This window comes from Myotis yumanensis, unplaced genomic scaffold (assembly GCF_028538775.1).
Source record: "Myotis yumanensis isolate MYYU_CA2020_CCGP unplaced genomic scaffold, mMyoYum1.0.hap1 SCAF_1, whole genome shotgun sequence".
In the NCBI taxonomy this organism is placed as follows: domain Eukaryota; kingdom Metazoa; phylum Chordata; class Mammalia; order Chiroptera; family Vespertilionidae; genus Myotis; species Myotis yumanensis.
This window is the reverse complement of record NW_027223752.1, coordinates 235458352-235530440: the sequence shown is the minus strand read 5'-3', so window position 1 is coordinate 235530440 and position 72089 is coordinate 235458352. Positions and strand designations below refer to the sequence as shown.

Sequence of the window (72089 nt, the reverse complement as noted above, 5' to 3'; positions counted from 1 at the left end):
GGCCAGAGTGATCACTTGATGCAGTGGTTCTCAACCTTCTGGCCCTTTAAATACAGTTCCTCATGTTGTGACCCCCAACCATAAAATTATTTTCGTTGCTATTTCATAACTGTAATTTTGTTACTGTTATTAATCATAATGTAAATATCTGATATGCAGGATGGTCTTAGGCGACCCCTGTGAAAGGGTCGTTCGACTCCCAAAGGGGTCGCGACCCACAGGTTGAGAACCGCTGACTTGATGGCTAGCCATCCTCTGGGTTTGGCGCGGTTTGAGGACAGGTGGTCAGCCCAATCCAGAAGCAAGGCTAGAGCAGCCAAGTTTCAGACAGCTGTGGACCTGCTGCATGCAGATGTGCATTCTCTGTGCTCTTTGCTGTGAGTGAACTGTTTGATTAACGGGCAGCAGATGCGGTAGATTAATTGGAGGTAAAATGATAGCTGGAGTCAGTCAATTCTTAAATCATTCAACAGGTACAGCATGCGCAGCATCTGCATGGTTGCTCAGTGGTCCCATGCTCCTGGCATTGGCTACACGTGTAGTCTCCTCCCCTTGAGTGTGTGCTGGAACTGACACAGTCACTCACCTGCCACTAACAGAACAGGGCACGAGTTTTACTTCCTAGATGAGGTCATAAAGAAGAGTGACCTTCATTTCACTCGCTCTTGCTCTCATTCTCGCTCTGCTTACTCTTATGAAGCAAGCTGCCTATGGAGAAGTCCAAATTGCAGCAAAGTAAACATGGCCAGTATTCAATAATCAGCCTTCAGCCCAACCGTCCATAAAGTACTAAATCTTGCCAAAAGCCAAGTGAGTGAGCTTGGAAGCGGTTTATCCCACTGTCAAGACTTAAGATGACTCAGGCTGTTCTACCCAGCATGGGGACTACAGCCTGAGAGCGACCCTAAACCAAAGACCCAGCTAAGCTGTGTCTGGATTTTGGACCCACAGAAAATGTGTGATAATAAAATGTTGTTCTCTAAAGCCATTCAGTTTGTGGGTAATTTGCTATGCAGCAAAAGATAACTAACACAGGTCCTTTCCCACCAAAGGAATCACCCTAAGAACATTTGAGATCAATGAGAGTTCAGTAAACTGAAAAAATGGTAGGCATATATTCAGCAAAACCTGGGTTAAAAAAGACTTAATCAGAAAATATCCCACTAACCATAGCCATTATGGTTACTTAGAAGTCATTTCAACAAAAAATGTGCAGGGCTATTTGTGGAAAAATACAAAATATTATTGAAAACTTTAAAATAATACTTGAGTCATCAGCATAGAGCATATTTCTGGATGAGTAAAGACTGTAAACTATTATTTATTTCAAATAGCTTTAGAATAGAATGTAATTTCTATCAAAATTATGACAGAATGTCTGCTTAACTAGGAAAGATTAATCCAAATTTATCCTGTAAGGGAAAGGTATGTAAAAATAGCAGAAAATTGTTTTGAAAGAGAAGTCCATTGTGGAGAATTAATCTTATTAGTTACTAAAATGCTATAACGCTACAAATACCCAAAGTGTGTGTTTCTGATCGAGGCCTAAACAAACAGATGAACAAAATATACATATCAGAAATATAACTCCCAAATCTTAACCATTTTGTATTTAGTAAATAAATTTATCAGGCTATTCAGATTAGAGCACATATAAATTAAAACAAAGACACCTACAGTATATAAAAGACCATGTAAATTTATTGCTGAGAGATCACATTTGTAACAAACATAGAAAATGTAAATTTATTGCTGAGAGATCGTATTTGCAGCAAACATGGAAGAGGGTTGTTATCAATAATGAACAGATAGCACAAACGAATCAATAAAAAATGTACCTGACAGCTATAGAGAAATGAGAAGATATTATCTCTCCCATAGGGGCAATGTATTTGTTTAAAAGGCAATGTTAAGTTCCAACTCACCAACCAGCCAAGTTATGCAAAATGTAAATGATTACAATGAACTTTCATGGTTTACATAATATCAAATTTGCAAAGATTATTTTTTTCTTTTTACAGGTCAGTATGGAATGCTTTCAAGCACACTGAAAGATGAAAAAATCCCATGCATTGCTAATTTTTGTGTAGATTGTGGTGAGCCCTTGGGAGAGCAATCCAGCAATGTGCATCAGAAGCTTTATAAATATCCATAATATTTAATGTGATAGTTTCATTTCTGAAACATATCCTTAAAAAGAGAGTAGATATGAACATATTCATCATAGCATTATTTGCAATTACAAACATTTTGAAAGACTTTAAATGTCAACAAAGAGTGTTGATTACACATATCATTTATTTTTAGCCATAAGGATGATATTTAAATATGAATGCTATGCCATGAAAATTTTATCATAAATGACAACTAAAATAAAGTAGAACATGCAACTGACTATTGATGTTAGATGTGCATATATCCAGATATATTATAGATGCTATATCTTGAAGTGTAGCTGTAAAGCATATAAAACAGCAATACTAAGAGATTTACAGGTCCCCGGAATGGGCTGCAGTGGTCGGCAAACTGCGGCTCACGAGCCACATGTGGCTCTTTGGCCCCTTGAGTGTGGCTCTTCCACAAAATACTGACTTCTGCGCATGGGCCACGAAGTATCAATTGCACTGTACATGCGCGCCCGCACATGGTATTTTGTGGAAGAGCCACACTCAAGGGGCCAAAGAGCCGCATGTGGCTCGAGAGCCACAGTTTTCTGACCACTGGGCTAAGGCATTCAAATCCTCAGAACCCTACTGGACGAGTGCTGATAATACCTTGGACTCCACCGTATAGACATCAGGACATATAACCAAGGTCAAACAGCTGCTAGGCATGACTGAAATGTGAAAATTGTCTTCCTCAAATAAAAGTCCATACTCTTAACATATGCCTTTGGACCTATGACTTTTGAAGAAGTGAAATAAAATATACACTCAAATAATAATAATAATTCTGTATTTTTAGGAGACAGGATTAGGTCTGATTTATTATTATTATTGTTAATATCATCACTATTATTATTAGCATTTTAATCATCCTCTTCATCATTCTATCTTCTTGCATTTTCTCAGTTAATTTAATGCCCATGAATTCATTATTAATTATTTTGCATTTTTGGAAAATAAGCAAAATTAAGGGAAAAGTAATTTTTTAATGGCTTATTTTCTAGACATATGAGGAGATGAACAGAAAGTGTTGTTCTTGCTCTAACAAGCTCATAGGAGAGATGAGGTTTGCATGTGACTCTGGGGTCCAAGGTGAGGCAATGCCTTACACAGACTCATCCCACACTTCACTTTTCTTGCCGGCTTCACAAGCGAGAAGGTTGAACTAGATTACTGTTAGGCCACTTTCCAACTCTGACAACATTTGAATACCTTCCCAGGATTCAAACAGTGTCATGTAAATGCTAATACTTACTTCCTTTAATAGCATTCATGTTGTGCCCCAATAATCACTTCTATTTCTCTACAATAAACATAGGCATTTTAAGAAAATGTGTTGGGCCGAAACCGGTTTGGCTCAGTGGATAGAGCGTCGGCCTGCGGACTGAAAGGTCCCAGGTTTGATTCCGGTCAAGGGCATGTACCTGGGTTGCAGGCACGTCCCCAGTAGGGGATGTGCAGGAGGCAGCTGATAGATGTTTCTCTCTCATCGATGTTTCTAACTCTCTATCTCTCTCCCTTCCTCTCTGTGGAAAATCAATAAAATATATTAAAAAAAAAAAAAAAGAAAATGTGTTGGGGTTTCCTGTGCAAAGGTACTTTCTGTGAATTAAAACCCCAGTCACAGGAAGGGATGGGCCTCAGAGTATCCATTCATCTCCCCTCCACCTTAAGTGCCTATCGGGAAGCTCCCTGCAGGACCCTCTGTTCTGTCCTCACTGGGTGGCTGCTGCCAGGATGAATTATAGGGACTTCTAGGATGCAGCAGCTTCCTCGTCCTTCAACACATAGCACTGTGCTCCTACTAAGGACCACACATGATGTGCAGGGGCTGGAGGACTTTTCCAAATGGCAGACATTTGTGTGGGCTTCCTGCCTGTGAAACTCCCTCCGTGTTTTGCTGACACATCTCCCGGGAGTTGGATGGGCAGTGCTTCAAATCCCAGTTCCGCCACTTTGTCACCTGTGTGGTTCATGTTCCTCAGCACCCCTGAACACCAGGGAGCAATAGTCAGATATGTAAGACTCTTTATGAAAACTCACAGTCAATAAATAAACGGCTAGGTTGCATGTCTCTTGTACTTACTTATGTTGTCGGGCGTCACCTGAGCTTTGCAGTAACAAACCCACATGAATGACCCCAAAGGAGCTATCTCTTTTTTGGCATTTGATGGGATCATTTCCACTAAATTATTACTGTGAGTTCAAGGAATTTCCTTTCCTCTGCCTACATTTACTCTAAATGGGGCTTTCAATAAAATAGAAGCCCTAATGCAATCACTTATGCTCCGTTATGCCTGTTTCTGGATAGAGCGTGCAGAAAATACCAAATTGCAGAATAATGGACCCCAAGCAAGTTCACAAGGGGAGGCCTGCGCTCTGCTTTGACCATGTTCAGGAGACACTTGTGGGAAAATCCAAGTGCAGAGGCTGAGCGGACAACTGGAACTCTAGAGACCGACCTGGAGTTATCGGGACACAGATGGATGCTTTTGAAACTGGCAATGGAGATCAGCTGCAGGAAAATACACAAAGACAAAAGTATTCAGACAAAGAGTCTTGAGAAACTCCACCATTCAGCTGTGAGATGGAGGAAGGTTTGCACAGAACACAGGTGTAGAGAGAGTAATGAAAGAGTAATAAAAGAAATATGCCCCAGCCTCCAAAGAAAGACAGGATTTCAAGGGAATTTGGTTAATTGCATCAACCATTGAGAGTTCAAGTAAAATAAAGACGGAAAGCTGTTCCTTAAATGTTGCCACAGAGATGTTATCAGAGCCTGTGGTGGAAAACAACTGATCTTTTTCCCACACTGCACTCCTCTGTCTGGGGCCCTGTTCCTTCACCCTCACCCCTTTGTGCAGAACCTCCTTTTCTTCATCTGGATGGTTCTTCTAGGAGACGTCCCCTGGCAAAACTTCATCCATCTCCTGGCCACAGTTGCTCAAGTCAATGATGAGTCCCTGGCCCCAAACATGCCACAGGAATACTTAGCTGGCAACTGAATGTTAAACCAATATTCTATCGAAGCTTGGTTTCTATCTTAAATTGAGAAGAATCAAATCAAGATCATGTTGACTATGGCCATGTTTGCTCCATCTGGACCATAGGAAAGAGAAAATTTATCTGCATTAAGAAAAATGCATAGTGGTATGTGAGTGCATGTCCAACTTTTCCCATAGTTCTAGCTTCATTCTTGTCTTAGTTTCCATAAACGTGTGTCATTAAAATCAATCCTGCTTTTTGCCTCAGTTACTTCAAATTTGGTTTTGGTATTTGTAAAAAAATAGTATGTTGAACAAGTAAATGATTTATGCTCTGATAGTTAACACATGTTATAAAAATGTATTGCACTCTTTAATCTCCTTACATCCTTAAAGTAAACTTTTCATTAACTCCATATCATAGATGGGGAAATTGAGGCACATGGGGGTCAGGCACCTTGTCTAAAGTCATACAGCCAGTGGGCAGTAGAGCTAGGAATTAACACATATACTCTGGATGCACATTGCAAACGTAATGATTTTAAACTATATATATATATATATAGATATATATATATATATATATATATATATAATATATATATATATATATATTAGTTCCTGATTCTACAATTTGGCAAGTTGGGCTGGATTCCACCAGATAATTCTGCTTGGCTGAGCTGGCCTCACATATCTATCAGTGGTCAGTAGCCAGCTGGTGGTTTTCTGGGGCTGGATAGTGTAAGATGGCCAACCGTCATGTATGATGTCATCCAGAGTGATAAGGCAACTGGACTAGATGCTTTGTATCATCTAATAGGCTTGTCCAAGCTTGAGACATTCCAGAGCCTAAGAAAGGAAAGAGAGCAAGCCCTAACATGCAAACACTTTTCAAGTCTTGTCTCATGGGTGCTACAATTTTCTGACCAAAGCAAGCCACGTGGCCAAACCCAGAGTCAGAGTCACAGTTGAAGGGGTGTGCATCTGGTAGGTGTGAACAAGTCAGGGCCATTATTGAGATCAATCTACCCCAAGAGGCATTGTGACTGAATAGTGAAGAATAAGATGGAATAACTGTTTGAGATGATTATATATAGGTTTCAGGTCCCTTGTAGCTTTCAGTTAAAATAGAAGGCAGATTTGCTAGAAGTTCAACAATCCAAAAAGCATCATTTTGGGGGCATTTCAAATAAAATGTTGGTGGCTGATGCAGCCTTCATTTTCTTGGACTCCAATCATTTGTATCTCAGTGAAGAATTACAATGCTGAAAGGCCTCCCCTTTTGAAATCGGGGCAGCCCCCTGCCAGCAGTGTGCTCTGCTCAGCTCCCTAATGACTGTCATGCTGACGGAGGTTAAATATCTATGAAGAATGTGCTTACTATCACACAATCTAATTATTTTCTTTAAAAAATTTTATTGAATTTATTGGGGTGACATTGGTTAATAGAATGATATAGGTTTCAGGTGTACATCTCTATAATACGTCATCTGTGTATTGTATTGTGTGTTCACCACCTCAAGGCAAGTCTCGGTCCATCACATTTATCCCCTTTTACCCTCTACCTCCCCTCACCCTCCTTCCCCTCTGATAATCACTACACTATTGTATCTATGAGGGTTTTTTTTTTCCTTTGCTTAATCTCTTCACTATTTTTACCCAGCCCCCGCCCCACCACCGCAATATCCCTCGCCTCTGACAGTTGTCAGTCTGTTCCCTATATCTACGAGTCTGTTTCTATTTTGTTTATTATGTTCATTAGATTCCACATATAAGTGAAGTCATATGGTACTTGTCTTTTTTTGACTGACTTATTTCACTTAGCATAATACTTTCCAGGTCTATCCATACTGTAGCCAAAAGTAAGATTTCCTTCTAATTTTTAAACTCAGATTCTCTAATCTCATTGATATTTTAATAACCCATGGTTTTTTCCTACTCTCCTTTAGGTTTGTCAACAGGGGTAAAAGATTTTTCCATTCTCATTTATTTTGTAAAGAATCACATATTGGTGGGCTTGACTATTGCACAAAGGGTATTGCCAAGAATGGGGAGTGAAAGAAATTGACAAGAATCTATTTTCAGCCCTAACTGGTTTGGCTCAGTGGATATAGCGTCAGCCTGTGGACTGAAAGGTCCCAGGTTCGATTCCGGTCAAGGGCATGTACCTTGGTTGTGGACACATCCCCAGTAGGGGGTGTGTAAGAGGCAGCTGATCGATGTTTCTAACTCTTTATCCCTTTCTCTTCCTTTCTGTTAAAAGATCAATAAAATATATGTTTTTTAAAAATAATCTATTTTCAATCCAGTCAAAGAATCACTGGGTAGTGTAGCACAAATTGGTTGGTTTGCACAGAATAAGTAGTACTAGAGAAAGGATGTGTATAGTTCAGTTATGACATGAGGCCTACCTTTTCTCAGCATTGTGGCCTTTGGCAAATTAACCTCTCTGAGACTTATTTTCTTCATCACTATAATTAAAATAATTTGTATACCTGCTTCCATGTACTAGCTTCCTATTGCTGCTGAAAGAAATTACCATAAACTTAGTAGCTTAAAACAACACAGATTTATTGTTAAAGTTCAGGAGGTCAGTGTAAAATGGATTGGCAAAGGTAGTTCTTTCTGGATGCCCTAGAGGAGAATCCATTTTCCAGCCTTTCCAGCTTCTAGGGCTGCCCCCATCCCTTGGCTCTGGCCACACATCACTCCACCCTCCACTTCCAACATCACTTCTCTGACTCTGTCTGTCCTGCTCTCTCTTGTGAGGACCTTTGTGATTATACTGGGTAATCCGGAAAATATTCCCATCTCAAGATCTTTAACTTATTCACATCTCCAAGTCCTTTTTACCATGTAAGGCAACCTATTCATAAATTTGGGGGATTAAGACATGGACATCCTTAGGGGGCATTTTTGTGTCTACCATGTTCCATATGGTTGTTATAAAGATGATATCACCCTTGTAAAACACTGAACACAGGGCTTGGCACATAGTACAAGGTGAATAAACACTGCTGCTGCTCCAGCTGCTGCTTGTACGTTGTGTCTCTGTTATTCACTGAGTCCTCCTGCATCTGCAAGGGGCTGTCCCAGCTCCCTCGCATGGCCTGGAAGGTGCTCAGAGACTCCTCCTGACTCTTGATGTCTTGATCTTCATGTTCTTTCACCCAAATCTGATTATGGCCCATTTTACTCCCTTTCTTATCATCAGGCTTTCGTGCTTTTGCTTAAACTATCTTCTCCTTCAGAATACTCTTCCCATCTTTATTAGATGGTATAATTCCCATTAATTTTACAAAAGTTAGTTCAGGCATTACATTCTTCAGATAGTCACCCTGGAGCCTACACGTGACCCATTCCCTCTTCTCCAGCTGGTGCTTCCTCTGAGCTCTACAGACTCTGAGCTCTTTCTTCCCTTCCCTTTGTCATGGGACTCCCCACACTGACCTGTGATTGTCTAATAGGCATCTAGCGCCTCCCTGGACTCCATTTTCCTGAGGGCCCAGCAACTCTGCATTCCAAGTGCATTTCAAAGTTCAGTGCACAGTTATCCCTCAAGTAACACAACGTTGGTACTGTAAATACCCTCAAGGCCGTGGACGAGCTGTGTCACTCTCCAAGCTGTAGCTCTAGACCATCAAATGGCAGCAATGCTTTTAGCTAATGTCAGAGACTGCATCGGGGTCCTATACAGATTCACTGAGCTTCTTAATATTGAGACAAAAACCCAAAAGATGAAAACCAGGTGATGTAGGACATATGGACCCCAAAGATGTTGGCTGAGAGGCAAACTCACCTTCAGAATCGCTGGGAAAATGAGGAGGGTGAATGGTTTCAGACACAATTTAAGGCAGTATATGAATTCACAAGATGAGGCTGAGTACTCAACAGTAAGCCCTGTTTCACGCATAGGCAATCTTTGCCTCCAGTTGCCTATTGCCCCGTTGAGGAAAATAAATATACACACATTAAGATGGCAGGGAATCGTGCTGTGGTGGATGCAAAACAGTTACAACTTTAAAAGGGGCACTTTACACTCCAAAGGGGACCATTCTCTGAGAACTGCTGGAGCGTGAAGACGTGGGCTCCTGTGCCTGCCAGACAATGAACTCCATGAGGACAGGGCTGTCCCTGACTCTGTCTGCATTTCCCACATCGCTGAGCACAGGCCCTGGGAGCCCTTAGTAAAGAAAAGAAAACCACATTCTGCGTGTCTGCCTACTTCTAGGCTTGGGATGCTAACACGATTAATTCTCAGAGCAACCCAATGAAAGGGGGACTTTCATGGTGATTATTATAATCATGATAGTGATGATGACAATGATTCATGATGATGATGATGGTCTCCATTTTATAAATGGAAAAACAGGTCCAGAGATTCCTAGAGCTCACACTTTTGAATCACAGGCTCCCATGAAAAGTTCATTCCATGATAAACAGAAATCTGTTAAATCAGTGAACGTGTGGATCACCTCCCAAAGCCAAGTCCCAGACATCTCAACAATCTGTACTTCCATATCCGGGTCCTGGGGATTTTACAGGAGTTCATGCCAGCCTGAGAACAGATGAAGATGCCTAGGAGGAGGGGGAGGAGGTGTGCAACACCACTTGTTTCTCTAATGGTCCTGTGACACCAATATTTAATTTCTCACTGAGGGTATTTCCCATTGTGTCGCAGATTTCCCACAGAAATCGCTCATGCTTCTATTAGGGAGAGAGCAGAATGGGGCTCCGCAATTACAGTTGGTGGCTCCGTCAAGGGTGGACTGCTTCTGATGTCTATAACTCACTCCATCATCCCTCTTCCCCACCCTGTCCCGCAGGACAGGAGGCCAGTCCTCTCCTTGCCCTGTTTTCCGTGAGGAGAAGAGAGTCACCTGTCCTCATCTGTGTGTGTTCCTGGGCAAGTCATCTTCTTTATCTGAGCTTAGTATTTCTCATATGTGAAATAAGGACATGATGGTTTTGAGGATTAAATAGAATGGCTGGTTAAATGCCAGGTAGAAAACTCACTCTATCATGGTGGCATCTTGTAGATTTGGCTGATTTTGTCGTAGGCATTGGTCAATAGTGACATGAAGGGAAAACCATGGGCTTGGGGATAGTTCTGCACAAGGTCAAATGTTAGGTCTGTCACTTCCCAGATGGGTGACATTGTCCCCTGAGACTTCTTACTTGTCCCAAGGGAGCTATATTATGGCCAGTTCTCAACCTGGGCGCCCTCCACTTTCCACTGTGAGAAATAATGGCTCTTCCACCTGCAGGCTCAGCTCTTGACCAGGTTAGTACTCAGGGTCCAGCTCTGGGTCTGCTGGACCTGGGTCTGCTCTAACCTGCAGCCCACCAGGTACCGAAGTTACTGTATCACCTCGAGCAATTGGGCTCCTGTCAATTACAGAAGCCCCTTCTCCAGAGGCTGCAGCACTGTCCTGCCTTTACCATCTGAGGATGATTATTGATTGGTTAATGGGTACCAGTCACCGGGGTACAAAATTGGATCGAACATATCACCTGCCTTCAAGAAGATCTGATTTTAGGGGAGGAAAATAGGAAGGAGAAGTAGAAACAATTCATTGAGTGTTCACTGCAGTCCAGAGACACAGCTAGCACCTGATTCGAAGCCAGTTCTGATGCAAGGATCATTTTTAGAGCACAGTTGAGTTTCAGCACAATGGATACATCAGGAAACAATTTAAGCTGGATGCAAATTTTGCCCTTGCTTAGGAGAGTTTTGTCCGCAAGAAAACCTAGATAAACAAAGAACAGAGCATCCACATGAACAAAGCCAAGTAGGAAAACACGAAATGCGCACGCAAGACCTCACATGTCTCCTAGGGGCCCAGACTGCCCCATGTGGCAGGCGCCACACTCCCCGCCCATATCCACATTACAACTCTCCATCCAATTTTTTGGCACTCCTTCCACCACTTTGCAATCACTCACAAGCTACAAACTTCAGGTCTTTTGCAGGGTCAAGGGCCATATTTAGTGGACTACTTTATTTCTTCGCCACTTACTTACATGTAAAACTGCACCAGCTTTATGAAGTCCCTATCTTTTTCCTTAAAATATGTCAGTGATGAAGTTTTCAAGCTCTGTGCCAATAACTGCATCTTCCCCTGGAGCCCGGTCGTGCATAGTGGAATGATTTTTAGCCACTCAGATGTCACATTATAGCAGAATTGGCTGTACATAATCTCATTTCATTTAGCTTAATAGCTGTAGAAGCGTATTATGTCTGTATTTACTATGTGGCTGTTATTTTCACTAATTTACAGATGTGGGAACTGGGGCTCTAGTTGGTCTAGGTCACCATCTACTGCATGGTAGAGCTGAAATTAACCTCGCCAGCCTGATTCCCAAGTGTAGCCCTCAGCCATGCTGACTCCAGAACTGAAGACATTGGCCTCCTTATGACTCTGGAGATCCACGGCCATGGATGAAGGTGGGGATGGGATGTTAGAGATAAATAAACAGAAGTCGGTAGACCAGGAAACCCTTTGGAGAACTTTCATTAACATGCAGAAAAGTATAATAGGTAGAGGTATGAGATTATGGGATCTGTTGTTAAAATAAAGGGAAGTAAGCCTGTGTAAATGCTAAAAAGAGGAAGGAGACCGGAGTCAGCAGAGAAATAATGGTGGCTGGCAGAGCAAAATAATGCCACAGGAAGATGAAAACAGTTCAGGGCCATGCAATAGGCGCCGGGGAATGCTGGAGATTACCAGCACAGCACTGGGAAATCAGAGTGGGGCGTGGAGCAGATCCTTTCTCACAGTCCTGGGAAGGAAGCAACCCCACGAACCCCTGGGCCATGGACTTCTGGTCTCCAGAACTCTGAGACAATGAGTGTCTTGTTTAAGTGATTCATTGTACTTGGTTCTTGCAGCAAAGGAATTCAGCAGGAAGGATTCAACCCTAGCTCTATCTTGAAGCACAGAGCTCACCACCACCTGACAGTGGCTAGGAATGGAGAAGGACACACACACACACACACACACACACACACACACACACACACTTCCACACCCTTTAAATTACCGTATAACTCTCAAAGGACTACGAGTCAGGCCAGTGGTTAGCACATGTTAAGCTTTATTTTTATTCACAGTTACAACCAGTTTGACAATCTATTTTCCAATCAGTTAAGGAAGAGGTTAAAAGGAAGGGAAAAGAACATGTGCCAGGTACTATGCTTATGATTTACAGTTACATTTGCACCTGGCAGACTGCTCTATTTTTCCTGTTTATTTCAACATGCATGAGCTTCCACTATCATAACCTTCCTCTGAGAAAAACACTAGAATTCCAAAAGGAGTAGAAGTCCAAGGCAGTCAGAGGCCAGGTCTCCTTTACCTAAGTATACCTGTGGGGTCTCACTGCACTTTAGTGCTGCAGACAATCCCTATGATGACTCCCCAAGGCATGAACAGGAACATGAAAATAATTTTCCAAGAATCCTGTCTTAGATCACAAGAAAAGGTGCTTTATTGCTACAAAAGACATCATCAAAAATGTTATAATCCCAAACGTCAAAACTTAAATGAGCCAAGTTTTACCAATTCCAAAATATCTAGTCACTCAACAAAATATGACTGACTGGGATTCCAGACAGGAAGCACTGTGTTCACTCCTACGATATTACTTCAGCATAGCCACCCCGATAACAGCATAAGAAAACATAAGTTATAGAGACATAAACAGTATTCTCAGGAAAGTCTCATGCTCTGAGGTCTCCAAGATGCCAGAAAGAGCTGGTCCTCCAGTCCACTGGGCTATCTATACTAATAATAGAGGAATATGCAAATTGTCCAGGATGCCATCACAGTAACGACCAAACAGCAGGCTGCATGGAGCGACCAGGTTGGCAGGGGGTTAGTAAGGGACAACCAAATGACTGAACAACAGGCTGTGTGGAGTGACCAGGCCGGGGGTGGGGGGGCAGTTGGGGGTGACCAAGCCAGCAGGGGGGCAGTTAGGGGAGATCAGACAGGCAGGCAGGTGAGCAGTTAGGAGCCAGTGGTCCCGGATTGTGAGAAGGATGTCTAACTGCCGGTTCAGGCCCAATCCCCAGACTTAAACCGGCAGTTGGACATCTCCTGAGGGGTCCAAGATTGGAGAGGGTTCAGGCTGGGCTGAGATGACCCCCCCCCATGCACAAAATTGGTGCTCAGGGCCTCTAGTTCAAAAATAAAACATAATTGTTTTAATTATCTTTGACAAATGTTTCCTATGTGAAACATTTGGTAGAACCAATGGTAGCCAGGCTGGAGTGGCTCAGTGATTGAGCATTGACCTATGAGCCAGGAGGTCATGGTTCAATTCCCAGTCAGGGCACATGCCCAGGTTGCAGACTTGATCCCCCGTCTGAGGCATGCAGGAGGCAGCCGATCAATGATTGTCTTTCATCATTGATGTTTCTATATCTCTCTCCCTCTCCCTACCTCTCTGAAATCAATAAAAAAAAAATATTAAAAAAAGAACCAATGGTAAATGCAAATGAAACAGCAAAGACCATGTTGATCATGTGTCCTAGAGCTGTTTCTTGACATTGTTTGTAAGATTCGGAATGACCTTATCTCTGCCCCTATGAGCACACACGTCATTCTGATGAGTGACCTAGGCAGGGCCAGTAGGCCTTTCCCTGAGTTTCTTGAAGATTCCTTGCTCCAACCTGTGCTCTTTGCAAGTGAAATCTACGTAAAATCCATTCCAAAAGGATTTATTAATAGCCTGCTCCAGGGCAAGCAGCATTCTGGGAGTGGCTGACAGTTGGAGACAAGATAATGCTCACAGTGAGATGAACCTGGTGTTTGGGGAGTCAAGAACGAGGCTGGATTAGGGCAGGTAGGGGCAGATTGAGACAAGGTGCAGGAGCCTGCTGCATTCATTTTTTGCTGGGGCCATTGTAAAAACATACCTCAAATTGGGCAGCTTAAACAGCATAAATATTTGAGGTCCTACTCAGGTATGGAGTCTAGAACTCCAAAATCAAGGTGTCGGCAGGGTTGACTCCCTCTGACCACGGTGAGGGAAGGATCTATGGCAGGCCCCTCCCCCAGGCTGGTAGACAGCCTCTTCTGCCTACATCTTGTCACACAGTCTTCCCACCATGCTTGTCTGAATCCAAATTTTCCCTTTTGTTCCAGTCATACTGGGTTAGGCTCCCCCAGTGGCCTCATTTTAACTTGGTTTCCTCTGTAATGATCCTATCCCTAAATAAAGTCCCATTCGAAGGTACCCGAACTTTAACATATGGATTTGGGAGGACACAATTCAACCTACAGCACATAGTAAGGAGTATAGAAGTTGGTCTAGACTTAGCAGGGGTACACTGAGCACAAGTGCAGGATAATGATCTGTCGCTCAGATTGAGGGGTGAAGGGTAGACAGGAGCATATAGAGGAAGATGAGAGAGAAAGCTGTTGAGTCATCTTATATGAAACATGTTTAAAGCATGGATACAAGTGCTCTGTTTAGAAGCATTTATGATAATTATTTTTAGTGCTCACACAGGGAAGACCATTTGAAGGCATAGGGAGAAGATTCCTTGCTCCAACCTGTGCTCTTTGCAAGTGAAATCCACGTAAAATCCATTCCAAAAGGGTTTATTAATAGCCTGCTCCAGGGCAAACAACATTCTGGGAGTGGCTGACAGTTGGAGACAAGATAATGCTCATAGTGAGATGAACCTGGTGTTTGAGGAGTCAAGAACGAGCCATCTATAAGTCAAGGAGAGAGGCATTCAAAGAAATAGGCCCTGCTGGCACTGCGATCTCAGACTTCTAGCCTCCAGAACAGTGAGGAAATAAATTACTGTTGTTTAAGCCACTTGGTCTGTAGTGCTTTGTTATGACAACCTAGCAAACAAATTTGGCCTCTTCTCCCTTTTTCGCTTCATATCATTTCCCTTCTTTTTTGTATCTATCTCTGTGTCAAATGTTCCCTTTTCATGAGGTCATATAGTACCAAGGCCTTCCCTAATGACCTTACTTTAACCTGATTACCTGGGAACAAATCCAATCTCTGAATAAGATCACATTCTGAAGTATTAGGCATTAGGACTTCACCCATGTATTTGGCTGTCACACTTCAACCAATAACAGTTGCTACTTCAGGTTCAGGCACCTGTTAAAGTATTTTTTGTTTCAAGCAACTCAAATTGGTCAATAAAAATCAAAGGAGGGAGGACTTTCTTTTCCTTGTATATGAGGAATTGAGGAGAGTGGGCATGGATACTCTGAATGCCTGTGATCGACAGTCACCTTGGCTTTCCTTATGTGCTCACTTTGCTTCTATTCTAGAAAACCAACCCAACTATTTCTAGCTGGTATTGAGAGAGAAGACCTCTGGGTTCCTTTTAACTTTAACGTCCAGTGGTTCCAGTGGGATAAATCCGTGTTCATATTAGCGCTTTGCTGTGGGCATCCCACAAACGTCTTGCTCGTTACACGAGGACAATACAATTGTCCAAGAATACCAAGAATGGTATCTCAGGAAGCAGGTTTGGGCAGCAAGTGTGTGAACTATGCAGATGCCTGCGGGAGAGATTCATGTTTTGAGTCTGGCTACCATCCATCAGGAACGCCTGCTCTCATTGTTCCAGTTGTTGTGTGTGAAAGCTGGCAGCCAGGCTAGGCAACCAGAGCCAGGGTCAAGTCCTTGGTCTCTGAGCAATGTGTGGCCTGTGACCCTGTTCAAGCCAATTAAAATGAGTTCATGATTCCTGTCCCCGCTAGGATCCCATGAAAATGAAATGTGGTCATCGACATTTAGGAAATGTTAAAAACAAACTAAAACACACACACACCACCACTCCTAACACACACACACACACACACACACACACACACAAAATAGCAAAACAAAAAAATATGTATCCTTTCCCTACTGTGCAATTTACATGAAAGCCTCTGCTGAGGCCTCCAGGCATCACGAAGGCAGTGAAAAAGGAGAAACCCCCTTCCTTCCCTCCGCAGTCAATGTTCCCATCTGAATAGTCTGCAGTGAGGAAAGATCAGCATAATAAGCCATTTACACATTCATTTTTAACACCCGGGAAGCTGATTAATTTGTCACTGGATGAGTGTACTCACTGGTTAATGAATTGTATAACCTGGTTAAGTTCTGTACCTGTCCAATGAGGTTTTATTGTATGCGCATTCACTTGGCACAGACATTCATTGAGTAAATTTCACTCTATGAATATTTATTTAGCAGTTCCACTTTACCACATTTCAATGTATTTCATGCGTGGAGGTGAATTCTGATGTTCTGTGGAAACCCATAAGAACCTCGGGGCTGATGCCCACTCTCTCCAGACTGCAAAGCCAAGGGGAGGGCTCAGTGCCCAGAATCAGGGCCTGTAAAACACGGGCACAAAACCAAACCGCAGGCTAGTGAATAAATTGGCAAGCTGAGTGTTACAGGGATGAAAGAATGAACTTCCGCAGATGGGGACAAAGGTTGGGTTCTTTAACGGCAGATGCAACATATTGTTGTTTATGAACTTAAAAAAAAATCCTTACCTGATGTGTGAGAGAGACACATCAATGGATTTCCTCCTGCACGTACCCCAACCTGTGCCAGGGTACGTGCCTTTGACCAGGAATTGAACCCATGACCTTTTGGTGCATGGGCTGATGCTCTAACCACTGAGACAAACCGGTCAGGTCAAACTTTTCTATATATCACTCAGTTTACATGCATTTTGATAGACATCATTGCAAGTCAATATTGCCCACAGATTTTATTAAACATTGAACATGAATTAGCTCATGCAATCTTTACACTGCTAGTGGTGGTGTGATAGTCCTTTTATAAACATAAGTTGCAGATGAAATAAATTTCCAAATTCACTAAGCAGTGGGGAGGCCCAGGATGGCCCCATGAAGTCTGATCCAGCGTTCAAGTCATCATACTTTGTAAAAGAATGGGGACGGGCTTGGGGCAGAGTCCTTGGGTTTTGACTCAGCAACATAGGCCACCTGGAAGAAGAAAAAAAAAATAATGAGAGATTATTATGTGTCAGGCACTTTTTATGAATACCCAGGTTTTCCCTCAAAATAAGCTCTTAGAAGAGGTAGCATCATTCTCCTTTTACAGATGAGGAAACTGAGGCACAGGTACATGAAGTAATTTGCCAAAATTCAAAGAGCTAAGGAGTGATGGAGCCAGCATCTCAGGCTTACTGCCACTCAGCTAGAATCCCTTAGGGGTTGGGGGCTGAGGTGACATTCTCGCCCTAAGCAGAAGTGGTTCAGACGCAGGGACAAGTCTTGTTCAGAAAAGATATCCTGGGGTCCCTTCAGGAGCTGGGATGTCAGAAAGAAAGTCGAGGGCTGACACTTATGGATTCTTCTCAGGAGTCTGAAATAAGTATCTTTTTAGGTTATCTTTTAATTTATTTTTTGGAGGAAGACCTGTGTGGAAAAAAGTAAAATAGCATATCACCATCTGTAGAAAAGCCATTAGCACAAACGTATGGTTCATGAAAGCCACCAATAATATCACTAGCACAGTCCGGGGATACTCCACCCTAGCCGAAAACCCACTTCATTAGGATGCAGCCAATGCTAAGGGGCCACCCCAGCTTAGTGACATGAAGGACTCAAGGAGCATCATAGGCATATGCTTGTCAACATCAGAGCTCGTCTTTCCAAGAGACATGTTAAGAAGTGAGCTAGACTCATCTGTGTTGTTGCAAAATGTAAGATTTCCTTTTTCTATGGCTGAGTGATATTGCATTGTATAAATGTACCACAGCTTTTTTATCCACTCATCTACTGATGGGCACTTGAGCTGCTTCCAGAACTTGACCTGGAGAATCTTATGCTAGGTGAAATAAGCCAGTCAGAGAAAGAAACATACCACATGATTTCACTTATATGTGTAATCTACTGAACAAAATAAACTAACACACAAAATAGAAACAGGCTCATAGAGAACAGACTGACAGCTGTCAAAGGGAGGGGATGGGGGGCTGTGTGAAAAAGGTGAAGCGATTAACAAAAAAACAAAACAACACTCAAAGACAGATAATAGTATGGTGATTACCAGAGGGAAATGGGTTGGGGGTGATAGATGAGGGAAAAGGGGGATAATTGGTGAAGGAAAGAGACTTGACTTGGGGTGGTGAACACACAATATAATATACAGATGATGTGGTATAGAACTGTATACCTGAAACCTATATAATGTTATTAACTAATGTCACCCAATAAATCCAATTAAAAACATAAAAAAGGAAGTGAGCTAGATAACAAAAATTAAAATGTCTTGAGAAATGGTGACATATTCAACAAAATCACTATTAAAACAGTAATTCAATAAGGTACATTGTTCTTCAGAGACTAGTTTAATTCTCCCCAAACTCAGAGGAACAAGAACCAGCACCTCATGCTGCCTTTCACAGTGCAGCTCATCAAGGAGGGACAGCCCAGCGGGACTTCCCAGGTGCTCTGGCATGTTCCAACGAAGACCTTTAAAGACCAGATAAGCAAGGACAGAAGCGGTCAAAGGAAATTCTGTGTGACCTAATATTTGATTTCTCCACAATACCTGTATTTGATGGAGAGAATAATCCTTTTTACTTAAAACAACACCAACAAACAAAAGGGATAAAAACCTAAATCAGGGTCTACTAATGATACCCATCACAAATGGAACTTCCAGGCCTCCCTGGAATGAAACAGTGAAAAGTCCCTACCAGTTCTTGGAAAACCCAAAGAGCACTGAACACTTATCATTCTGGGCAGAGAAAAGTTGGTGTGGGTGACCCGCTGATGAAATTACCAGGCTCGCACATGCTCAATACCCATCCCAACCATTTGTTGAGGTGCTTCTTTCTGCATGTCTGCGAGGGGGCCCTTTACATCATCCTTTCTTTTAATCCTCACAAGGAGAAAGGGAGCATCACTCTCATTCTCCAGTTGGGAAAAACAGACACAGAGAGGGTAAGGAAATTGTCTAAGGTAACACAGCTCCCCAGCAGGAGAAATCCTCACCTATGTTACTCTGAAGATCATTCTATTCCCAGGATAGCACGCACTTCTTGTTTTCATTAAAAGGTGGCTTTAAACATTGTTTTTTAACTTTCACAGATGGGTTCAAATATAGGACGATTAGAAGTCGTTGAGAGCAGAGTGCACTTTGTTGAAGACCAGATTGTCATGAGAAAACGGACCTCCTTGACTCATTTTCTTTTTGGGAAAAGCAACTTCTGAAATAGGCTGTGACAGTAACTCTGGTTCTAGTTGGAACTTGACGATCAAGTTCAAGAGAAATTCTGGGAATGAGGCAAGCAAGCTAGGAAATCATACTGTTTCCCCTTGTTCATAGGACTATGTGGGAAAATGTCAAATCCAGGCAATGTTTCCCAACGGAACGCCCCCATTCTGTCCATCAGAAATCTCACGACAGGGGAGGACAAGAAGAAGCCATGACAGCAAGCGGGAATGTTTTACTCACTCTTGGGCAACAACCTCTACAAATAAATCAAAAGATGGGTCCAAATAGGGGTGGGAAGTGATGTTTATAAAAGGCTTTACGTATCAGCTGATGTCCTGTGTCCTTACATGTTAACTCAGACCTCCGAGTGACCCATGAGTTAGGAATGGATATTCTCATTGCTTTATGTAATTAAACAAAACCTTAGGGCAGTCACTGTGTCTGAAGTTTCACAGCTGGGTAATGTTGAAACCCATTTCCACTCACATCTGTCTAATATCGCTCAGAAGAGTGAGCACTGAGAGGGAGGAGGCATATGAGTCCTGTGTCCTCATGAGGAATGAAATTGGCTCAGTGGATAGTGTGTTGGCCTGCTGACTGAAGGGTCCTGGGTTCAATTCTTTTGCCTGGTTTGTGGGCTCAATCTCCAGTGTGGGGTATGCAGGAGGCAGCCATTCAATGATTCCCTCTCATCAATGATGTTTCTATCTCTCTTCCGCCTCTCTTCCTCTCTAAAATCAATAAAATCCTATATAATAAAAGCCTAATATGCAAATTGATGGAATGGCCGAACAACCTTTCACTATGACATGCACTGACCACCAGGGGGCAGACACTCAATGCAGGATCTGCCCACAGCTCATAGGTCCCAGGCCAGCCAAGGCGGGTGCCAGCGGGGGCGGGGGGGCACCCTGACCACCCCACCAGTTGCTCCACATATTGGCCCTGATCACCGGCCAGGCCTAGGGACCCTACCCATGCACAAATTTTGTGCATCAGGCCTCTAGTGTGTATATGTATGTATATGTGTGTGTATATATATATATATATATATATATATATATATATATATATATGAAAGTACCAGAGACATTTTGCTGGAGTTAAGTCTCAGGATATCAGATGTCTGACTTTAGGTCAGGCAAGAAGGATTCTAAGCATCATGCTTTCCTTAAGTGAGGATAAGTATCCCAAAGCAGTGTTCCTAGGCAAGTTAGGCTGGTCGGTAACGCACAGGCTGTGTAGTTTAGTGAATAAGCAGGCTATTATAAATACTGTGACAATGAGTATCTTTGGAAGTGAAAACTTACCGTGTTGCCCTTTGGAAAAATTTTCCTTCCTCAGATTTCACTCTCAGAATTAAACCTAGATACTAAGCATTTAAACAATAACCCATATCTGGTACCATGAAAATGTGCAAGAATTTGCGTATAACCACATCTTGGCCAGCAAGATGTTGTCATCCATGTCAACCCTGCTCATGTTTCAGTCCCAGCCTCACTGGCATTGTTTGTGGTCCTGTTTACTGCCAGATCGGTTACATAGATGATTGCTGAACCAGAAACTTACAATATCAACTGACAGAGAGTATTTTATTCCTGACTTTATGCCAGAGGGGCTGATGCTTGTAAAATATGAAGCTAGATCTCTCATTCTGTATATTTTATAATAATTCATTTTTTATTTTATATGTATAAAAATCTAGCATATATGTCTTAATAGTTTCATTGCTTTCAGTATCACTTTTATGGTATAACTACTACAATAGCACTTTAATGCAATCTTTGTTCATAAGCCCTTGCTTCAGGTATTGTCATTTCCTTACAAGAGAGTTATTGCAACAGAATTAGTCAGGGAAAGTCTCTAGTCACTGTTAAGGACCTTGATACATCTTGTTCAATTGCTTTCTAGAGTGTTCTTACCATTTGAACTTGAAGTTGTATGATCATGTCCTATTGATAAATCTTATCAGTGTTAAACAATGCATGCATGCAGATTATACATATAAATATTTAATAATTTGATAGGTGAAGCAGTCACTCATTTTTATTACAGTTAACTAAAAATATTTCTAGAGTGTCTGAGCAGTTATCTATATTTTTGCTTATCAATTATTTTACCTTTCAGTAGTATACCTTTAACTCTCCTGCTCCTAGATTTATGGTCCTGGAAGCAAAGTATCCTCACCTTGCTCAGGCATTTCTGAAATTTGACCACAGTGCCCCTCACTTTCTCACTTTCCAAAATGTGGAGAATAAAGGTCATGGGCACCACGAGGGAGGATGCCCAGCTTGCATCTGGTCTGTGGGTCAAGCCTGTCTGGTAGAGTTCCGATTCCAGCCCCTCTGGCTTTGTGTGTGGTTTTTCTCATACTTGATCGGTTATAGAAATTGTTACTGGCCCAAAGATTCCAGTTGTAAAGTACATTCCATTGTGCCAGATAGCATGCAAATGGGTCTGATGCTTGCAAAATATTCAAGCAAAATCCAATATCTATCATTCAGGGTCCCTGAAAGTGCCTATGACAAGGGGGTGTATATTCTAAAAGGCATACGCATCTAGAGACAACTTGAGATGCAGAAAAGAGAGATTTTCCTGTTGGAAATTTCTGTTCCAAGTCACTTAGTTATCTTCCCTCACCTCCTTGTCCTTAGCATCTAGGACCGTTGAGAAAGACAGTCTATGTGAAGTGACTTTCACAGTGTTTAGCATCTGCTCCATGCTTAGGGAGGGGTAACCTAGCCCAAGCCTTGCCACTGAATGACTGTGTGACCGCAAGTGAGTAACTCAACCTCTCTGAGATTCACTTGCCTGATATGTTGAATTTAGGTTCCTGCTGGGATGATGTTGACGAGCTCTGTGACCAAGTGGAGTCAAAAATACACAACCCACAATGTGAAACAGACTAGAGGGGAGAGGAGCTATGGGACCCGCATCATTTGTTCATCTGGCAGAGAGCTGGAGAGGATGCTTGAAAGAGACAGGAGACACCGAACCTCTGTATGGGATCCCATCCCAGTTCTTCCAGCCACAGAACCAGCCACAGAGCCACAGACAAATAGTCTTTGGAGAAAACACACTACAATTTTCTGCCAGGCTGTTTTCTGTACCCAGATTAAAAAAAAAAAAAAAAAAAAAAAAAGAAAAGAAAAGTCAGGAGTGCTTGGCCGGTGTGGCTCAGTGGTTGAGCATCAACCTATGAACCAGGAGGCCACAGTTCAATACACAGACAGGGAACATGCCTGGGTTTCAGGCTTGATCCCCAGTGTGGGGCTTGCAGAAGGCAGCCAATCAGTGATTCTTTCTCATTGATGTTTCTATCTCTCTATCCCTCTCCCTTCTTCTCTGAAATCAATTTTTTTAAAAAAGTCAGGAGTGTGTGCTCAGTGCAGCTGGGCTGCAGAGATAGTCCCAAGAATGGGGTTTAGAAGACAGAGAAGAGCGATAGCCATGGCCCTGATTACAGACTCACATGAGCTGTCTTTCCTATCACATCTTCCCAGCTCAGGCCTCACACTCACTCCTCTCTCTGGTAAGAAGCATCTTCCCCACTCTTCACAGGTCTGGCCCCTTCTCATAACGCAGACCTCGGCTCACCATGTGAGAATCAGGGGAAGTCAAATTCCAGAGGTGCTGTATCAGCTGGGCTCTGAGAGTTACATTGGCCACTGCTGAGTAGAAGAGAGAGGAAAATGTTTTTAGCAAGTCATAGAGGCATAAAAAAAATTATGACCTGTTTGGGAATCCACGCTACTGTGTCCAGCACTTCTGTGGCTTGAAATGTGGCCCAAAATGTAGAAGAGTAGAAAAGGGGGGCAGGGAAGTAAAGTTGGGCCCAGCTTGCAAAATGCAAAACCCAAAAAGTAAACTTGCCTTTCATCAATGGGCAGCCATCCAAGCACGAATCGGGTGACTCTCCTGTGCAGGTCACAGCCAGTGCAGAGGACCTGAACTCAGGGCACACACTGTCCAGCTACCGCTGTGGAGCGGGGCTCCAGCGTCATTCACCGGCCGTCCATATGGGAGTGCCTATCTTTTATTAACTGCCATTAATCTTAACCTAAAAAGTCGTTCATGTTTATTAATGACTGTCTATAGCACATCACAAGTGTGACATTTCAAAACTTGAGGTTGTTTGAATTACAAGCTTGCCAAAGACACAAAAAATTCCTCTGCGTTTGACACCCTTTAAAGTCTACCAGCCCCCTCCCCAGCTTCTGAGCAAGAGCTCAAGGGTTTTCAAACTCCAAAGGTTCTTCATAGGAAGAGAACCAAGCATGAAATATTCCAAATACTAGGTGCTGTTTTGCATATGATGAATGTGGCAAGGCCTTCAGCAGGAAAGACCCGCTAGCTCTCGTGGAGGTAGAGCCAAGTACAGAATGTGGTAGGATGGTGCAGGTGTTAAAAGGCTGCACGAGGGCCAGAGCGGAGCAAACTGGAAGACAGAGTCAGTGCCTCGTGGTGGGGAGAACATTGGCCACAACATGAGACAGTCCTTTGCTCAAACCCCAGCCTCAGTTTGCCCTCCTCTAAGGAACCATTGTCACGGTTCCAGGAGACAGAGTACACCAAAGACATTGAGTCTGTGTCTAAACAAGGTCACATGTACAATTCATAAAAAAATGATAGTGCCATCGAATCCCCCAGCCTGATGGCAAGGCCTCAGTTTCTCTCATCCTCTCAGTTTCACTTCTTTCCTGGGTCCCCAAAAGGTATATATTGTGTGCCCACAATTATCAGCTTGTTGTTACCACCTGCCAGTTGTTAATCTGGTTAAGTTTAGGTTGCCTCATACAACTTAAGGTTTCTGCCATAGCCACACCCCAGAATCTCAAAGACTTCGTAACCCCAAACTTGTCTCCAGCTCACACAAAGTCCACGGAGAGACAGGTGACTTCAGCACAGGTGTCCCCCATGCCACTTGTTCCCACTGTCTGTGTGACTGCTCCCCCTGGAATTCCATCAAATCCCTCCTAAAACCAGCACCCTCAGCTCCCCACTTCCATGCCTTCTCTCCTCTATGCAATCTCAGAAAACAAACTTTTAAACGCTATCTCTGCTTCTACAATGATAAGGCACAGCTTTCAAAACATCCTAAATCAATGTTGTCTCTAGCAGTCCCTTGCCAGGCCCCAGCTCAAGACCCTGGCAACCTGATGTAGCCACACCCCACACAGATATCAGGGTCACGTGTGGAGTGGAAAATGGGTCTGTGTTGCTGAACCCCTCTGCCTAACCTGTCCGGATGCAGGGGCGGACTGTCCAAGACCTGAGACTGGCAAATAGATGACTCTCAGGACAGAGGAAACATGTCCACAAAGGAATCCTCAGTTTTCTCCTCTGATAACATTGCCAAATGGTTACAGCTCAGAAGAGATTATTTTTCTGGCTTCTGCCCAGAACAACTTCAGACATTTAAGGTATTCCTTTCAGTTAGAACAGCCAGTTACTTAAAATCTTGGCACATGAAAAAGAGAAGAGAAAGGAAGAAAAGGGGAAAAGACAGACAGGAAAATGGAGGAAGGGAGGGAGGGAGAGAAGGAGAAAAACATGGAGAGGAGAAAAGACAAAACTTTTTTTTTTAACTTAGGAAAAGTTAAAATGTGTTAGAACTTACCAGGAACTTAAAGATCACCTAGTTCTGTGACCTTCGTCAGAGAAGGGAATCTGAGGCTCAGAGAGGGGAAGATACTTGTTTAAAGCCACAGAGCCAGCGAATAGATGAACTGAAATGTTGTGCAGCAGATTCTCAAGCCTGTCTTGTCCAAACAGCAGCTTAGATGAGAGGAAGATCTTGCTGGGCTTTATGGCTCCCAGTGTTAAACCAGAGACTCCAGCTGCCCACCTGTATAAATTGACTGCATTTCTGTGAAAAGAGAATATTGTTTGTTTAAGCATCTGGCCACCTTCCAGAGAATTGGGGCTCTGGAAAGGGTTTTGGGGGGTGGCAGTGAATGGAAGAGAGGTGGGAGAGGATCTTGGCTCTCCACTGAGGAATGCGTAGGAATCTCTTACAAGGAACTATTGAGAAATCCCTCCAGGATGGTCAAAAACAGCAAGTGCCCTCTTGTTGGCCAAAGATAACATACAGAGGTGAGCAAAAAGCCAATTAAATGCCCTACTTTGTTCCTCTCTTTTTTCTCCCAACCTTTTTCTCTTTCTTTCATAAGGTGATTTGTTTCTCAGGGTAAACCCCGAGATGATTAGAAATCCAAGCACCTATTTTACATGGAGTGTGTGGTGGAGCCCACAGTGTAGAGACTTTGTGTGTAACTGAGGTCTTTACCAACCCTGTCTTTTGTCTTCTGGTCACTAATTGGTAAGTGTGTGCTGTTCTGGACAGATACAGTAGATAGAGCGTGGAGCCGCGGGATTGGGATTCAGACTCTGTCCCTCTCTGACTGTGTGTCCCTGAGGAAGGTATTTGAAGCCTCTGAGTCTCATGTTCCACAGGTGACCGCAGGGAATCTGGAGGATGAAATATGAGATGCATTCCATCACCCTTTCTCTGTCAGTAAGAGATCTTCAAGGCTTGTCCTCCTTTTCTCCCTGGTGTCAATTTCCAGCACCAAATAAAAAGATGACCTATCCATTCGCTCGCTAAATTTTGATAGGATGAGCCAGGAACTGTTCTAGGCTCTGGGAATTCAGGAATGAACTGAAGACTGAACTCTCATGGAAATGGGATCCTAGGGGGAAAGAGCAATAAGTCAACACCAGAAAAACAAAACACTTCATGACAGAAAGAACTCTGTCTTCTGATTTAATGCTTCAATACCAGTCCCATGAACAGTGGCTGACACATAGTAGTTGCTCAGTTAATAACCATAGAATAATTGAACAATTTACATTTGGCACAATGAAATTGGAATAAGGGAGAACATTTAAAGAAACACATTTACAAATAAATATATATCATCAGTAATAATCAGTTGTTTGAAGAAAACTATAATAGAGGAAAGGAAATAGAAAGTTCTATGAAATTATGGGGTAGGGAAAGCCCCTGCTAGGGTGGTGGTATTTGAGTTTATTTCTAAGTTAAAGTGATGTAGCAATCATAGTGAATATCTAATAACCACATAATTAAGCAAGTCCAGTTCTTAGAGTTTTCCATGTGTTCAATTATTCAGCTCTCAAATTGCCCAGTGAAGAGGTGTCATTATCACTATCTTTAAAAAAAAATGTTTCTATTTATTTCAGAGATAGGAAGGGAGATGGAGAGAGAGATAGAAACATCAATGATGAGAGAGATTCATCAATCGTCTGCCTTCTGCATGCCCTGATCTACTGGGGATCAAGCCTGCAACCTAGGCATGTGCCCTGACCAGAAATCGAACTGTGACCTCCTGGTTCATGGATCAACACTCAACCACTGAGCCACACTGTGGGCTCCTCCAGGACAGTGACTGTGTCTGAGCCGCTTGTCCCTATTTTATACACATCAGATGCCTCATGTAATTTATTGAAAGAACATCCAAGAGTACATATTCTAGGATTTTGGGATACAGCCCAGAAGACACAAACTATGAAAAGGGAAGACAGGACAGAATGATTTGGGTAGGAAAGAAACTGAGAGAAGACAAGCCTGACCATACTGGCCCCATCTCTGAGAAACTTTGTACATACTGACCAGTATTCTTCACTGCTCTCCCCCTCTCTTGCCCCTGATAACCTCTAACTTACTCTTTGTCTCTGTGATTTTCCCATTCTAAATATGCCATATAATTGGAATCATATAATATCCATCGTTTTGTGTCTGGTTCATTTCAGTGAGCATAAGGTTTTAAAGTGCATCCATGTGGTGGCATGCATCGGAACAACATTCCTTTTCATGGTGAAGAACACTTCATTGCATGGATGTGCAATATTTGTCTCCTCAGTCATCTATTGGAGGACACTTGCCATGCTTCTACCTTTTGAAGATTGTAAATGAGAATAAGTTTAAATTTTAATAAATAGATGGGCATGGCTAAAATATCTCTTGAATTTGAAAACTTGTTTAAGTTTCTTTTCCCAAAATTGCCATAATCCCCATGGTGGGGAAGGGAATCTATGTAGGACATACATTGGGGGAGGGGAGAAACTGAATTTTAAAGGCAAAATTTTGTAAAAAATGAGAGAAATGACAGCTGATTGAAAAATAGTCTTTTTTTATGTCCTTATAAAACAGGAGCTTTCTTTACCAAAATGGGTACATTTTCAAATGATTAGTAATTTTTTTTCCTGTTCAAATTACCTCTGTTCTGTATTTGTCATGTGCAGAGAAGAAAGGAACAAAGAGACCGCTCAACCTTTCTTCTTCTTTTTATTTTTCTTCTCTATTTGAATATTTCAGAAAAACATAAAGATCTTTATCACCCAGACAATTGTCTCAAAAACTGTGTTTGTTGATGGCTTGAATTTATATAAAAGTTTTTTTAGAGGTAGACACAAAAAAAATCTCATTGACTTTGAATGTGTTGGCCTTGACATTCACAATGAACAGTGATAGCTGAAGAACTGTTCTAATACCTATAGTGAATTCCTATTCACAGACCCTCTAGATGTGCCCACAGAAAGTGCATTAAAAGAACAATGAGCGCGCATGACCGGTATTGCACAACTGTGTGCCTGGCTGTGCTCAGAGCCTGTACGATGCACAATATCGTCTTATTCCCATTTCATATATGAGCCAACTGACTCTCTGAAATGGTTAATCAAGTGTGTCCAGTGTTACCCACGTTTTAAGTGATAATGTCAAGATTCAAAGCCCAGCTTTCTCACTGGGAAGCAGATAAACAGATAAATAGAGAAAAAATGCAAATCACAGCTGAATTGGATACTTGAAGTGTAAATTAGAATAGGTACAGTCTTTAATTGTGTGGAAAATGTAAATTGCTACTAAAGATAGAACTTCCAAATTACGGAAAGTGGAAATGGAATCTGCCATGCTTCCTTTTTTGAGCGCTATATTCAGCTTTTAGCATGCAGTGTGAAAAGTCTCGGCAACACTCTTTCATGTTTGACAAATTATCTAAGAGGTCTGCCAGGGTTTGTGCCTACACAAGACAAAGCCTGCCAAGCTGACCTCAGTCTACAGTTTGTTCCAAGTGTACCTTTTTCTCATATGGTTTGGTTGGGCTATAACAAAATACAGGGAAAGCATCACATTGTCCTTGGCTGTATTCTACTTATGGGACAAAAGGTATTGGCAAAATCACTTACTCACTGCCACATGTGATCAAATGATTGGACTGAATATAGTCAATTGCCGTAGGTCAAAATAGTTGAAATTACACAGCAGCCCCAAGGACTTATAATAATGACAGCTTATATTAGTATAATGGACTCATGATAGCATACACCTGTAATAATTTCCTTTTTAAGTATGATCAAAGATCCATTCAGCAGGTGGTCTGTCCATTTTATTGTCAAGGAACAGCCAAGTGTAGCACCTAAAGAGGGCCCAACAGTGAACCACTCCTCCTGTGGTGTTCAGCTCCTCATGTGTTCCTTTCCTGCACTGAATCTGGGCTGGCCCCATCAAAACAATAGAATGTGGCAGTAGTCTCACTACGTATCACTTGCAACTTTTGCTTTGGTCTTTTGGGACATTCACCCTGGGGAAAGCCAGCTGCCATATCCAAAGTCCCACTAATGACACCAAGTCTGCATGCTGTGAGGAAGCCCAAATGGCCACATGGAAAGAGAAAGAAAGGATGATGCCTAGGCAGCCCCTAGGTGTTTCAGTCACCTCACATGAGGCATCAAACATGTAATCAGACGAGCCATCTTGGATCCCCAATCCACTCCAACCTTCAGACAACTTCAGTACTAGCCAGCATTTGGCTACAACCAGGCGAGCAGCCAAACAAGACCTGCCCAGCTGTTCTAAGCTCCCCACAGAAAACTATGAGAGATACTAGATTGGTACATTAAATCACCAAATTTTGGGTTAGTTTCTTACACAGCCACAACTAACTGGAAAACTAAGTCTATCCAGATTTTACAATGTTTTCCACTGCACAAAAAAACACTGGTAAATGAGGAATACGACTTTAATCAACACTATCAACTGGTATCTTCCGCAAGTAAAGAACTGTGAAGCCACTGGATTCTACCTGGGGAGCAAACTGTCTGGTGGGGAGTTAGATAGTGATTAGACAACAAACAATGCAATGTAGAAAGTATTATGAAGTAAATTCAGAGTTCTCATCTCTGAAATTCAGGGAGATTTAGACACTTTTTCAAGTTGACTATCTTAGATCAGATGCCCTAGAACAGTGATGGCGAAACTTTTGAGCTTGGTGTGCCAGCATTTTGAAAAACCCTAACTTAACTCTGGTGGGTGTCACAAATAGAATTTTTTTTTATATTTTCAACCATAGTAAAACAAAGACTTATATTTTTGATATTTATTTTATATATTTAAATGCCATTTAGCAAAGAAAAATCACCCCAAAAAATGAGTTCGCGTGTCACCTCTGACACGCGTGTCATAGGTTCGCCATCACTGCCCTAGAAGCAAAGCCTGAGGTGCAGATTTCTATATTCTTGGGAAAGTCATTTGCTGGGAAGGGGATTACAGAAGATATGGGCAAGGTAGTAGGGACACAGGATAAAGGAGAGGTCAGGCCTCAGCCTGATCCACGAGGAGCTCTGGAACATGGGTTGATGGATTGTATAATAGAGATTGTCCTGCCCAGAGACTAGGATGTTGGGCTGCTACCCCACAGCCCAACCCTTCATCTCATATCAATCTATCATTAGTCACAGGCAACCCCAAGGGAAATGGAGAGCATGGTGGGCATAACTTCTTAGGCATCTCCAAGTAAGGCAACTCCTGCTGACTAAAGGAAATTCCCCAGAAGACAGTGCAGCATAAGCCATTAGCTGCAAACTCTCCTGGTAGTGGGGTGGGAATACTTCCCTGGTAAATAAAATCTGGATGGGACACTTCCAGTAATGGCTTCAGTCCCATAATGGAAGTAGATGGGGAAACAAAGGTAGTAGGTGCCTGTTCTCTGGTTTAAAACCAGTTTGGATTTGTCTGCCGAAGTCCAAAACACTCTTAGGCACTAAGCCACATATACAATGAGTGTATAGTTTCTACCTACTGGAACGTATTTAGTTTTCCCCAAAACACAGTTAAGTAAATACCAGCCCATTAAGATAGACAAGAAAATTGAGATTCTAAGAATGTGAACCTTAAAGCCACATGGTCCATAATGAATCAGTAGAGTCAGGACTCACCCCCCAGGTCTCCTAGCTCTAACTGCTTTTCTCTCAAGTTACCTGACATGGGGGGAAATGGATCTTGATATGAGAGTGAGGAAACAAGACCATTTCCTACATCAAAACTTCAGTAAAGCAAATCAATCAGAGCATCTATAGCTTGGTCCTGTTTGTTGGCTATTTGAAGATGTGTTGGTTTGTTCCCTAGATCAAGTTCAGGCTTCCTCCATGAACTTCTTCCACTAAGAAACATGTTTTGTCAGGCACCAGTCATTGCCAGTCCCAGCCAGTCTTTTGCTTGAAGATGATGTGATCTGGTATAAACCTTTCTGTGCATCCCCACATCCTGGATGCCCATCATTTCCCTTATAGGCTTTGCCTAACAGGCAGATACTCATGCAAATCTTCTTCTTCCTCTTACCCATGACTGCATAGACTTTATTGCAGCAGGGCAAGGATTCTGGAGACTAAAGTCCAGTTCTAACAATCAGTGGCTCTGCCATCATGGGCAAAACCTTTAATCTCAGAGTTTGAGTTTCTGCCTCTAAAATTAGTACCATGCCATTTCCTATTTAGAACTGTCATGAGGATTAGAAACAACATATTTAAAATACCAAGCACATAGCTGGTGTGCAATAAATGATAGTTATTTTTATGTGACAGACACACCTGCACAGGAGACAGAATGCACGGGTGCTTGCTAAGTAAGCTACCACCATTTGGAAAGCAGGTGTCAAGGTCACAAATGTTTGATGGGTAGTAAGTTCTCATTGCGTTTAACCCATTTGCATTCCAAGTAGACATGTCTCTTGCCTGCATGTCCCCTAGCTCCTTCCCCTTTCCCATCACCACTGTCTTGATTCCTCTAGCTTTCCTTGTCCAGAATGTTCTGCTCTGGTTTCACCCACCACCCTCCATGCTCTGACTCACTAGCACATCCTTTAAGAAGCTTCTGCGTGGAAAGAGCAGGGTCCCTGTGGCTCATCAGTTCTAAGTGGTCTGGGTCATAGCTCTGCCAGGCAACCTTTGGGAAGATTGTTCACCTGTCACTACTCCTAAGTAATGGCATTATCAGTGACATCTCTGCCATTTCTCACCCGCTGCTTATGATCCTCTGTGCCACCATTCCCCATCTCTGGGCTAACTATTCCTCGGCATGAGTAGCAGTCCTGTCTTTCTTTGAAAGCAATAAGGGAGGTCCACTTCTTATACCTCACTTTCCTCCTCTCTACTGGTATAATGGGACTAGTTATTCCTAAATTAAATGAGAAAGTACTGGCCAGTTCACAATGTCATTTCCCCAATTTTCCTGACTTGTGTGTGTGTGTGTGTGTGTGGGTGGGTGTGTTTAACTTAAATGCAAGACAGTTAATAAGTATTAATTCCTATTGCTGCATTTTCCTTTATTCTTTAAGGGCTTAATAACACATTAAGTGCAGAGTAGGGGCTCCAAAGAAAAATACAATTTTAATGAACACCTGAACTCTTGGTCGTGATTTCTGATTCCCCTGTAAGCAGTAGGCACCCTGGGTACTGGTCTTTTCTTCCTACTCCTCCCTTTAGTCTCCTGGGACAGATGGAGCAAGCACCCTGCACTCAGAGACGCAGCATCGTTTTTGCTGAATGAGCAAATGTTCAGGCTGTGAGCTGATAACCACTTAACAGGATTTCACCTCTATCTGAATTCTGGAGGGAGGGCAGGGCAGGGCAGGAGCTGTCTTGACTCAGAAGCTTCAAATGCCCTGAATATTCTAAGTATAATAGCTGAGGATCCATTCAGCTGCTCTCAGCCACCTCTCCCAAAGGACCCCACCTGGAGGCCCCTAGGTTGCCCTGGGCCTGGACCAGTTTGGAGAAACCTCACTCTGTCCAGCTGGCATCTCTCTCTTTGTTAATAGAATTGGTATTAGGTGTGTTTGGGAAGGGACCAGGTTCCTGAGTCATGGCATTTGGACTGCTATGAAGGCAGGCACAGGTCAAGTGGAGGGCATCCTCTGAATTGGACAGTGTTCAGATGAGATCTAAGTGCCTGGTCTGTATCCATGGCTCTGAATCCTTGTACCTTCCTAGCAGACATAGCCAGTAGGACTCCAACCCCCTTCCCATGGTCCACCTCCATGAAAACATCTTTAGTTAAGACCAATTATTGAATTTATACCCACTGACCATTTTACACTGGGCCACCCCATCAGTTGTGCCAGCCCCATGTTCCTGGTGCTTAGTCCTTCCTTCCTCCATTCCTACCCAATACCTCTGCCCCAACACTCCATGCCTCAAGCATATCATCCCTATGAGCATACAGGCATTGATAGGTATTTTGCAAAAGCCATCCTCTTGGGAGTCGGAAATTCACACTAGGGTCTCCATGGTCGCCAAATTTCTGGGCAGCCTTGGAAACTCGATTTAACCTTTCTGGGCCTCTTGTTTCTTCAGCTCTTAAAAAGGGCGGGGGGGGGGGGCGGGGGGGTGAGGAAAGCCAGATCCAGTGATGTGCTGCAGAGGGAAGTGCTGTGCAGACTGCAGTGCAAAGGGAGGTCCTGCTACAAGGATTTCTGACCTGCCCTCTGGGGAGCTGGAGTCATTGACAACCTCAATGGGTTCTGAGGAAGAGGCAGGGCCTGGGGTGGGGCATGGGCCATGCAAAGGTCAAGCCCGGTGCAGATGCTGATACAGAACCAAGGTGACTGACGTCTCTGGTAGCACTCCTGAGAACGCAGGCTCATTCTTGCCCCTTCCCTGTGACTCACTCACACCTCCCAGGATGGAAGACCTTTGGCACCAGGGAAGGGATATGCCTGTTAAATAGGGAAGAACTGAACTCAGTCTGGGCCTTTTAGTCTGAGTTCAGAAAGAATTGTGTAGTGAGAAATGAAATGTGTGCTTTAGCTATGCAAGGACTCCAAGCCTGGCGGACTTACAGTCAGTGTGAACTTGGGCACGGTCTTTATCTTCTTCGTGCCTGTTTCCTCCGTTTTTGAACCTGCCATAATGATGCCTACACTCTCTGAGGTGGCTTGGGGCAACATGTCAATGAGGTCTTGTTTGTAGAAAATGATCAATAATGTCCATTTCACTCCCCTGCCTTAGTTATAAACTATGTCAGGAAATGGCTTTATTTTGCCTGATTATATTTTTCATTTTACCATAATGAATATGTTTTGCTTTCATGAGAAAAAACACACAATATATTTAACCCTGTGAAAGGCTAACTAAAGGAAGAGAGCAGAAAAAACTGAGGCTCCTCCAATGAACCAGCTATTTGGGGGCAGAAGTCAAAGTGAAATGGGGTTCTCACATCTGGGCACAGGTGGACAGGGCTCCTTCTGCACTACCCTCTGGTTTATGCTTTTCTTTCTTTTTCTTTTTCAATTTTAACCCTTGATGTTTACATTTCTCCCACCTTCAGAACTCCAAGGGGTGATTACTAAACATACACATATCTATGTCTCAAAGCATTTGGCATATGTGTCTACAAATGCATTGTGAGCTTTCAAGAGATAGCTAAACAGACACCACCTAAACAAAAGGCTTCCCCTTTAACCAGCTTTTCCCAGAATCTTCAAGTCGGGGACACACATAGATTTTACAATCCATCTTTTCTATTCTAAGTGGCTGTGCAGAGACCCATTGCCACCTGGGGCAGTTTACAGAGTCCCAAGGTCATTCTGAAGGCCAATGCTTTACATCACTTTATTGTAGGTTTCGCCCACCTTTATTGTAGGTTACACCCTTTGCTGAGACCAGTCTATATACAAGTACCCTCTGAGTCACAGGCATATCACAGGGAGCTTCTTCCTAGTTATTAATATTGCTTTGTCTACCTTGAGTTTACATGGAGTTAAAATCCACACTCAGGTATGTGCTGAAGTCAGGAGTGGGCAAAACTGCCTCTTCCAAAATAACAGGGGGTCTCAGTGAAGATAAATCTTACAGTGCAAGTAAAAAAAAGTAAATCTGATGACCACAGCAAGACAATCAAAATTAAAAAGAGCAACGAAGAAAAGAAAGGAGGAAAGACGAATGTAATATCCATCAAAACTTGTTTTTGTTTTTTTCAGTAACAAAGGAATATAGATTCTCCAATGGGTGCAACATGGACAGCTATTTTGAGTCAAGGGCAAGTTAATTATATTAAAAAAAGACAGCGTCTCCAGAATTTATTCTTATTTCTTTTTGCAGTGAAATCTTTTAGTTCCTTCATATAGAGACATATTACACAATGTTAACAACCATGAAAAACAATACAAAATGCCCTCAATTTAACAAGTAGAAAAATATAACTAGTATATATGGCAATTGTGAATCTAATACTGTACAGAAGTCATTTATGGGCCTTACAAATAAATTATAGCTTAAATGCCTTTTAAAACTTCTTCCCCCACCCTAGATGTACACCAGAACTTACAGTATCGGAAAGGTTCGGAGCCTAGCTTATTGCAAATCAGTGCCAGTCAAATGTTCTGCCCACGAGCTCAAAGAATTTCTTATTTGGCTCGTGGAAATATTCGTGCAGTTTATGGAGGAGTTTGGGGTCCACTTGGGGGTGTGCCCGGCCTTTGGACTCATGCAAGCAGCGATCCCGCCCGCTGTCCCGCAGGCAGTAGAAGCCCTTGGTTTTGTTAAAGTAGAAGTTTGAGGCGTTGATCTGCGGGGACAGCTTCAGGAACCTCTCCACCTTCTGGATCTCGGGGAAAGGGTCCCTGATGAGGCGGTCACCGTCCACGATGTGGATGCGGTGCAGCGGGAAGAAGCGCAGCCAGTTGCGCATGTGCACGTGGTAGAGGCTACGGTTGAGCGCCTTGTAGTCCACGTTGAGGCGGCCATCGCGCACCAGGAACTCCTCGATGGACGGGTAGGGCTTGTGCTTCTGCACGTGGTTGTACAGCACCTGCGTGTAGTCCGACAGCACGCGCTCCGAAGGGTCCCGCAGGATGAGCAGCAGCCGGAGGGCCGGGTTCATACCGTGGACCCGCTCAGGCACTTTGGGTGACGTGAAGTACGCGGGGGTCTTTTCCACGGTGAGCTGGTGGGGGGCGGAGAGGGGCATCTGGCTGAGGTACCAGCCCAGGCCTTGGCTGTAGTGCTCCTCCCAGTCGAAGAAGTGCACCTCGTTCTCGGCGGCCGCCACGTCGGGGTGCAGGCTGAGCATCTCCAGCAGCGCGCGGGTGCCGCCCTTGCGCACGCCGATGATGATGGTCTGCGGGAGCTGCCTGGCAGAGCCATTGGGGGCCGCGCCGTCCAGGGCCTGGTCCTGGAGGGTGGCTGCTTTCCACACCAGCTCCTGTGGTCCAGGTTCCGCCCAGGGCGCGCCGGGGCGGGAAGGCACTAGCTGGAGCTGTGCCACCAGCAGCGCCGCGCCCAGGAGCAGCGTGGCCATGCTGGACACCACGGGGGCTTCGCTAGGCCGGACGTCGCTGGGTCATGAAGCGCCACCGCAGGAAATGCCTCCTGGTCAGTGACACATGGGCGTAGCAGGCAGCCAATTACTAGGAAACAAAGAAAGGAAAATATTAACTCCAAATCCACAGGCTTCATGGAGTAGTCCACCTCCCTGGGGCTCTCTCAGGTTCCTGACCTGTAAAGCAGGGGCGGCAACATTTCTGTGCAGGATCAGGTCGGGATGGTTTAGGCTTAGGGACTACAGTCTCCATGGCAACTCCAAATATGCTGTCTTGCTCTAAAGCACCCATGGATGTCCTAATACAACTTTTTAAATATTATTTTTATTTTGTTTTCCAACAATGTATATGCTTAGTTGTATGTTTGCAAGAGGAGAGAGAGAGAGAGAGAGAGAGAGAGAGAGAGAGAGAGAGATTTGGCTCTGCGGCCCTAGTTTGCCAAACTCTGCTGTAAAGGAAAGGGTCGGAAAGGCCTTTTGCACTTCAACAAACACCTAGCCCCAGGCCTAGCAGTAGGTGATATAGGAGCAGACATTGTTCCTGCTCCCTGCCCACCCCTACAACCCTTCCATCATGGGGCTCCTGATCTAATAGGGCCAGGTGAACCTGTCGAAAGATTAATTAATCATTTAGTTCCAATTCTTCACCCCACTTCACCCCACCCTCCATCCAGTTCTTGCTGTGGCCTCATTGTCAGGGGACTTCCTCACAGTTTGGTTTGGTTTGGCCAATGGCCTGTGGTCAGTCCCCAGCCCAGGCAGTGAAAGGCCGCGTGTGTCTCCACTTGCCCTCCCGCCATGAGAAGAATGGGCCCTGGTAGCCCCTGCCTCCAGCAGGAAGAGGGGAGACAGGTGCAGCAGAGCCACCCCAGCTCATGAGTGAGAGAATACACTCTGGTGCTTTTCAGCCATTGAGTTTTGGGATGGCTTGTACAGCAACACTCATATGGCAAAGGTTAACAGATGCAACCTGACTGCAGGCATCGACATGATATATGTTATGATTACATTCTAGGCAGGGTCCCATGAGGGCATATGGTCATTCATTTGGCCTGAAACAGTTGGGGAGAGCTTCACAGCAGAGGAAATGTTTGACATGGGGTAGAGGGATAAACAGGTGAGGTTACTAGAAAGAGCAAAAAGCCTTCCTGTGTGTAAAGCCTTACTGTTTATAAAGTGGCCCTTCAGTCTGCTCAGGTGACTTGTCACCACACCCTACAGTGTAAGGTAGGAAGGCAGGACAGTTAGAGATGAGAGTCTTGCCCAAGGACACTAACATTCAGTCCATATCAAAATTCAGGGCCCAAATTAAAAGCTCAGGGCTCTCTTTCCACAAATTGCCTCCTTTACACCTTCTCTTCCCATCTGGGATTTATCATAGTTAGGCTTTAAAGTCCCTCAAGCACACAGGCACTGCTGGGTCAGATGGACAGATGGCATAGGGTTCCCAAAGGCAGACGAGTCATGGTTCATGTTTTCTGGGTGCTGATAAACAACAATCTAAAAGAGGAGGCAGCAAGCTATCCTTTAAGTAATTCCTGTCTAAACACAGTTAGGGATGGATGGCTTAGAGACAGACTGGGATTGGGGACTGGGATTGCCAGAACCAGTAAAAGTGTTCTCCATCAAGAGGACCCATCATCTTTAGACCAGGTTTAAAATTCACTTAGTTTAACTCTTGTCCAGAATGTGTAAACAGAGAACCACACCCAGGGCTTCCATTTTAATGATCAAACCAGTTGATCTATTTCCCTCAGATATCAACTGTCTGGGGAAAATGTATATGAAAGAACAAGCAATGAAATAGCCGGAAACCTCTGGAGAATCCCAGAATGCTGGAGAAGAGACTTGCAAGATTGGGTGGCATAACTGTTTGGGAAAAGGAAGGGAAATGTTTAAGGATGACTGGCCAGACAAGATGTTGTTCAAGGTTGGTGCTACTGATTGGATAAGCTCAATTTAATGGGCCATTTGCTTTAATCAATTGAACATTTCAGTGTGTTTCAGGCAAATTCCATTTCCTTCTCAACTGCTCATGTGGGTCAACAGAACGGGCCGGCTGTGCTTGCCTTGTACATGTTTTTATGTGTGTGCGCACATGTAGTGTGCTTGTATGAATTTGTGCCCGAATCCAGGCCCCAACCCTCCCCAACCCTGCTACGCCTGAGTGACAGAGTTGGAGACCAGATCTGCAAGTCATATTGTCTGACCATCCTTCCCACCCTGTTAGGAGGTATCCTGGTTAGCACCATGCACATCAGAGATCTTTCTCCTAAAGGGGAATTACCAGCAGTCCCAGGGAGAAGAAATGAAAATGTAGTTTGCCCTTTCAAAACAGAAATGAAAAATAAAAAATAAATAAACTGGGAAGTTAGTAGTTTACAAGCTCCTCATTTCTACTTCAAACTTTCTAAAAATGTAGTTTCTTATTGTAAGCCTTTCTTCTACAATCCAAAAATATTTAATATTCAAGCTATATGGAAAGTAAAAGCTTAGCTAAAGTCTCATACACACGGAGAGAGACAGAGAGGGAAACAGAGAGAGAGAAAAGCACATATATGTATTAGTATGGGCTATATGTAGAGAGAGCTATGTGTATAGCATGTGCATGTATGAAACTTTAGCCAATTAATATGTATACACATATATGTATATCATTTGTATATGTATGCACACACATATGTGCTGTATATGTAAATTTATATATGTAAATTTATATATATATATAATATATCACAAACACAGTGGCCATTAAGAGCCACAGTCTTTCTATAGTAGTCTTTCTGTAGTAGTCTGATAATTGTTCAGTGGCATAGACATAATTTCTGGGCCTCTTAGTAACACTCTTAGAAAAGCAAAGATCCCCACGCTCAGGTGAGCCTATAAGCCAGAACATCTGAGCCGAATGGATCCTGAGAGTGGGATTCTGAACATCAAGGCATAAAAGAGCCATTGAGCCACTGCCTTTCATTTTGTGGGTGAGGAGGCCCCAAGATGACTTGGCCAAGGTCACATGGAGAATCCAGGCTTGAACTTGTGGCTCCTGAGTTCCAGTTCTGTGTTCTATCTGCTATTTCTGCTGCCTCCCAAGCGTGGGGTCTCAACATCCACTAATGGCAATGGTTTTGCAGTCCTAAACCAAAAGACCCCCACAACCTACCCAGTAGTGACAACCCCCTGGCCACCAACTCCAACATCAGTTGATACACACAGGGTGAAACTCATTCCCTAGATCTATTCAGTAGAAGAGTCAAAGTACTTACACAAGTGATGGGGCTTGGAGTCCTTCTCTAGGTTTGACCTGAGTCCAAGTGACTTAACCTCTCCTAGTCTCAGTCTCCGCATCCATAGAATAGTAATAATCCCACCCATCTTCAATGGCTACCTTTGGACTGTGTATCAGTGAGATGTTGTGGGTCAATAAGCACCATCCAAAGAAATCCAATGTGAGCCACATATGCACTTTTTTCCCTTATCAAACAAAAACGGACTGAATTTACACTACTAGTACATATCTAACATTTTACCTACGTATTGACACGGGTGCCCATTTTTACCAATGCCTTCTCCCTTCCGTAATGCCAACCACAGCCTCCCCCACAGCAGGCACGCGGCATGTGAATTGTATAGATAAAAGTATACCACAGTTTTAGTTCATTCTCAGAAAAACTTAAATCTTCACTGGCAATCAAGAGGTGCTCATGAAGGTGAGAGTAACCCCTCCCTGAGGTGCCGGTAACCACTATTCATTTATGCGTCTCTGGTACTTAGTCAAATCCTGACCTGTGTCAAATCACGTATTGTTTCTACTTTTATTATAAATGAGGAAATGACCCACATGTGCACTTTAAAATTTTCCAGGAGCCACACTAAAAACAATGCAATTCAGTGCCGGCTCCTGGTCAGAGTCCAGCCCCCGCTGCTGTACCCTTCCAGGGCCTGGATGATTTCTGGACACAGTGGGTGCTGGAGATTCTATTTGCTGAATGGACATGTCAAATGCAATGGAAAGCAAAGCACATGTCCACAGGTCCAGAGAAAGACTTTTAACTCAGTGTAAGGGAAATCCAATAGTTTGTCTATAAAAACGACTGCATCAAAAGTGAGTTTTCCAGCCCCTGAAGAGTCAAACAGAAACCAGATGTTGAACGGCGGGCTCAGCATTTCTAATGGGAGTTGGACAGGGTCACCCGAGAGTCTAGAAAATATTTTAATTAAAAAAGGAGAGGAAGCAGTGAAATAACCCTTCAAAAATATTTTAATTTTGTCCTTAAGTCTTCTTATTCCATGATCCACACCATGACCTAGATTTCAAATGTAATTAACTACAATATATTCTCCAAGTCCCACCCCCTGAAGATTCATGATAGAATGAAATACCAAAGGTATTTCACAGGAGGGACATTCAGTGCGTTGGGAACAGTAGTGTTGGTGATCCCTCTTCAGGACACCTCCCCGGCCCTTGCACATGAGAGAGACACAGCTGTCACAGGCAAGAGTCTCCCCCAGAGAACAGGGATGAGCAAAGCACTCAACCACACATTCTTTAAGGGATTTAACAAAAGGGTTGGAAAGGAAAAGATTACTTACTGAGTGCCCATTGTGCCAGACGGTAAGCACTCATGTATACATGACCCCTTCGAATACTCGCAACAATACCAAGAGGTGGTTCTTCTCATTTTATTTTACATTTTTAAAAATATATATTTTTATTGATTTCAGAGAGAAAGGGAGAGGGAGAGAGAGATAGAAACATCAATGATGAGAGAGAATTACTGATCGGCTGCCTCCTGCATGTCCCCCACTGGTGATCGAGCCCACAACCCGGCATGTGTCCTTGACCAGAATCAAACCTGCAACCCTTCAATTCTCAGGTTGACACTTTATCCACTGAGCCAAACCAGCTAGGGCTTATTTTACATTTTTTAAGCAACAAGAAGATAGCATGCAGATGTGGAAAAACAAAGAAGCGTTTGCAATTGGACAGATCCAGGGTAGAATTCTTATAGCTGCCTGACCTCTGATAAGAAGCTTCTTAGCTGTCGGGGTTCAATGTGCAATTCTGCACAATGGGCTAATACCTACCTCCCATGGATGCTATCATGATTAAATAAGACTCTCCACATTGAATAAATATATCACAGTGCCTTTCTCCCCATGACAAATAGGAAAAGATACTATTCAGGTTGAATGACCTTCTCAAGGTCACAGACCCAGGAAGTATGAAAACTAAAATTCTGCAGGCCATCTCTAAACCCCGCTGCACCCCACCTGTGACTGGTGATGCCTCTGTGGGCAGGGGGAGTGCATTCTAGGCAGAGGCAGCTTAGCAATAGGCTGAGCTAGCAGGGAGGCCCAGAGCCTTTCTACTGCAGCGCAGGACTGCTTCTCTCCAGCTTCGCGGGTGCTGAGTGATCTCATTTTCTGGAATGCACTGAAACCTGGTTAAAGACAGTTCGAACAACGGAGCTGTCATTCCCCTATCCAACTGACTTCAAAGCAATCAACAGGATAAGATCATTTGTTCACTTTCAGAGTCACACACGTCTTCACTTTTGTCCTTGCACAACTACTGATGAACGCTTGGCAGGGGTGTCAAATGTTCCTCCTGGCAGGTCCTCTTGGAAACCGAGAAAGAGGAAACAGGTTTAGCTTGTGCCTGTCAGTCTGGGAAAGGACAGTGATATCTCAAGGCTCGCATAAATATTTATTTTCTAGAAATTGCCTACACATGCCACTTGTCAACAAATGCTGACATTCGCCTTTGTTTGGATTTACTGATGGTGATTGTTGTGCGGTAAGATGGGTGGAAAGGACGCACGGTCAGTCCCGGGAATGTTCGTAAGTTTTCCCGGGCCACGTTTACCATCTTGGACAAAGAAGGGTCTTGGCCCATTTTCCTCTTGGAAAGGGGGTGGACCCTCAGAATGCTCCTCCTCCAGCCTTCCCATGCTCCCCTGCATCCGCACAATGCTGGGGGCTTCCTCCCTATTTCAAAAGGGTGACTGGATATTGAGCATGACTCCCCAGGACTGAAGGAAGGAGGTACTCAGGAAAGCCAGGAAGGGCAGCGTGGTGTGGGGACAGGCGCAGGGATTTGGGGCCACCAGATATAACTGGCAATGTTGTTTCTGAGCCTCTGAGAACTCAAGGATGCACTGGGATGAGCAATGCGGCCTGTCCCACAGGGAGTTTGAGGTCAACCCACCCAGTCTTCTTCTGAAGCTTCCCTCCCAGGAGCTCAGCCCAATGCTTTCCAAACTCAGAGGCACACTCCAATCCCCTGGAGATCTACTTCCACATGCAGATTCAGATCTGAGAGGTTGGAGAGGCCTGGGTGTCTGTGTTCCTAACAAGCTCCCAGAGAATTTGGCTGCCCATCTGGGCCCTTGGATGGTGAGGGGCCCATGATCTTGCAACCTCTGGACCCAGCTGTGAGCTTGGAACCTCCAGGCCCAGCTGTGAGCCCGGAACCTCTGGGACTATCTGGATTTGGATTCTAATCACCTTGGCCTTGAGCAGGGTGGCTAATTTTCTTTTGGTTTTTGTTCTTACTGTTGTTTATTTTTAACTTCAGGATGAAAACAACTGCAGAAGACAAAATAGAGGGATCGGTCTGGCTTCAGAGGTGATGTTATCCCCAGAGCTGGGCAGAGGGGAGATGCTGGATTTCACAGAGGATTTGGGGCCCAAACCTGGCTCAAATCTCAGCTCTACTGCTGAAAATCCTGCAGGCAGCTCTGAAGCTCGCAGCCTGAGGTCGAATGCACTGGCCCCACATTCCAACTGCAAGGCTTCAATACAACAGGCTGAGGACATTAGCATATCGCCTGGCCCATGGCAAACCCTCAAATCCTGGGAGCTATTTTTGTCCCCAAAAAAGAAAGCTGTGTGGTATAAATGGGATCCAGGCATGATAATTAGTCAAACTCATTTGTTCACGATCCACAGCACTGCAGTGACTCAACCAGACGGAGGCTCCAGGAAGCAAGGACAGCATCACCGGGACAGGTGCAGGCTCTCTGTTTCTCAGGGGTGCACAGTCACTGGGTCCTCTGTGACTGCCCCGCCCCCTCAGGAATGATGGGCAGCCAGGTCTGTAAGTCTGGGAGGGAAAAGGAGGAGCAGCTACCTCTCCTCAATGTGTTTAATCTGCACTGCTGTGCACAGCAGGCAGCCTTGACCTAAATAAATCCTTCATTAGAGGCAGCGCACGTGGAGCTCCCTGACAGGAGGGTGGACGGGCCTCTTTTATTACTTGGTGCAGCTGAGTGGAAAGGGGGCTGTGCCAGTAGACAGGGAATGGGAGTGGCTGCCTCAGTGCACGCCAGTGTGCACAGCCTTCTGTTCCTGCTCCAGGTGAGACCTAACCTCCACACAGGTGCCCTCTGAATGTGGGAATCTCCTGGCTGGATTGGACAGTGACATCACTCTGTGGATGGGGAGCGCCCAGAAATCCCATACGTCTCCCCAGAAAGAACCAGGAAAGACACAAGGTGCATCAGATGCTGAAGGGCCACAAGCCATCTCCTTGTCCTGTCCAGATCCCTGCAGAAGGGAATACTGAGGCAGGCAGAGCACAGGAACCCCAAGGTCAAGTATGAGGCAGTGGAGCTGAATCAGAAACGAAGATCTCTGGATGCCCTTGCCACTGCACAAGACATGGAAGGCTGGGCTTCTTTTAAGTTGGGGTAGAAAATATTGAGTAACTTTTAGCTAAAAAATAAATACGTACAAACCAAACTATTCTTCCCCTGGAATGGCAAAGGTGGGGGAGGATTGGCCTCATTTCTGGGGCCAGCCTGTAGGGACTGAATGTTTGTGTTCTCCCAGATGCATGTGTATTTGGAGATGGGGGCTTTGGGAGGGACTCAGGGTTAGAGGAGGTCTTGAAGAGACACATGATGGGATTAGTGTCTTTCTAAGGCAGGGGTGGGAACCTTTATTCTGCCAAGGGCCATTTAGATCTTTATAACATCATTCAAAGACCATACAAAATTATCAACTTAAAAATTAGCCTGTTAAAACTAAAACCATTTCACCTAAGAACAGGTACGAGACAGGGATGCTCACTTTCACCATTCCTGTTCAACATATTACTGGAAGTGCCAGCCATAGCAATTAGACAAGAAGAAGAAATAAAAGATATAGATATAGAAATTGGAAAAGAAGATGTAAAACTGTCATTATCCGCAGATGATATAATACTGTACATAAAAAACACTAAAGACTCCATCAAAAAATCATTAGACTTAATAAATGAATTCGGCAATGTAGCAGGATACAAAACTAATGCTAAGAAATCTATGGCATTTTTATACACCAATGATGAACTTACAGAAAGAGAGATTTAAAAAACAATCCCATTTACTTTCAAACCAAAAACAATTAAAATACCTAGGAATAAACTTAACTAAGGAGGTAAAAGTCCTGTACTCGGAAAACTACAGAACACTGAAAAAAGAGATAGAGGAGGACATAAACAGATGGAAGAACATACCGTGTTCATGGATTGGTAGAATCAACATCATTAAAATGTCCATACTACCCAAAGCAATCTATAGATTCAATGGACTCCCCATTAAAATACCAACAGCATATTTCACAGACCAAGAAGGAACTCTCCAAAAATTCATCTGGAATAAAAAAGACCCGGAATAGCTGCAGCAATCCTGAGAAAGAAGAACAAAGTAGGAGGGATCTCAATACCAGATATCAAACTGTATTACAAAGCCACTGTTCTCAAAACTGCCTGGTACTGACACAAGAACCGACTTATAGACCAATGGAATAGAATAGAGAACCCAGAAATCGACCCAAACCACTATGCTCAATTAATATTGACAAAGGAGGCAAGAATATACAATGGAGTCAAGACAGTCTCTTCAATAAATGGTGTTGGGAATATTGGACAGAAACATGCAAAAAATGAAACTAGACCACTAACTTACACCATACACAAAAATAAACTCAAAATGGATAAAGGACTTAAACATAAGATGGGAAACCATAAAAGTATTAGAGGATTCCACAGGCAGCAAAATCTCAGACATATGCCCAAGCAATTTCTTCAATGATACAGCTCCTAGGGCAATGGAAACTACAAGAGAAAATAAACAAATGGAACTACATCAAAACAAAAAGCTCTGCACAGCAAAAGAAACCATCAACAAAACAATAAGAAAGCCTACTGCATGGGAGAACATATTTGCCAATGTTATCAACGATAAGGGTTCAATCTCCAACATTTACAGGGAACTCATACAACTTAACAAAAGGAAGATAAACAACCCAATCAAAAAATGGGCAATGGACCTAAATAGATACTTTTTGAAAGAGGACATAAGGAAGGCCAAAAGACATATAAAAACATGCTCAAAGTCACTAATAATTCGGGAGATGCAAATCAAAATGACAATGTGGTACCATCTCACACCTGTCAGAATGGTTATCATCAAAAAATCAACAAATGACGAGTGCTGGTGAGGATGCAGAGAAACAGGAACCCTTGTGCACTGCTGGTGGGAATGCAGACTGGTGCAGCCACTGTGGAGAACAGTATGGAGTTTCCTCAAAAAACTAAAAATGGAACTCCCATTTGACCCCACTTCTAGGAATATATCCCAAGAAACCAGAAACACCAATCAGAAAGGATATATGCACCCCTATATTCATAGCACCACAATTTACCATAGGTAAGATTTGGAAACAGCCTTCAACAGATGAGTGGATTAGAAAGCTATGGTACATCTACACAATGGAATACTACGCTGCAGTAAAAAAGAAGGAATTTTTACCATTTGCAACAGCATGGATAGAACTGGAAAGCATTATGCTAAGCGAAATAAACCAGTCAGAGAAAGATACATATCACATGATCTCACTCATTTGTGGAATATAATGAATAACATAAAGTGATGAACAAAATCAGATCCAGAGACAGAGAAGCATCGATCAGACCGTCAAACCTCAGAGGGAAGGTAGGGGAAGGTGGGGGTAAGGGAGAAAGATCAACCAAAGGACTTGTATACATGCATATAAGCCTAACCAATGGACACAGACACCAGGGGGGTGAGGGGATGAGTGGAGTGGGGGGGTTGGGGGGCAATGGGGGGGATAAGGATACACATGTAAGAATACACATGTAAGGATACATATGGAGAAAGGGGAACCTTCAAACAATGTCAGTGGGATTGTAAACTGGTGCAGCCATTACTGGCAAACAGTATGAAGTTTCCTCCAAAAACTAAATATTGAGCTTAATCAATATTTCTTAATCAATAAAGAAAAAAAGAAATTTAAAAAAAATTAGCCTGTTATATTTGGTCAAACATTTAATTGACCCACCCCTAATGCCTTGGCAGAGCCAGACCAAATGATTTCATGGGCCTTATATGGCCCTTGGACCCGACTTTCCCCACCCCTGTAAGGAGAGGAAGAGAGACCAGAGCTCTCTCTGCCCCAGGAGCACATCAGGAGATGACAACCACATGTGAGCCAGGTGAGAGCTCCCAGCAGGAGCGAAATTATTGGCATCTTGCTTTTTAACTTCCCAGACTGCAGAGCTGAAAAATCAACTGTTGCTGTTGAAGCCCCCAGTTTGTGGTATTTTGTTAGGGCTGCTGAGCAGACTAATACTCAGCCCTTAGAAGAAACAGTAAGTTTCTGCTGTGTACGTCTTTCCAGGGTGGTGCTCACCTGTCTCCTGGATTCCAGCAGATGACACCAACCGATGAAGCTGGTGTCCTGGGAGGGACTGCAGGCAGAGGCCGTGCATGTGCATGTGATCTGCCTAAAATGCCAGCTGCTGACAGCTCTGCAGATGCTCTTGGAGGTGAGGGACCAGTGCCCTCTGATGTTTTGCTTTTACAGATCCAACCATGGATATTTATGTGAAAACTCCTGATTTTTATGAATAGGATAAATGGGTATTAGTTGCCACATAAGGTGAACTTGAAAAAAATAAAAAGACTGGAGGGCAAGTCTGCAGAGATGCCTGAGGTCTATACTTTGCTCACATGTGATTGCTCAAACTTTTACATGGCACCATGATGTTTCTAAGACTGCACGACATTCCTGGGGATTCAGAGATAATGCAGCTGCTGTCCATAGGAGCACCCTGTAAAGTAGAAGACACACATGCAAGGAAACCAACCACCATGTGGGTGTGAGCAGCGATCCAGTCACAGGTACGTGAGAGCACAGAGGAGAGGATGGAGCTGGTGGAGGAGCAGAGCGGGCCTGCCTGGTCTGATTCCCTGGGAAAGGCCTCCAACGTTCAGGCATAATCTGGGCAGGGAGTCCCATGGGAACATGCATGCTAGTAGGTCTGCAGCAGGAGCAGGGCTGGGCGGGTGCCGGCACTCGGCTGTGCTGGGGTTGGCACTGGATACAGTCTCTGGGAGGCAGTGGGGATATGAGGCCGCACCAGCCAGCAGGGCCACGACCTGAGACTTAGGTACACAGTAGACTGTCAGAGTGGCTGTCCCCTCCCCCCCCAAAAAAATCAACCAATAACAGTGCCAACGAGGAGGAGGAGAAAGGGGAACCTTTAAACAATGTCAGTGGGATTGTAAACTGGTGCAGCCATTACTGGTAAACAGTATGAAGTTTCCTCCAAAAACTAAATATTGAGCTTCCATACAACCCAGCAGTTGCATTTCTGGATATTTATTAAAAAATAAAAATTAAAAAAATAACAAAAAAAACCCTCACATTAATTCAGAAATATATATGCACCTCTATGTTCTTTGCAGCAATATTTACAATAGTCCAAACACAGAAGCAACCTAGGTGTTCATCAATAGATGAATGGATAAAGATCTCATATTTCACACAGTGGAATATTACTCAGCCATAATAAAGAATGAAATCTTGCCATTTGCAACAACATGGATGGACCTAGAGCAGTGGTTCTCAACCTGTGGGTCGCGACCGCTTTGAGGATCGAACGACCCTTTCACAGGGGTTGCCTAAATACATCCGGCATATCAGATATTTACATTTTGATTCATAACAGTAGCAAAATTAAAGTTATGAAGTAGCAACGAAAATAATTTTATGGTTGGGGGTCACCACCACATGAGGAACTGTATTAAAGGGTCGTGGCATTAGGAAGGTTAAGAACCACTGACCTAGAGGGTATTAGGCTAAGTGACACAAGTCAGAGGGAGAAAGACAAATACCATCTGATTTCCCTTATATGAGGAATCTAACAAAACAAAACACATGAATAAAGTAAACAAAACAGAAACAGATCCATAGATACAGAGAACAAGCTGATGGTTGCCAAAAGGGTGGGGGATACAAGGCAGGGGTGAAAAAAAAAAAAAGAAAAAAAGAAGAAGAAAACAGTGGAGAGAAAAGCACCATGGCAACAAGACGAAGCACAAAGTCCTGCCCTTGAAGCCCAGCGATGCTGCGTACAGGCTGCAAGTTGGGGCAAGGTAATGGAAAATCGTGGCAACCACAGGTTTGGCCCAAGGGCTTCTGTTAGTCTTTCCTTTGGATATGTGTGTCCTTGTTTAACCTGATCATTTACAAAGAGACATTTCAGTGAGCCGTGAGTACTGACGCGTACGGTGAACAGCACGGGGGATGAAACACTGACTCACACATCCCTGCCTTGGAGGAGCTGACGGGAGACAGGCATGGAAGCAATGAAAACACAGATCGTATCTGGTCTTGGTGTTACATTGCCTGAATTTTATCCTTTTCGGAATTAACCGTTGCCATTCATGCCATAGCCCTGGATAAGGCCATGGCACATAGCGTTATCCTCCACCCCACACACATCCACACACGACTGTGATTTCTCTTTGTCCTTTACTTGAAAATTTATAAAAATAGTACTCAAGTTAAATATTCCTAAAGTCTTAAGCTCCAGGTTCTGCAAAAGGAATTAGCATTTCATTTCCCTCTGACACAAGCTTTAACTTATCCAGAATGAATTTACTTTAAACAGGGCTGCCTGCCTTATTATCTTACTCATCTTGCAATCTTTAAATGCCACCTAATCCATTCGGAACACCACTGGGTACTGCACTTGACACAGTCATCGCGGGGAGCTCCTGTTAACTTTTCTTACAGTTTCAATGTCATCCGATTAAATATAATACTACGTGTCAAGGTAAACCATCTCCAGACTGGTCAATTATTCTTTCTGGATGATTCATGCTTTATACTTTTAAAATAATACTTATTTATTATAACAAACTATTTGAAACAAGCTGGCCCATAAAGTACATTTGAGTAAGAAAAGGCAGCAGGTGAGGGCAATTCTAAACACAGGGGACTGTTCACCTCAGCAGGGCCGGTCGGCCTGGGAACCAGAGTGGTGGGGGCTCGGACACAGACAGAGGCAGCCTCCTCCTTCAAGACCACAACCATAGACATGACCCTGGAGCAGCGGCCTGCAAAGCCGGGGAAATCACCATGAGAGAGTTCTGGAAAGGACGGGACACAGGCTGACATTGACTTTACCCAGAGAACATTTTCTCAGGTCACTCTGACCCCTGAGTGGGGCAACAAAGCCTGGCTGCCCATCTGAGCTCCGGGAACCTGAGCCCAATTGCCCTCCATTCGGGGAAGACTGGTGTTTCTAGATATAATGATGGTATTTCCACTCCCAACTCCCAGGACCTGAGACCCTTCACCCTGTCACCACCTCAAGCCATAGTTCATTTGGCAATCGTGCCGAAGATCCTGGATCAGGCACAAGGTGGGGGGAGCCCTGGTTTGTCCTGCTCTGGAGCCAAGCCCACAGCATCCTAACCATGTCCCCTGAACGGTAAGGAGCCTCCCAGGACAATGGAAAATGCAGTGCCTGACTGCATCCACACCGGGCGAAGCTGAGATAAACACCCATAGCTCAGTGCCTACGCTCTTTTGCTGCTGGTTCCCCAAGGGTTGGTGGCAGGGCTGTGCTCACTCACTAAGCTGAAGAGTGAAGGTCACTGTGCCAGAGGGACTAGAACTTGCAACGCAGAGCAACTCTTAAAGCTCCAGGCTGGGACATACTTGAGCTTTCTTAACCACAATCACAGCCATGCTGACCTTCCCATAGGAAGGAATGTTCAGCCCTCGTCCATGCCCGGTGCCACGAAGCACACCATTACTTATCACGGGCTGGGGAGGAGGTGGATCGGGAGAGCATCCAAGACAGACCTGAAAGAACACCACATTCCAACCCGGAGGAGAAAGGGCACAGGTGCAGGATGCGAGGCGGAGGGAACAGCATGTGTAAAGGGTGGGAACGTCCACATTCCGGGCTTATCCTGGAACAAGGGGTGTTGGCCCTGAGGTCAGAATATGAGTTGTGTGCAAAGCAGGGAGGATGGGGAGAGATGATGCCTGGAAGATGAGGATGCAGCTGCCAGGCTGTGGGACTTGAATTCCATCGTGACTTTTACTATGAAACAAAGTAGGCAAAGATGAGCCGTTTTGAGCTCCCCCGAGTGCCTGCAGTGCTCTGTGTGAATCACCACATTTAATCCTGAGGACTCTACGGAAAAGACGGCACTGGGCCCTTAGAGTATTTTTTTCAACAAGTATTTCTTGGTGCCAGGCACTGGTTCAGGTTTGACCCAGGTTTGGGCGCTCTCGACTACGTCCCCATCCTCTTAGAATTTAATCTACTGAAACAGATTAAATAAGGGTATGAAAATATATAATTAGGCCTAGCCGGTTTGGCTCAGTGGATAGAACATTGGCCCATGGACTGAAGGGTCTGGGCTTTGATTCCAGTCAAGGGTTCAATTCGGTTGCAGGCTCGACCCTGGCCCTGGTAGGGGCGCATGTGGGAGGCAACCAATCGATGTGTCTCTTTCACATTAATGTTTCTCTCTCTGTCCACTCTCTCTAAAAATTAATTGAAAAATACCCTCGGGTTAAGGTTAACAAACAAACACTTTATATATATATGTAAATATATATATATATATATATATATATATGTAAATATATATATATATATATATATATTTAAAAATCATGAGGAATATGTGAGGTTTAGAGTGATTGTAACCTTTCCCAAGGGGATATGGTCATACAGTGGAGTATCTTAACTCAGATACCTTCTGGGTGAAGAGTCCTGATCCTGTAAATAATGGGGATCTGTGGGACATTCTGCATCAGGGGAAAGGTCAGGGGCCTGATGATGGTTTTCAAAGATCACTCAGGTCTGGAGGAGAGGTTATCAGAGAAATAAAGGGGTGGGCAAAAGTAGATTTACAGTTGTGAGTACATGAAAGAGTTTAGTCTTGTATTATTATTTACTAGAGGCCCGTTGCATGAAGAGATTTGTGCAATAGGCCTTCCTTCCCCTGGCTGCCGGCACTGGTTTTCCTCCGGTGCCCAGGACCCAGGTCTTAGCTTCGGCCGCAGTGGAGAAGTGAAACCTCTTCAGCCTTCAGTCTTCACTGCTCCGGCCGGAGCCTGCAGTCTTTGCTCTGCATCTGTGTATGCAAATTAACCGCCATCTTTGTTGGGTTAATTTGCATACTCTCCTGATTGGCTGGTGAGCGTAGCAGAAGGACGGTCAATTTACATGTTTGACTATTATTAGGAAAGATTAACTAGAGGGCCAGCGCATGAAATTCGTATGTGGGTATGGTCCCTAGGCCTGGCCTGCTATCAGGGCTATCTTCCCTGGCAGTCTGCAGCGGCCCCACCTCCTGCTACCACCCATCCCGGTTCCTCATTCGCCATCCGATGATCGGTGCCTGATGGCCTGGAAAAGGGACCAAGAGGTTGGCTGTTCCCGCCTGCTTGCCAGCCCTGCCCCAACTGCGGGTCGCCCTCTGTGTGTAGGGTGACCGGCAGGGCCTTGGCCTGGCGCCGCCTGCGTACTCCACCACCCAACTCCAGTTTCCCGTTTGCCATCAGGTGATCAAAGCCTGCTGGCCAGGGAAAGGGACCAAGAGATGGTCAGTGTGCCTCATAGTGACTGGTCCAGCAGTTGTTCTGGCTGTTCTGCCATTAGGGTGAACTTGCATATTGCCTTTTTATTATATAGGATTATTATATAGGCTAGAGGCCTGGCACCCAGATGGGAGCCCCAGATCAGAGTGGGTGTCCCCAATGGGGGGCAGGGCCAGCCAGGGCAAGGGTCATCAGGGGTTTTAATGCCAGCCACATCACTGATCGGAGTGGGGGTCCCTGCTAGGGGGCAGGGCCGGCGTGGGTGAGCAGCCATGGGCAGTTTGCAAACCAGCCACGCCCCCGATCAGGGTGGGGATCCCCCAGGGGAGCAGGGCCAGCCTGGGCGAGGGGCTGCCGGGGGTTTGCAGGCCAACCATGCCCCCAATTGGGGTGGGGTTCCCCGCTGCGGGGCAGGGCCAGCCTGAGCAAGGGGCTGGTAGCTCTGATCTCTGGTCATTCTGGTCATTCCACTGTTTTGGTCACTGGGCTTTTATTATATAGGATTATTGCATTATTTTCCATATGAACAACTGTAAACATACTTTTGCCCACAAGTTACAAAACTGAGGAGGAAAAAAAGGGAAACCAGAAGAATATGAAGTTGTATTTCAGCTGAGGCCAGTGATAACACAGACCTAAAGCTGAGCAGGATCCAGCACATTGCAGTGTACAAGCATGAATGTAAATAGTTGCTCAAGGGGACAGGGGATCATTTCAGGGTTGCTGTATTCCACTAATTGTCCTCTCCCACTATTTCAAATGTCTGTGTGCCTCAGTTTCCCCTTCTGTGATTTTAACCTGTGAGCATATGACCTAGTTTTTGGGTGATGGGACCTGCAGGCTTTTGAGAAAGATTTCCTTACCTGATGAAAAGAAAAGAGTCTCCCAACCTTGCTCTCTTCCTACCCTGGAGCAGATGAGGGAGGCTGCCGGGGCACACCATGGCCCTCTCTCCTGCTGGACAGCCAGCAGCCAGATGGACAGAGGGGACTAGAAGATACCCCACATCTGGATCTTTAATGGAATTCTTGATCTACTTTTCAAATAAACATCAGGTTTATCAGAGAGAAAAGCCAATGAGGACTACTAAGGGCTGTGTTATGGACACTCGGTACCAGGCTCTCAAACGGGTGTTTGGTGTACATTACAGCATGTGATTCTCCCAGCAAAAAATCATGAGGGAGTATAATACCATTCAGCAGGTAAGGCAACCAAGATTTGTGAAAACAAAGTCACTTCCCCAGTGCCAAATACCTCGAATGATACTCACCCTTTTGGAGTGGGGGCTGAGTCCCCAGGAACTCCTCCCTGCTCGGGGCCCAGGGATGCTCAGGCCTCCCAGAAACAGCCCTTTCCTGGCATGTGTGTGAGGATGGGGCTCAGGGATCAGGAGGGGGTCAGCACTTCACAGGGAGGAGTCAGGGAGGGAGAGATGATGGTGAATACGTGGAAAATGACAACCAAGCCAAAAGAAACAACCAATCGTCTGGAAGTCTGAGGAGAACAAGGGGCACCGTGGCCAATCCCAGCAGAAAATGGCACGCAGGTCCCTTGTCTTCAGCTGTTACTGGTGATGTTATGCCATGGAAGTACACTGCTTACATCCCATCCCATATTCTTCCCAGTTTCACTATTACAGACTCGGTGCCCTTCCCTCAAGGTCAGGGGTTTGACGTTGGAGTCCTGAGAAGCCTGGGGAAGGGGAGGGGGTGTGGACTTACTTAAATGACTGTATCAGAGGATGTAATGAGGAAATCCCAATGCAGGCCTTGCTACTAAATGTCACTGGATTTCCATGTTCTTCAAAACTTTGGTCGGCTTGGAGTAGTTTTCCCACCTGTCTTCTCTTCTGTTTTCTTTTGGTCCCTGCCCTCTTACCCTGGATCTCTCCCTCTCTCCCTCCCTTTCTCTCTCTGTTCTTTGTGTCTTTCATCCCTTTTCTACATTGCTCCTTCTAATCTTTTGATCCAGAAAATGAAAGCATGAGGTAGGCTTGAACGATATAAATGAAGACTAAGGACACAAAGGGCACAGGACTCAGACACTCTCCCACGAATATGATGAATTCCATGCATGAGTTCCAGTCTGTGGTCTCTGTGACATGACACCGAGTTTGCAATCTAGAGGCTGACATTGCTTCTGTCATCTCATTAGCAGCACCTTTTTCTTTTAATGCTGACTGTGATCCAGATGCTGTGTAAATGTCTGACATAACTTTGTTTTAATGCATTGCTAAGTGACTCTCTGCTATAATTTTAATTATGTCCATTCTGCAGATGTGGAAGCTGAGGCTCAAAGATGAGAAGTAACTCACCTCTTGTTATGTGGCTGAGAAGTCGCAAAGTGGACTCTACCAGATCTCTCAGGCTGGTGCAGCCTGCATGCTAACAATTAGACAGTTTTGCCTTCTTTCTGGTCCATATTCCACATGAATACATAGTTAGAAAGCAGCTCAGGTTACATGAGGGGTTAGTAATATTATATGCAACAAAAACTGGTTATTTCGGCAGAAGCCATATCTCACTACCGAAGAAAGTACAAAACTCTTCTTTGGAAAAGTCCGCATGCAACAAAAGTCTTGTTAACTTATCCCTCACCAGGTTCCTACCTGGAATGGAAACACGCCATTTCACAGCCACACTCAGAACAACAAACTCCAGCAGCCTTAGGGGAAACCTGGGACTCAACTTTACAACCTGAGGTCATGGACTTGGGAGGAGCCAGTCTGAAAGGCCCTCTAACAGCTTTATAAGCTTTGGGTTCAAGGAGGAGGGAGCAATTGCAGGTGTGAGTTTGCAAAGCACAAAGCTTCCCTTCAGCCAACTCACTGGGGCCCTTGTGTGAGCCTCGTCTTTCCACATCCGGCCCTCCAGAGATGAGGTGCTGCCTTAGCGGGCCAAACGCTGCCCTGGTGGCCTCACAGGTTTGAAATACCTTCTTCCCAGAGGGTGCTGGGAATAACCTGTGCATGCCTTCCAGACCTGGGAGAGAATCTGGCTCACTTATTAAAGGCACTGAACATTCTGATTTGGTCCACAATTCTTTTGCTTCTTTCAGCAAAAAGGTAAGATTGCCTTGCTCTGATCTGCTACATAGCTCATCAGAGCAAATGACCCTTCCTTTTCTCCTTCAACCAGACCCTGTCTAAGTCGTTTCACCTTCAAGATTACTGGACTCTATCCTCTCTAACTTCTTAGGGTTCTGGAACTTTCCCCAAAGTAATAGCTCTCAGAACTGTCACCACAAGAATAGGGATGTTTACCATGGCTGGTGTGGCTCAGTTGGTGGAGCATCGTCCTGTGCACTGAAAGGTCACCAGTTTGATCCAAGGTCAGGGCTCAATCCCAGGTCAGGTGCATTCCCAAGACAATCAATCAATGTTTCTCTCTCACATCTCTCTCTCTCTCTCTCTCTCTCTCTCTCTCTCTCAAAAATCAGTAAAAACATATTTTAAAAACTATTTTTTAAAAAGAATAGTGATGTTTAAGAAACTACAGGACTTTCCATTAAATTTAAATTTCAGAAAACAATAAGTAATGTCTTAATATTTATTGTCTTGGATAGACCTGTACTAAAACATTCTATGTTGTTGATCTGAAATTGAGATTGAACTGGGTGTCCCCTATATTTATTTGGTAAATCTAGCAACTCCTAAGTTTTCTTGAGCATTATGCTACCCACTTCATATTGGCAGCCCCCTTTAATCCTCATTAGAATGTAGAAAAAAATGAGGCCCTAGAAAGACTGTCTATTTCTCAGGAAGATACAGTCAGTAAGCAGGAGATGAAAAATTCTAACAGATGTGACTTTGAAAGCCATGTCTTTCCCCACATGAATAACTCCAAAATCTAATCGGAAACCTGTCATTGATACCTTCTCCTTCCTTCCCACTCAGGACGCAGAGAAAAATCTGGTTTAAGACATCATTTAAGGAAAGTGCAAGCAAGTTTTCCGGAGGAGGCGCTCAGCGCTTTCTCTCCGAGCCACTGAAGGGTTTCTTTTTCTGAGCACAGCTAGGCGAGCTTGCTTTTCATTTCAGCTGCATCTGCAATCCACCTTCCTCCCCTGTATTTTAACTGCTGATACAGGACTCTGATTTACTCTCCTAAAGGAAAGAGTGAGGACATTTACATAAAACCATCTACCGCGCGGTGTACCTAATCTGCAGGAATTCTCGGGGAAATTCAACAAGACACAAAATGCAGCACAGAAAGTGCTGAAATGGAAGTTCCTGATGAATAAAAGGACAAAGGGAAGTGTTTTAAATCTAAATATGTCTCTCCGCTTATAGAAAATGTGGGCCACTCGGTCCTCCCAGGATCTCAGGAGCCTCCACCTTGAGCTGACCTCTTGAGGCAGGTGGAGTCTCGGCCCTGGGTCCGGGGGTCTGCAGCCTTCGTTCTGAAGGTCTGAGAAAAGGCCTTCACTTCCAGACCTCAGTTTCCTTAAGCAAAACATGGAGAGGCTCCAAGCTTCCCTCTCCCTTGAAGGACTGAGTTGAGGAGGAAAAGGAGATGGACGGTGGGTATTATCACACTATATAAAAGTAAGGAATTGCCATTTTCATCCTTTTTATTCTTTTTTTCACTCTTCTTTCATTGGTTTCATTCTTTTCATAAGCAAAGTGCTTTTGCATGGCCAGAAACTACTCAGTGCAGGCTTGTGTGAATGGGCTGACTGCATTGGGAATCCCTGAAACAGACAAATGAGTTCTCAGGAAGGACTTGGGGACACCCCCAATTTTGACTCTGTTTCATCATCCTTCTTCAGCTTGTCTTTCCATGCCCCTCTCTTTCCTTAAATATTTCTTCCCTCTTTTTTTAAAAAAAATTATTTTTATTATTTCAGGGAGGAAGGGAGAGAGAGATAGAAATATCAGTGATGAGAGAGAATCATTGCTTGGCTGTCTCCTGCACGCCCCCTACTGGGGATCAAGCCCGCAACCCAGGCATGTACCATTGATTGGAACTGAACCCGGGATCTCGCAGGCTGACACTCTATCCACTGAGCCAAACCGGCTAGGGATATTTCTTCCCTCTTGAAGCCTTCCCAAATTCTCCCAGGCAGAAATGCATCCTCTTGTTTATTTTCTGAGCAACTAACTACTAGGAGCACAGACACAGTGTTCCAGAAGCTGGTGTCAGAAACAACACCCCGTCCACATCCGGCTCTCAGAGGGCACCTACTCTGAAGGGGGAGTGAGGGATAGTAGCCAGGGGACCCCATGAAGTAACAAGGTAAATACTATTGTACAAAGGCATGCCGAGGAAGAATGTGTTGCAATGAAAGAAAGCAGTGGTGACTGGAAGGGATGGGGTCTCAGGAAAGGTCTGCCCAATGACACAGGCAGCGGCCCAACCATTATGCACTGACCCCTCACAGGTAAAGCTCGCAGCTCATATGACTGCCACACTAGGCTGCAGGTCCCTCAAGAACAAGACTATGTTTCACCTCGTGCACAACCTCCCTGGCAACAACACTCAACAGCAACGCCCGGGGAAGAGCTGAGACAGGGTGTATCAGAGTTTCAAGGGCGCAAGTACCTTCCACACAGACAACACATTTTTTAAATACTTCATTTTCGTGATGCAAAAATGAAATTTCTTAATAAAAAAGTCTTTGCCAGGTAAAGAGATTAAAGCTTAAAAATATATCTTTACTAATGATAGGGTGCTGACTTCAAGTTGAGGAGCACATACCTAAACAATTCCTGGTACTAATTGGGTGCTTAGTTAAGAACATGATGAAGCTCTGGCCACTGTGACTCAGTTGGTTGGAGCATCCGCCCAAACACCAAAAGTTAGTGGGCTGAATTCCCAGTCAGAGCATATACCCAAGTTGCAGGTTCAATCCCCGGTCAGGGCAGGTAGGGGAGGCAACCAATAAATGTTTCTCTCTCACATCAATGTCTCTCCATCTCTCTATTCCCAAACTTCCGGTCTCTAAAATATATTTTTTTAAGTTATAAAAGATGCTGAATGTCAGAGTTCTGAAAGTCAAAATTCAATAGTAAAGACCTCCTTCCCACAGTCCTCACTCACCTTAGTAATCTACTTGTTTGGGATCATGTATTAATGTTTTCCATGCTGGTCTATCATTTCCTAGAGAGCTTGCCCTGTTGGTTTTGTTTATTAATGTATTCCAGCACTTAATCCAGTGACTGGCACATGTGCTCAATAATGTGCTCAATCATCAATCTCATTGAAATTAAGAGTATAGTCAGTTATCACCAGTTTACCCACAATAGCGACTCCCAGAACATAATCAAAGGTCCAAACTCCCACACCTGAAAACCTTTCCTGTGGGACCATGAAACTTGACTTTGGTTATATCGACTCAGAGACTGAACTCTGTGATCCCTAGTTTTACCCCAACCACCTGACCCTTCCTATGACCTCCCAGTGACTTACTGTTATCCGTGGCACATCACTATCTAACATGGGATAGATATTACTTATCCATCTCGCTCGTATCTGTCTCTTCCATGAGAAGATATGAACAAGGGCACCCCCTGTTTTAGTCCTTAGGGTGTCCCCAGTGAGCAGGACATCACTGGTACATGGTTGCAACTCAATAAACACATGTTAATAGAATACATTTGATCCTTGTAACTACTCATTAGGGCAGGGAAAGGAACACTGCACACATCTGTAAATGGGAAGGTTGCTCACTGGAACACAGTCTACACTGCATGCCCAGCACAATCTTGCCTTGATATTCTGGGTAACTGATTTCGCTAAGTCTCACATTGCAACCAATTTCTTCTCTAGCCCCCCAAACCAGAGGCTGCATATTGGGGGTCCTTGGGACAAATAGGAGGCCTACCTACATAGGTGTTTTGTTTGGCCCATTTGGTATTATTTTAAAATATTGAATTAGCTGCAGGTACTTGAAAGTCAGTAGGTTCTATGTAAAATTGTGAACTTACAGACTATCCTGAAAACACACACACACACACACACACACACACCAAATCTGGCAAAATGGGGCCTGAGGCCCCACTGGGAACCCCTGTGCTGGATCGGAGCCATAGCACCCCCTGTCCCCAGGCCCAGGCCCAGGCTCAAGCCCGGGCCTGTTTCCAAAGTTATTATTTGCTGGGCCACTGAAATGCATTTGAGTTTGCGACCCCTGCTGGAAAGCAACCAGAAAACACGCAACGCAGAGGAAAAAAACTAAAGAAAAAATGCCCACTGGGATCTATTTCCTTTACATTCAGGCTATTCCTTGGAAGAATAATGTATCCCTTTCTCTAGAACTCTCATGGTTCCACATAACTATTGACAAAGTATGGCCCCTAAGTATTATTCTAATGGCCCGAAAAAGCTAGGCGCTTATTCCCTGTGGGTAGAGGAAGCCAAGAATGCCTCACGCCAGAGGCAGGCCTGGAGATGAATCGTGAGAGGCTGGGCGTCCGCTCATGACAGCTCAGGCTAACGCAGAGAGAAAGCAAGTTTACTTGGAGACCAATTACCTCCAGGGATTGATGAGAGGCTGCAGGGCCAGGCTTGGAAAATGAGAAGGATGAGGGAACCTAGGCACGAAGGAACATGCCAGGATCACGCCACAGACCTGCACCCCTGGGACACCCCGAGACACCCCAGGACACCTGTGCGGCTGCACATGCCACTTGATTCATGACCCACGGTGGTCAGTAAGCACCCCACTGCCCTGTGTCCTTTAGCTCATCCCTCAAGGCTCCAGGTCCCAGGTGGGATCAGCCATTGCGCCCTGGCTCGGGGCCTGGAGATATGGACAAGGAGAAGGAGTCCACAGCCACTGGAAAGTCTCTCCCGGAAAGGAAGGCTGTGCCCCCTGAATAAGAGCGCTCCTTGGTTGCTGGGCACCTTCCAGGGCGCAAAAGTCCCCCTGGGTTAGGAGGACTCTTGGTGGCGGGGGGAGGGAGAGGGCGAGCCAGCACAGGTGCGGAATGAGAACAGGCAGCCCTGAACTTCAGTCTGGAACCCTTTGTACCTTCAGAACGTTCATTAACGTTTCTGATCTGCAGATTCCAAATCTTTAAAAATAGAAAGGATGCCATCTGCCTGCGCACAGCCCAGGGATGCCGTGAAGATGCAGTTCAAGCATCCGTTCGTGATTTCAGAAATACTATCAGACATCGATTAGGTGCCCGGCACGTAGCTATGTGCTGGGGACAAACTCTGAACAAGGCTGAAAAGGCCATCGAGAGCAAGTACTTTATGCCAGTGACAGATTTAGATAAGGGAGGCCTGGGTCATCTCCCCAAGCTGGTCATGTGTCACTTTCCTCCAATGGATACACTCATCTGCAACTTTCCTTCTTTTCTGATGAATCAGTAGCAGGCCCCTTCCTCCAAAAATATGTTATCTGAAGACATTCGAAGTGCATTAAGCTAAAGAGAAAAAGAAAAAACAAACCTCTAAAACATTTTATTCTGATCCTAAAACCAAGAAAGTAATGGCCTGAGAAGCAGTGGGGCCTGGTGCTGGTGGGTTTCAGGTAGAGAGCTCACAAGGAGATCCTGGCACCTTGCATGAAATCCTCTCCATTTAGATCATGTAATCCACACACACATGCAGACTACAGTGAGCATTGCAACAAACGAAATCAAGTTTGTAGGAAAGGCAAGTAGCCCTGCACATTTAGAAGCAGCAAAACGCTCTTCACATGTATGGTCTCACTTTCTCATAATAATCTGAGTTGCAGAGGAAGAATCCAAAGTTCTGAAGGAGGAAAAGCCATTTGCCAAGGATGTGGGGGAAAGAAGTGGCCTCCAAATTCAGCTAGCACCCTGGCATCTCCCCCCCTCCCCCCCCCCCCCCCACACACACACTGGAAAAGGGCAGCCATGGTAGACAGCACTGGGCCATTATTGCGATTTGAAAGAAGATCGACAGTTACCCCAAAGTGATGGGGAGCAACCCAGGTCTTCCCCAATACCAGCCGGAAAGTTATGGCTTCTACAAGAGCTGGAAAGTTCCTGCCCCTCCCATCAGCAGCTAGAAAGCAGTAACTCCTCACTCCTCCAGGACTGTCTCTCAGGGAGGTTCCCTGGCTGAGAGGCACGGCCTGGAACCTGGTGCCTGGGCCATGACCCTGGATCCAGGCTCAGTTCCATCGGGACATCAACACATGTTACTGTCTTCCCTCCATCCCCCCTCCAAACTCTAGCCTCAACAGAGAGAACATGACTCAGTACTCCAGGCTGGCAGGTGTCAGTCTGGGTGAATGCCGTGGTCTGGGAAAAGCAGGGGCACTGATCAGGCCTTTTCCCACCAGCCAGTCCATCTTCCTGGCCCCTTTCTAATCACCAGCACATTTTCATTCAAGACAAACATCTGCATTACCTTTCCTTTCAAGAGCTTGGGGGACTTCTCCAGCGAAAGAGTTTCTTCTTTTGGCAACGAAAGCACAAGCCCCAACTAGACTGTGGAGCCCAAGCACAGGGTTCCCAGACACCTACACTGTGCAAAGCACTGCTTTACCCACAGGACTGGAATCTTCACACCAGGCACACCCACGGAGCCTAGAGCCTGAGGGTTTCCTGCTCCCATCCACAAGCTCAAGGTACCACTTTCTCACCAGTTTTCCAAAACTGAAAAAAAATCTCCCATCTTAAAGTTACAGTGTCTTGCTCACCAGGCAGCCCGGGGCCTGGGTCTGCAGCCCAGAATAAATGCTCCAGAATCCTCAGGAAGGGACCCTCAGTCAAGCTACTGTTGTAATTCACTGCGGGCTTAGGGGTGCTTAGTCACAAAGTCCGCACCCTTGTCAAACTCCGCTGGCAGAGTTAGAGAGCCCTCCTGACTCCAGGAGAGGCTCCTTTCAGAGTTGCTCTCGCTCTGCCTGGCGCTGGGGGAAACCTTACGTAACAGCGTGGTCCATTTCAAAGTGCTATTTCTGCCGTCCTAGGGGAGGAACGCATCTAAGCCCTGGAAATACAAAGCATAGCGCAGAAGCGTCCCTCTCCTGGAATTTCACTAGGTCAGGCGGACGGTGATTGTTCCCAATTGTTACTGAGAAAGCAGAAAGCAGAATCAGCACTCCCGACCAGAAAGATGGGCTTTACAAACGCAGGGAGGCAGGAGTTGGGGTGTCTCCCCTCCTTTTATTTTTAAAGATGGAATTCCTGAAATTAACCTTTGAGTGGAAGTTGGTCATTGGGTTTCAACAAATTAAGGTAAGATTTGGCTGCAAAGCAAGAACTCACGAGCCAGATCGAGAGAAGCCTGCGTGCGCGCTGGCTGCTGCCACAGAAGCCCTGGATGGAAGCACCGCGCCTGGGCGCAGGGGGCGGGCTCCCCCGGTGGGCGAGCAGCGGGCGGCGCCGCGGAGCCAGCGGTACCGGCTTCCCAGCGCTCCGGCGGCTGCAGGAGGAGCGGGTGCACTGTCTGCTCCGTGATCCCTTGGCCGCTCCCGGCGGCTGCTCCCTGCAAGCCAGCGGACCGCTTCTGGGAGCGCAATTCAAAGACAGTGGATTTGGTCTCACCTCCCCGATCGCCCCCCTCCCCCAAAGCATCTTGGTGCAAGTACTGGATAAAAATAGCCGCGGATAAAGATGGGGGAGGAGCAAGACTCGTGCAAGGCGAGGCAAGGATGCGAGTGGTCGTGCAAAGTAGGGGGCCCGAGGAGGAGGGTTGCGCCCTCTCTCCGGATAGAGGGTCCCGCGGGTTCAAGGAGGTGCCTGGCGAGTCCATGAAGGGTAAGACACACAGCGCCAACCCAAACCGCGGCACCTAGCACGCCCTGTGCCCGGCTCCTGATCCCGCCGCTTCCCCAGCCCATCCCGGGCTCTCCCTTCTGTTCCCGGGCAGGTGGGGCCAGCAGGGGAGCAGCGCGCGGTCTGTCTCCAGGCTCCGGAGCGCACCTGGAGAAGTCAGCCTCCTCGAGGGCACCCATTCCTTGGAGCTGGGGCTCCGGCTCCCACCGCGGGTCGGCGCCCAGCCACCCCTCACCCTCATCCGCTGCCACCACCCAAGTTGCTTGAAATAGAAACAGAGGCAGAAAGAAAAAAAAGAGGGGGATGTAAAAAGTAACAGGAAAAATCAAGATAGTGTATAATGGCCATGTGGGGAAAGAGGCTACTTACTCTCAGGCCTGCAGCCCCAATCTCCCCGCTCCCAAGCATCCCCGCCCCTCGGAGATGCCCCTTCTCTTTTCCACTCCAACCGGACAAGGTTTCCCCACCCCAGGTGCTCCCTCGACCTCAGGACTGTTTGCTGACTGTATCCGCGCCCCAGTTCCCAGCTCGAGGGGTACCGGGTCGGCTGCGCTCTGCCCTCCGGCGGCTTTCCCTGATGGTCCTACGGAGCATCGGCTGCCAGGATGGAACCTCCCGCTCTGCGCTCTGCTAAGGCAAACACCATCCAATGCACGAATAGTCAGAAACCCGGAGACCTGCCAGCAAAGAATAAACTGTCCCTCCGGACTTGCAGAGCTGGGGGTGGGGGCCTCGGGGGGTAGGGCAGGAGGTGAGGAGGCTGGGAAAATCCCGTCTCTCCTTCCTTGTCCCCCTACATTCACTACACTTGCTCCAGCTCCGACTCACCTTGAGCCCTGAGCTGGCACTAAGTCCGGGACTCCAGGTCGGAGCACCTGGAGCGCCCGGAGTCTTGCCACTCACCTGAGCTGCGCTGCGGTCCAGCAGGTCCGGCCCCCGAAGTCGGCTCTCGGGCTGGGCCATGGGCAGTGCCGTCGAGCAGCGGTGGCCGGCGGAGCGAGGTTCGGGACACCCCGGGATAGGCAGGAGAGAAGGGGCGCGGGCACCCAGAGACACGGCTGGCTGTGGCGTCCTCTCGCTGTAGCCCGCGCGCCAGCGACTTTGCAGGCAGGAGGCTCGGAGCTGAGTCCCTCCGAGGGGAGGAGCAGGAGGAGGAGCAGGAGCAGGAGGAGGGGACGCAGGAGGCCGGGCCCTAGGGGAGAGTGCGTTGGGCAGAGGAAGATCGCGAGCGCCCACTGCTGCCAGGCGCGCTCTGGTGCTGCCCGAGTCCGGCCCGCTGGGTGCTGGGCTGTCCGCTCAGCGCTGGTGCCTTGGGACCAGTCCCTGCGCTCGGCATCAATCAGCAGGTATAGGAGGCATTGGCCCCGCCCCCATGGAGCGAGGGCTTATGGAGTTGCAGTCCCAGGGGGAGGGAACCAGCACTGCCGGGAGGGTGGGGCCGGTGGAGGGTGGCGTGACTGTGCCTTCGCTGCTAAACTGGCGTGTCGGGTTCACTCCCTCACCCTGCTGGGAAAGGGCAGGTCCGAACCCCGAGGCCACCTCTTCCCCACTCTCCAGTTCCGCTGGGTCCCCGGGACCCGCGCCCCTTCCTAATGGGTCTGCACCGCGTTTTCCCTGCCTGGTCGGTGACCCACCTTAGGCTCCGATTCTCCCTGCACCGCCTGGGAAGCAGAGGGAGACATCCTCTCCGGCTCACCGCGGGGCCTGGCTGGGACGTCCACCGCAAGGCTGCCTGAGCCGGGATCCTAGTGAGGAGCGGGCTCTCCAGCGCTCCTGTCGCCATTGAACACGCCCTCCCCCTCCTCTCCCTCTCCCTCCGGTTCGGCGTGGGTCGGTGGGTGAGGATCTTCCAGGAGAGCTCAGAGAATTCAGCTCTGCCTGGCTAGTGCGCGGGATTGCAGCCTCAGCTCTGACATGGAGTGGGGTCTCCTTGCCCCTCCCCCGTTCCTGTAGGTGGGAGTTTTCTATGAGAATGACTAGCATTCAGTAGTTCACCTGCACAGGGAAGATTTCCAGGGGCTAGGGGTTGGGATCTCCTTGGAGAAGCGGGGCTGCCTGCTTACCCGCTTACCCAACGCAAAGTAAGTCACTGCTCAGGCAGGTCATCAAACTTGTTTTTAAAAAATTCCAAAGAAAGATCAAAATACAACAGTATATTTTTTTAGGTGAGATTCCATATCTGAAATAGTGGAAGATAAATAGTTGGAAGAATTCAAATATGTCACTTGAGTTTTGAAAGTCTTTCATTAACTTTGCTTAGTTTAAAAAACACTCTCCCATCTAAGGCATGGTTCCCATCCTGTTAGGTAGGAAGTTACCTGAGTAGCTGGGGTGGGGCCTGCCCTGGCCTGCTATCAGCTATCAGACCAACATCGCCTCTCTATGGGAGGCCCCGCACCCAGCAGACACAAGTTCAGAGGAAAATGACATGACCTCCATGTCCTTACGAAGGCCCTGGACTAATCATAATAAAATTTACATTGAGGTTTTGACACACACGCACACCTTGTGGGTTTTCCCGTATGCATTATGGGTAAGGACACGAGCAGGAGGAATATTGTGACAGAGCCTTTTCCTGTCAATCATCCCTGAATGCAAATCAAAGTCTCCACCCAGAAAATACCTCATTTAAACCATGCAAGCAGGAGTTCAGGGCCATTGAACAAAAAACAAAAAAACAAAATGGGATCAAATACAATATTTGTATTTGCATGTGGCCCGTGGGCCATAGTTTGAGGACCCCTGACCTGCACTCTGCTTGCCTCTTTGCTACTATTGTATTCAAGGACATTGTTGCATTTGTCAGTAGGTTCAACACTGGACAGGAACTTAGTTAGACAGGAATCACTTTTTAGGACGAAAAATAGAATCTCCTCCTTACCTATGACGTTGTAGGGAACATCACTGGCCTAACTCTTTAAATTGGTACCTGATAACTTGTGTCTTTTCAGGAAAGAATGGAGGATCTAATACTAAAGATCTCCATCGGCTACCTGGGAAACGGGACTCTTTGACTCTACCCTTACTAGACTGGCTACCCTTTCAGAAAGCAAAGCAATGACCAGCATTTTCTGGCTGATAAAGCCAAAGCCAGAAGCATCCGTGAGGCCAAGGCCAAGACTTATTTTGAAAAATAAAATTTTAGGGGTTTTAATGTCTTTGGCTACTTCTTTGAGCCAGGCTAATGTTGACATGCCACATATACAATCCTACATAATAAAGAGGTAAAATGCAAATTAGCCCTCACAAGATGGTTGCCTATGACCAGGGCGGCAGGGGGGTTAGTGAGGGACGACCAAACGATTGAATAGCAGGCTGCGTGGGGCGACCAGGCTGGCAGGGGGGGCAGTTAGCGGTGACCAGGCCAGTGTGGGGGGGGTGCAGTTGGGGGTGACCAGGCCAGCAGGGGGGGCAGTTGGGGGCAATTAGGCCAGAAGTGGGGGGGAAGTTGGGGGATGACCAGGCTGGCAGAGGGGGGCAGTTGGAGGCAACCTGGCTGGCGGGTGGGGGGGGCAGTCAGGGGTGACCATGGAGAACAGGCAGGTGAGCGATTAGGAGCCAAGTGGTCCAGGACTGGGAGAGGGATGTCTGACTGCCGGTTTAGGATCAAGCCTAAACCAGCAGTCGGACATCCCCTGAGGGGTCCCAGATTGGAGAGGGTGCAGGCTGGGCTGAGGGAGACCGCCCCCCTGCATGAATTTCATGCACTGGGCCTCTAGTCTATATAATAAAAGCCTAAGCAACCATTATGGCAGAACAACCAGAACGACTGTTCTCTATAATGCGCACCGCCCACCAGGGGGCAGATGATCAATGCAGGAGCTGCCCCCTGGTGATCAGTGTGCTCCCACAGGGGGATCTCTGCTCAGTCAGAAGCCAGGCTCACAGCTGGGAGCACAGCAGCAGTAGCAGGAGCCTCTCCCACCTCTACAGCAGCACTAAGGAGCAGTGAGCAGGCAGGTGGTAAGGAGCAAGGGGTCCCGAACTGCGAATTTCATGCACTGGGCCTCTAGTGTTATATAACACACACATACATATATACATACATATATACATACGAATTTATATATATATATATATATATATGTGTGTGTATATGTATGAATTTTTTAAGGTCAACTTAAAGCCCCACTTTGAAAAGCCTTAGCATTTCAATTTACATTACTTTTAAAAGATGTGCTTTTTCCCACATTCTATGAAGCTGTGTAAAACCATGTACGAGGTTGTGTGGGTCAAATGGTAGTCGAAGATAAGCCCTTGCCAATTACTGGTGTCCTTAAGCTCCTACCAGCAGCTAAGCCCAGTGCAGATCATGAGCTCTTCAAAATAAGGAGCTGCTTTGATGTCCTAAGTCGCTATGATTATTTTTTCCACGAGAGTTCAAAGTGCTTTTGTGCTCAGAGTCTGAATCTCACAGTTCATTTGCCAGATGCAAAGGGAGGCGGGCCATGTGATATGTACTCAGGGAGTCAAAAGCAGGTTAATAAATCTGCTTCGTTCCCCACTGCAAGTCCCCAAAAGGAGCTAGAACCCAGGTCTCAGCCCTAAGTCTCTGTGGGAAGCTTCACTTGCAAGAAGTCACTCTGAGCAGATCTGGCAAGTGACAAGAATTTGAGGACTGAACTTTGAGCTTCTCTCATTTTTTCATTTCAGCCAACATTCATTGATCAAGGATCAATGGTCTTATGGTTTGATAAACAAGACAATTTTAATTGGCTCTTTTGTTCTTATTTAGTTTTATGTCTCTGCCAAGACATTTGTCATTTCTCCCAAACACCCTCCCTTGACCTCTTCTGGGCGTGAGTTAGATCTCGTGACAGGCATTTACATATCACCAAAGCTCAGCTCTGTTATAACATGAACATTGTATTAAAAATGTCTGCTTAAAGATCTGTCTTCCCCACTAGATTAGAAGAGCTTTGAGTGTAGGCACCATAATTTAGTTATCGCTCCAAAATTTTGCATGATGTCTGAAACATAGTATACTCTCAAAAGAGGGGGTGGGCTTCTAAATGAACTTTCCTCCAGGAGTCATGGCTTATGGTTTAGGTCAGACATAGTGGTAGTCAACTGGAAAAGGGGCCGTCACTCCTCGGTGTTTGGCCCAAGACCCTCTTCCTCAGTGTCACCAACTGGAAAATCAAAGGGTTTTAGTAGATGACCTCTAAGCTGCTTATATTCTAACATAGCAAAGTCTTTATTGAGCACCTAGTACATGGTCTACACTATGCCAGGTCCTATGGAAAGTGAAGACATCACCACTGCCCTAAGGGAGCAGACAATTGCATCTCAAGGGGAAGCCAGATTAAAACCCACAACCTATTACTACCCAAACTCACTGACATCAGTTCAGTTGCAAATTGCATTCTGCAGAAAACAAAGGCTGAAAGGGTAAAATGGAAACAAAGCAGCTGACCAAGGAGTTTGGTCAATCATCAGTCATCACACCAGCGGACAGGTATTCAAGGCTCTTGTGCCAGGCACTGTGCAAGATGGATTACATGGGTTGCACGTTCTGTCCTTGCACCGACCTTCTTAGAAGGTATGATTTCTTTATGTAGCAAAAATGGAACATGGAAGTTTAAAGTCATGACGTCAGTGAGTGGGAGTAATTCCGGCACCATTGGCAATTTATCCAAGGTAGCTGCCCTTCCAGTGAAAACTAAACTCCTTGTTTAGTGCTCTCTGTATTTGAGTGGCTTGCTTATGTTTTCTTTTTGGTTGTTGTCTTTTCCCCTAAGTATATGGTGGAAGAGGGAGGCCAGGAGAAAGGGAGGTGGGAAGGGAGAGGGAAGCGCTTGCTCTTTGGGGAGATGTCCAGGATCCACAGCCCCTCTGCCTGCCGGGACTCCATGTGATTTCATCTGTAACTCCTGTATGTGGGGCTCGCCTGGAAAGCCTTTCCTCCCATAATGGCCGTTTGAATCTTTCAGGTTAATAGCATGAATATTGAGCAGTCCAGTGGGATTCTTCATAAACAGAGGAAATTGGGATCAGGTTAAAAATCCAATTTTAATAAACTTTCCAAGTCCTGATTTAGATGGTGCACTAATGGCTCTTCCTGCTGAATCACCTGAAAAGTCAAGTGGGTTTTTAAAAGGCCCGTGTTGTATGGGAAGCTTGATGGGTATTGTCGAATGGTAATTGTGCTTCCCTGTCTTCGTAGAAGAGATTGTGTGTAAAACTGATGGGAGCAGCTATGAAATGCTGCTGTACATAGAATGGGTTGTGTGGAGGGTAGGGCATTGGTTTTGAAAGATATTTTTCACTCCTTTGACCAAAACAAAGAGAGCATGATTACACTGTGTGAACGTGGTATCCTCAAATAACTCCCCTAATTTTATGGTACTGAGGTTTAGAATTCTTTCTATTTCTTTTGATTTGCTAATTCCTAGAGCAGTGGGCTTGTGAGGGGGAAAAAAATGAGGGTCATATTCCCCAAACATGTGGTTTGTGAAGGATTGTGGTTCATCCCAACTCAGCTCACCCATCCCATGCCTCCTCCCACCAGCCCCGCCCTACTACCCCAAATTCACCTGTATGTCTTTGAAAAGAATCCAGCCCTTTACAATTAATAGATTGTCTTATGTTTTTCTGAAAATGGCATTTTTCTCCCCATTATGACGCCAATCTACTCCTGGCACATGTAGTTATTGGGTGGAATTATAACCTTTCTCCGTGTGGGACCTATCCTTCAACAAAATTGATAAGTTAACTAAAAATTACATATCATGACTGCATTGGTGTAAAGATGAAATATTATTCTTATTTCTTTAAATATTTTCTGAGACCTAGAAGCTCATTTTCCTTCTGATTTCAAAAGGAATTAAAATATTTTGGAGAGCCCCTGAAATTACCTTGGGTTCCTCTGACATCTGATGGAGAGGTCAGCCCTGCGTAGATGAGATGTTACAGAGAATGAATGCTTCACTGATTCAGGTGAGGTGTGTATGATAAATGCAATTTCATAGCCATGTCTCACAGTCTGTTTCTTGTGTTGGATAAACAACTCTAGACAACACATGGCTTTGATTTCTGATCACGTGTCTCACTTTGCCCCAAATTACACAGCTCGGTGCTGCAAGAATTGCAATATTGCAGGCCCAAAGTGGCCCTGCTGAGCACGGGATGCCATTATAAGGAAATTGTGGCACACTCTTTGCTTCCAAGTTTGCTAGGAATAAAACGGACTGATGCTTTGATGAGCAGGTCTTGATACTTTTGTCTTTTAGTCTTTATTCAAGAATACTGGAAGGTTCACACTCTTCGGAAAAAGAGAGAGAGATTTTTCTCTCTCCAGTCACAGCCCCATCAGTTCCATTGAAACACTTACTGGGTGTGTCTTTTATAGCAGCCCTGTGTAGGTATATGGGCAAAGATTTATAAAAATAAATTGAATATATAAAATGATTTATTTTATTAATTTTAATAAAATGTAATCCCTTACCTGAAAGAGCTCACAGACATGCAAGAACAGAAAAATTACAATTCTGCCCAATAATCATTACGAACTCCTTGTCCTCTCTATACTAGGAAGATCCAAGGAGCATTTGGACTGTGGTTCTCACACTCTCGTGTCTACCCTAAACTCTCAGCTTCAAGTGCATATGATTTTTCTAGCAGCTCTCTCCTCTTGGAGTCCCCACTAAAGTCCTCTGGGGTTTGGCCTTATCGTCCTTGAAAATCAACAGTATTCCCTTCCCCTTTCTAAGCCTTGGTTTCATTCCAGATTTAAAATAGAGCCAAAGCTCTGAGAACTCTCTCTTTCCCCATTTTTGATACATTTGTCTTATGAAAGGGTTTACAATGACACCCATAGGAGCTACCTATATATAGTGTTTTTTCCTTTATGGTAGTAATACATATTTCACAGAATGCCTTGAAGCTCAGACAACATAGCTCTTAAATGAAAAAAAAAATAGCATTTTATATTTAAAGTGATCAAGTTATTTATTGTAGCCCTAGCCGGTTTGGCTCAGTAGATAGAACATCTACCTGTGCATGAGAAGGTCCTAGGTTTGATTCCTGGTCAGGGCACATGCCCGAGTTTCCGGCTCAATCCCCAGTAGGGACCATGCAGGAGGCAGCCGATCAATGACTCTCTCTGATCATTGATGCTTCTGTCTCTCTCTTCCTCTCCCTTTCTCTCTGAAATCAATAAAAATATATTAAAAATATTTATTGTAAATGTATGTAAAGATGGCTACAGTATTCTTCTGTGCTCAGTCCTCAGTGATGTGTGTGAAATCCAGCTTCTCTTTGCACAGAGCTGAAGTGCACCATTGTTCTGAATGGCATTATGAGTACACTGAACGTCCTTGGGCTTTCCGCTGTTGATGGCATTTGGGTGTTTCCAACTTAGGACCTTCCCAAGTCATGCTTCTGTGAAGACCCTGTGCACGTTTTTGGTGCACAGGTGCAGATGCTTACATTGGCTCTATACTTGGGGGTGGGATTGTTGCTTTGCAGGACTTGCAAATGCCTCATATGAGTGGTTAATGCCGAAGTGTTTTCAGAAGAGGTTAAACCAGCACACTCTCACCAGTAGCATGGGAGTTCCCATCTCTCTGCTTCTTCCCCAGAACTTGGAAGCATTTCCTGTTTTGTTTTAGGCACTCTGTTAAGTATGTAGCCTAAGTCATTTGGACTTTTGTGTGAATGAAGTTGAGCACCTTTTCCTGTGTGTAAAGATTATTGGGTTATCCTCTTTCATGAAGTGCTTATTTATGTATTTTGCCTATTTTTGTATTGAGTTGTTTATCTTTTTGTTATTGATTAATAGAAGACCTTGACATATTGGGGCAAGTTCCTGTGCTTCCATATCCTATATAATAAAGAGCTAATATACTAATTAGACCAAACAGCAGAATGACCATCCGGACATCCTTCCAGACAACCATCCAGATGACCTTCTGGACAAAGCAGGAACTGTGAGGCCCGGCCAAAGCAGCTGGGGCTGCGAGGGCCAAACCCCTTGCATGAATTTCGTGCATCGGGCCTGTAGTTCTTATATATAAAATGGGAAGAAGAATAATGCCTATCCCACATAATGTTGTTATAAGGGTTATATGAGTCAATACATGTAAAAGCTTAGAACTGTGCGTGGCCCACAGTAAGGGCTCAGTAAACATTTCTGTGGTGGTTAGCCAAGATCACAGTGCTAGCAGGTTGTGGACTCTCAAGAGGTCTAACTTCCATCTACCAGACTTCATCTTGGACAAAGCAACTTTACCCTTCCAGAAGGACAGGAACTCACCGCAGCCACCCCTAAAGGTGTCCAACCAGGGCCCTCAGGGTAGCTTTACAGAGAAATACTGCTGTGATTTTCTTATCACCTCACTACTTTTAAAGTAATAAACCTGTTCTTTTCCTCTGAGGAGATCAAGGTGGTGGCATTCAAATTAAAAATGACTGAAGAAGCACCCAGCTCACAGCCACTGCATGGAGCACTTGGCATTTGGCCTATTCAT

General features: G+C 45.1%; 1 protein-coding gene across 3 annotated transcripts; it reads right to left on the bottom strand.

Annotated features, from left to right (window-relative positions):
* Positions 1-26117: 26117 nt before the first annotated feature.
* On the bottom strand, positions 26118-63730 carry HS3ST1 (heparan sulfate-glucosamine 3-sulfotransferase 1). 3 transcript variants are annotated; one of them, XM_070399292.1, is made up of 2 exons: positions 63523-63730; positions 26118-36084 (listed from the first exon to the last, which is right to left on the bottom strand). In XM_070399292.1, exon 2 carries the CDS (start codon positions 35973-35975, stop codon positions 35040-35042), a length of 936 nt encoding a protein of 311 aa, XP_070255393.1. In that variant the 5' UTR covers positions 35976-36084; positions 63523-63730; the 3' UTR covers positions 26118-35039. The 3 variants fall into 3 exon arrangements, with proteins under 3 accessions (XP_070255393.1, XP_070255412.1, XP_070255403.1); XM_070399311.1 differs by lacking the exon at positions 63523-63730 and adding an exon at positions 61247-61262; XM_070399302.1 differs by lacking the exon at positions 63523-63730 and adding an exon at positions 36174-36191.
* Between the last annotated feature and the right edge of the window lie 8359 nt (positions 63731-72089).

Excerpts from the sequence above, each read along its gene's own strand:
- HS3ST1 (XM_070399292.1), bottom strand. The coding sequence starts at position 35,975 with ATGGCCACGCTGCTCCTGGGCGCGGCGCTGCTGGTGGCACAGCTCCAG.